At 42.8% G+C, this 72089-nt stretch overlaps 2 protein-coding genes across 2 annotated transcripts; both read right to left on the reverse strand.

Moving 5' to 3' along the window:
• Positions 1-19518: 19518 nt before the first annotated feature.
• Positions 19519-34165, reverse strand: LOC120929288 (keratin, type II cytoskeletal cochleal-like). Its single transcript, XM_040340615.1, has 9 exons — positions 33653-34165; positions 32316-32524; positions 31357-31417; positions 31180-31275; positions 28824-28988; positions 26794-26919; positions 22155-22375; positions 21118-21152; positions 19519-19926 (listed from the first exon to the last, which is right to left on the reverse strand). The coding sequence occupies exons 1-9, from the start codon at positions 34076-34078 to the stop codon at positions 19817-19819; spliced, it is 1449 nt and encodes a 482-aa protein (XP_040196549.1). The 5' UTR covers positions 34079-34165; the 3' UTR covers positions 19519-19816.
• A 16787-nt stretch (positions 34166-50952) lies between these two features.
• LOC120929290 (keratin, type II cytoskeletal cochleal-like) lies at positions 50953-57563 on the reverse strand. The gene is made up of 9 exons (XM_040340616.1): positions 57033-57563; positions 56498-56706; positions 56350-56410; positions 56168-56263; positions 55497-55661; positions 55166-55291; positions 54810-55030; positions 51510-51544; positions 50953-51409 (listed from the first exon to the last, which is right to left on the reverse strand). Exons 1-9 carry the CDS (start codon positions 57516-57518, stop codon positions 51045-51047), a joined length of 1764 nt encoding a protein of 587 aa, XP_040196550.1. The 5' UTR covers positions 57519-57563; the 3' UTR covers positions 50953-51044.
• Between the last annotated feature and the right edge of the window lie 14526 nt (positions 57564-72089).

The raw sequence follows: 72089 nt of genomic DNA on the forward strand, positions 1-72089 counted from the left end.
ACAAATTTGAGAGCATGAAATTGTCCGATATGTCTTGGTATGCAGACGCCTTAAGATTTCCCTTCACTGGAACTAAGGGGCCAAGCCCAACCCATGAAAAACAACCCCACACCATAATCCCCCTTCACCAAATGATTTGGAGAGGTGGCAAAATACTTTTGGCAATAACGTGTGGATGAGCGAGTTTGAGGTGGAGGAACTTGTGTGGCCTGCACAGAGTACTGACCTCAACCCGATAGAGCACCTTTGGGATGAATTAGAGCGGAGACTGCGAGCCAGGCCTTCTCCTCCAACATCAGTATCTGGCCTCACAAATGTGCTTCTGGAAGAATGGTCAAACATTCCCATAGACATCTTCCTAAACATCATTCTCAGAAGAGTTGAAGCTTTCATAGCTGCAGAGGGTGGGCCAACTCAATAATGGACTAGAATGCCATTAAAGTCCATGTGCGTGTAAAGGTAAGTGTTCCAATACTTTTAGCAATATAGGGCTAGATTTACAGAACACTTACGCTGGCGTATCTACAGATACACAGCATAAGTGAACAAATGCGCCGTCGTATCTATGCGCCCTATTCTCGTAACTAGATACGCCTGAATTTGGCCTCCATCCGACCAACGTAAGTCTCCTACGCCGTCGGATCTTGGGCATATATTTACGCTGGCCGCAAGGGGCGCTTCCATTGATTTACGCGCCGAATATGTAAATGACCTAGATACGCCAATTTACAAACGTACTTGCGCCCGTCGCTGTAATCTACGCCGTTTACGTAAGGCGTACATCCGTCGTAAAGTTATTCCTGCTATAAGTGGCGCTACCCATGCAAAGGTATGGACGTCGGAACAGCCTTAAAATTTTACGTCGTTTGCGTAAGTCGTACGTGAATGGGGCTGTGCGTAGGTGACGTTGACGTCGTTCGCATTGAGCCGTTGTATCTTATGGAGTATATGTGACGTGATTCTGAGCATGTGCGCGCATGTGCCGTTCGATCAGCCCTTCATTTACATGGGGTCATGGTTAATTTAAATGTAGCACGCCCACTACCTGCCTACTTTGAATTAGGCGGGCTTACGCCGACCATATTACGCTACGCTGCCGCAATGTACGGGACAAGTGCTTTGTGAATACTGCTCTGGGCTCTCTGCGCGCCATCGGCGTAGCGTATATTCGATACGCTACGCCGGCAAAACTATGCGCCGAGGTACGTGAATCTAGCCCATAGTGTATGCCCATTCCTGTTTACGAGAAGTCGATCTATCAGGACATTAAGGGCATTCAGCAGAGACTAATGTGAGAGCTTCTTGTTGTTATTGGTTTTTCAGAATGCAACCTGTGCTTTCCCCTATCCAGCATCCTTACCAAACACTGATGTAATTTTTCCAATTCACCTAATGTACATGGCCAGGAATCCCTGACCACATATGCAAATGGACAGGGTTTACATTATTTCCAAAGTATGGTAACATGGTTAAAGTGGAGGTTCACCCTAATTTGCAAGTCAGCCTTAAACAAAAGGGCTGACTGAATCTTTTAACAGTTCGCTGTCCAAAAAAATTAAAACACCTTCCATACCTTATATTCAGCCTTCTGAACCAGGCACTTCCTGGTTTGAGTCCCGCGAGAGTGGGCGTGTCGCTTTGGCTGCGATCGCCGCAATGATTCCTGGGATCACAGCGTGACGCTGCCCAGGAGAGGATTCTCTAGAACCCAGCCGTATCCCGGGAAGTTTATCCTGGTGGGCTTCAGAGTGCCCACAATGAAGATGGAAATGTCCATCTGTCATTTTTATAAAATATATTTTCCGGGACCTAGACGATGCTGGTGGCTAGAAGATTAGCACACGAGTGTAGCATATTGCCTAAGGTAAGAGCGCAAGAACGATATAAAAAAAAACACATTCCCGTGGAACCCCCGCTTTAATTTCTTTTTAGAGGGGGTTCACAAAAATGAACAAGGTTTAATGTAGAGACAAACAAAAACATAAATTAAATCTTCAATAAAATAGCATTCAAGGACAATTGTCCTTAGGGTTGTGATCACCGTGCATTGACTTAATGTGATGAAGGAGTCCTCACAGGGACCAGGAAGGCCAGAAGAAGAATTACTCTAGCTTAACATTATAGAGAGATAGAAAAGCAAGAAAGAGGTGTAGCATTCTCTAGTGTGCTACTAGTGTTAGTGCAGGAAAATTTAAGTTATGACTCCTGGTTAGTTTGTGAGTCTGAAATTGGGTCAGGGTTACTGCAGGTCAGGCTAAGTGGCTCCACAGAGGCAGGTCTCTGGTACCTCCCACTGGAGGCCAGTGTAACGGCTCTGGTGAACGGAGTGAACCACAACTGCGGTTTGGGGGATTCCTACATCATCTCTCTGTCACATAAAGAAAGGCGTTGAGCTACTAAGGATGGGCTCATTGCAACATGCGACCAGAGCTTAGCGTTTAAAATTATAGTATGCACTAAAAGATACGAATGCACAACTGTATGCAAGTCATTATCAGTATTACATAGCGTTGTGCATTATGCCACTAAGGGAGAAGGGATGAAATACGTCAACCCCTAGCATAGGAAAGTTTAAGCGAACGTGTTCCGCAACTTAGGGCATAAGCCCATAAACAGGTTGTACTTTTGTCAAGCACGTAGTTGAGACAACTAATAATTACATATGAGAAGCAATTATAGCTCAGGTACTTTGAGAGTACACATAGTAAATAGTAGTTGTAGCGTCAACTAATAATTAACTATAATTATAGCACAGGTACTTTGAGAGTACTTGTAGTAAATAGGAGTTGTAGCGACAACTAATAATTGCATAAGAGTGGCAATTATAGCTCAGGTAATAATAGTTGCATTTGAGAGGCAAATATAGCTGAGGTAACAGTAGTTGCATATGTGATGAATATTGCACACATAATAGTAGTTGCATGTGAGAGGCAATATAGCTCAGGTAATTTGAGGGTAGCTGACCCTTTAAGGTACTCCTAAGCAAACAGTCCTTAGCACAACAGTATATCCCAATTAGTATGTTGATATCCACAAGACATATTAAGTAACAACAAACGTATTCGATGAAACACAAGCAGCAGATCTTCTTATAGGACTACAAGTGATACAATAGCTACATATCCTTTTGTAGGCTTCAATGTAGGAGATAGGGATTCCGTTGTGTAGGGTAATCAGTAAAGGCCTCAAAGGTTGTAGGAGGTGCAATAGCAGTAAAGTAGTAGTTGTTGCCTGGAGCGGTGTTGCAGCATGGAGAGCAATAGCAGCCTGGACGCAGTGAGGGTCTGTTGCTAGCTGGCCATAATGTTGCCTCTATTGTAGCGTGGCACTAATTTGACGAGAAGAGCCGATTCGCGGTGCACTTCCACGTTCCATGCTGGAATGCACCATGGCACCCGGCGATGACGTCGTCGCGTTAGCGCCTTATGCGTTCCAGCATGGAACGCATTACGGCGCTGAAAGTACCTGCTATACAGAAAACAGGCAGCGCGACGGCGCCTGTTACAGCCAAAAGGGCTGATCTGCATACTTGAGGGAACTTGGCCTAGTTAAATATTGTGCAGCCTGCCAAGCAGGATAGCGGAGTGGCAGATGGAGTGTTGAAGAGCTTGTCGGTGCCCTAGGAAAGACCCCCTGGGTCGGGGGTGGTGGGGGGGCTCTGCCTCTAAGCTGGGTTCAGGCTGGCTTGGGAAGATACCGACATAATTTTGGTTTTGAAAGGAATCTTACAAAAGGAGCAGCACAGAGCAAAGGGGACAGGAGTGAGTACATCAGCACACCCAGGCAGGGCCGGATTAACAATGGGGCTGATGGAGCTGCAGCTCCAGGCCCCTTTCTCAAGATAGGCCCATTTGCCTTAAATTTTTTTTTTTTTTTTTTACGATTTTTTTTTTTAAGATCGAATTTGGGGGGTTGTAGCTCGATGACCAGAGGTCACAGAAACCCCACATTTGGGGGTAGGCATGGGAAGAGCTACCCCACAACTGGTTAAAATATGGGATGGCTATCATTTATGGTTCCGGAGATACGGGTCTGCTTGCACAGCCTGTCAGAAGCTACATTCAGAGCGGCCAGTATAAATACAAGCTGACACACTGCAGCAGACTGATAGGATCACAGGGCCAAATTCTCAAAAACATGTGTAAATTTAGGATTATCTAACTTATGTCATTTAAGTTACGGCGCCCTAAGTTGGTGTCGTAAGTACCGTATTCTCAGTGCATTTGCGCACAAAACTGCGCCATCCTTAACTTAAGTTTCAATGCGTAAGGCGTGGTTATGGCAAGTGGGAATGAAGTGGGCGTGCTTCATTGTAATGAGCCGTGACCCCATGCAAATGAAGTGCCGGCCGTACTGCGCATGCGCGCACGAATCTGGACCTCACTGCGCATGTGCAGAACTTTGGTCAGCGCAATCAGTGAGATAGGTAAAAGGCCAAGCGTACTTAGTTTGAAGATCGCCCTGTGTCTAAATAGCCCCAGTCAAACAGACTTCAATTGCAAAAGTATTTCCCTGTGTTCCCTTCCTAAAGCAAGTTGCTTCTGCTTTGAACGTTTGTCAGTGTTTGTTGGTAAGATTTGTTTGTGAGAAAAGTGTTTGTGGAGTTGGAGGGTATAGTTGGTGTTTGTTTTTGATAATTTGTTCTTTGTTTTGATTGTTTGCGTGTTTGTTTTTGATAAGTGGTTTTTTTTGGTTGTGTTTATATTTTTTGTTTTCCTTTTTTGCCTGTTTGTTTTCGAATTAATAGTAGCTGTCTGTATATTTTTTATTTTTGCTTGTTTGTATTTTCTTTGTTGTGTGTGTGTATTGTTGTTTGTTTTTTGGGTGAGTTCCCTGTTGCTGGGTGTTGTCTGTCATGGCTCCCAAGCGCAGGAAGCTTAATTTTACCCTGGCAGAGAAGCATATACTTGCTCAGGGCGTCATTAAATTTGGGCGATTTCTCCATGGCCCTGAGAGCCACACCACCACCCCGGCCAGGAGGAAGGAGATCCTTCAAAAGATCACCGATCGGATCAATGCGGCGGGGGGGGGGGGGAGACCAGGACCATCGCTGGAGTTAAAAAAAAAATAAATGACTTGAGGAGCGTGTCCCGGAACAAGCTGGCAACGCTGCATGCCCATACCAGGGGCACTGGAGGAGGGGGACCCTGCCCAGTCAGGATGAGTGAGGAGGAATGGGCAGTGGCCCAGTGTTTCCACCCACAGCAGGTGGTGGGCCTGCCTGGCTTTGACAATGATCCTCTTATGAGGACAGGTAATTTTTTTGAATTTCTATCTGGTGATTAGCATGTGTGGGTGGGGGAAGGGAAGATGTGCCAAGTGTGTGGATCCAACAACCTGTGATTGTTTTGTGTCCTCCCCAGATGGCCAGGAGGTGGCAGCCCCATCAGCCCAGGAGGTGGCAGCCCCATCAGCCCAGGAGGTGGCAGCCCCATCAGCCCAGGAGGTGGCAGCCCCATCAGCCCAGGAGGTGGCAGCCCCATCAGCCCAGGAGGTGGCTGGCCCATCAGGTCAGGAGGTTGCAGGCCCATCAGGGCAGGCTGCTGCACCACCCCCAAGACAGGCTCATGCAGAGTCCCAAGAAGGGCAGGATTCGCCATTGGGAGGGGAGTGCCCACAACTCCCCTAATTTGGATGTTGAGTGGGAGGAGGATGAGGGGGAGGAAGATGACAATATTCTGATTGGGCAGGAAATAATGATGGGCCAAGATATGACCTTTGAATCATCCCATGAGGGAACCCCACAGGCGCCCAGCAGTCAGGCCACCATCATGGGTCGCCCCTTCCAACCCTCCTCCAACATGCAGCAGCACCCATGGCTCACTCCAACTCCTCCTCCAAGGCCACAAGCCTCAGGGGCAAGTAGGATGCCGACCCCTGAAAACAGGGGGGGGTTGGTGCGTCTGCCGGTCAGTCTGTTGAGGGACAATGTCCGGCAGACCCGCAGTCTGTCTGCAATACAAAAAACAATGACCAAGGTGGAGCGCAGCCTGGGTGCAATGAGGGAGTCACTGGGTGACGTGGCCACCAACTCCGTGGGGGTCATCACCTGTTTGTGGGACCTGAGGAACGCCACAACAGGTGTGGCCCAGGAGGTGACTGCCCTCACCCAGGCTGTGCAGGCCAATACCCGGGCTGTGCAGGCCAATACAGCTGACATTACTTCCTGTCTGACAAGGATAGCCGTTGCCTTGGAGGGAAGGCCAGCAGGAGGACAGACACCAGGGGAGGCTGCTTCCTCCCCTGTACAGTCCCCCCCCTGAAAATACTCCCTCCCCTGTACAGTCCCCCCCCCCTGAAAATACTCCCTCCCCTGCACAGTCCCCCCCCCTGAAAATACTCCCTCCCCTGCACAGACCCCCCCCCGTGAAGATCCCCCAGTCGGCCGTGCCCGTGCCCGTGCCCGTGGGCAGCCCAGAAGGAGCACTCGGCAACATCCTTAATTTGCAGGGGTACTTTTTTTTCTTTTTTTTCTTTTTTTTTACACTGTACTTATGATTTGGTTTATGTGTGTGAATGATGTGTGAATGTGGGGGGGTGGCATTCCTGAAAACATAAGGGTGTCACCCTCAGTTTTGGTGGAGTAGGGATCCCCAGGACCAGGGAGAAGTCATCCTAGGTTCCTGAATGGTGTATGAATGCACAGTGACATAATTGGAGCCGTGGCGGGGCGTTACTGCTCCCAAGTACCAAAGGGGGGGGGGGGTACTTGGATCTAATCCAATTCGATGTGCATGTGATGTGTCTGTGCTAGGGACCACAGTGACGTGCATTCATGCATTCTCATTGTGAGATAATTAATGTGCGTTTTGTAACTAAAAAAAAACATTCTCATTGGCATATAAGTAATGTGCATTTATTTTGCAAAGTAAAGATTTAAAGGTCACATAATCTCTGTGATTTGTTCTGGGCAAAGCAAAAACAAAAATATAATTAGGATCCATTTACTGGGCAAAGATGCCTTCAGACAGTTGTCTCCTGATTGCCTGGCCCTCAGCAGACCGGGTAGAGGGGTTTGGGGGGGGGATTGCCTGGGTGGGGGGTTAGGTCAGGACATATCTCCACATGCATGCCCCTTCTTAAAGCAAAATTGTGCAGTATGCAACATGCCCCAATAATTTGGCATACAAAGTCTGGGGAATACAATAGTGTACCCCCAGTCTTGTCAAGGCATCTGAATCTTGACTTTAGCAGGCCAAAAGTCCGCTCTACTATAGCCCGGGTCTGGATGTGCACCTCATTGAATTTTCGTTCTCCGGGTGTTTGGGGGTTCCTAAAGGGGGTCATCAGGTGGGGTCCCAAGGCATATCCTGAGTCACCTGTAAGGGAAAAGACAGGAGGATATTAGTCATGCATTTGCCCCTTGTGATGTCTGCATCATGGGGGGGGCATACCTGACACCAATGTCACTCACCAATCAGCCAGCTGTCTCCATAAACGTTCATCTCAAAGTCTCTGTAGATCTTGGTCTGCCTTAGGATGTAACTATCATGGCACGAGCCGGGAAACTTGGCACAAACGTGCCAGATGAGGCCATGTGCATCTACGATCACCTGGACATTGATCGAATGCCAGCCTTTCCTGTTTCTGAACAGGTGTTCAGTATCATGGGGGGGCTGTAGTGCCACATGGGTGCAGTCTATCGCCCCGATGGTCTTAGGAAAGCCAGCAATATTATAAAAGTCTGTCATTGCTTGCACACGCTGGTCCTCCTGGGTGGGCATGACAAACTGGTTGCTCATGCGCCGCAGTATGGCAGGGACCACCTGATGTAGACATTTGCTCATGGTTGACTGCACCATCCCAGCCACACCTCCAGATGCTCGCTGGAATGAGCCACTCGCTAAAAAATGGAGGGTTGCCATCACTTTTTCAAGAGGTGTCAGGGCATGGGAACGTAGGGTTGGGGCGATTAGATCCTCATGAAGGAGTTGGGTGATCTCCAGGATGGCCTCCCTATCAAAACGGTAGTTGCCAATCACCTCATAAGCTGGCATTTGCCAAATATCACGCCGTGGACGATAAACTCGCGCCTGTGCCCTCATCCTCCTCCTCTGTGCCCTCCTCCTCCTTTGTGCCTGTAAGGCAGCAAGTGCCGTCAAAATCATTGCTGGTCCTGGCATTTTTAAACAAAAACCTTCACAACTAGAGCTCTAAACTCTAGTCACTACCTTCAGCAAACCCTTCCACAGCATGTGTAAAATTAGGGCTGGTTTTATAATGTGGAAATTTAGTCAGAAAAACTAACAGGTGCGCACAGGGCGGAAAATACGGCACACACACTTAATTCTGAGAATCGCCCTAACTCCCTCATTTGCATCTTTGCCTATCAAAAACAGCGGCGAGCCTAGCGTAATTTGCGCCCGGGAATGCGCAGGTGTAACTAATTTAAGTACGGCTGAAAATACGGAAATCTTTGCTTAAGTCGTTTTGACGATCGTGCGCAAATATACGCGCCGTGTATATTTAGAAAAATGGAGTTAAGTCTGCGTATCTCTTTTGAGAATTTGGCCCACAGTGCTTATAATAATTATTTGTATATTACTCATGGTAATTAACCCCTTGCCACCCAGGCCAATTCTGACACTTCTCTACTACATGTAAAAATCATCATTTGTTTTTTGCTAGAAAATTACTCTATGGTGGTCTTTGCACTTTTTATGTTGCAGGGTATAGAGCTGCACGATTCTGGCTAAAATGAGAATTGCTATTTTTTTGCTTAGAAGATAGATCACGATTCTCTCACGATTGTTGCGGCGTAACATCATCTTTCACATTAAAACAAAACAAAAAAAATGGGCTAACTTTACTGTTTTGTTTTTATGGTTTTTATTTTCATTGAAGTGGGCAAATGCAGTGTGACATAACATATTGCAGCAATAGCCATTGTATTCCCTAGAGTCTCTGCTAAAATATATATAATGTTTGGCTGTTCCAAGTAATTTTCTAGCAAATAATATTGCTTTTTAACTTAAGAAACAAGTGTTGGACTTTAAGTGGTTAAATTTAGTTACAATGTTAGTTAGTTACAATGTTTCATTTTGTTTACAAACTTCGCAGACTGCCCAGATTTGTTCTTTACACACAGAAGTGTATCCCTTTGATCTAAGAAGGAAGTGTCAGTTACAATGTTTCCTGTTAAAAACTTGGCAGACTGCCCAGATATTTTCTTTTGACAGCTGAAAGTCTCTCCACTTGTTATATGAAAGAATCAGCAAACTCTGCATTGGAGATCGTCAGGGGGGTTGAATCGAGATCACGATTTTTTTAACGATTAATTGTGCAGCTCTAGCACGGTATTTGCGCAGCAATTTTTCAAACATGTTTTTTTGGAAAAAAATGTTTCATTCATTAAAAAAACAGTTAGTTAGTTAAGTTAGCACAATTTTTTTTGGTATCCTAAGCGATGCTTTACATTTTTTTAAGTTACATGTTTAGAGTTACAGAGGAGGTCTAGTACTAGAATTATTGTTCTCGCTCTAACGATCATGGCGTATGTAACCTGTGTGTATCTGGCTCTGATACTACCAGTGCCTACCCAGCCACTGACTAGTATCTCTCCCCAGCCTGTCCCCACACACCCTCTCACCTGCTGACCTGTGGATGGGGGAATCACTCCTGCAGTGTTATTGTGTTCTGCCAGTGCGTACAATGATCAGTGTTGCTAACTTTAGCTGGCAGCACTGATTGTTTTAAGAAAAAAAAACAGGCTGGTTGTACTCAAGTTGATTAATAGATTGACTTGTGTAAAACCAGCTAGCCCATACATAGATTGACTATGGCTGGTCTCTGCATAATTGGCGTAATTTCAATCCATGTATGACCCGCTTAACCACTACTCAGTCCCTAAATATCCTTTCACTCCTGTACATAGTGCTCACTGTCATACTCTCCACACTCCTCTCCTGTACATAGTGCCCACTGTCATACTCTCCACACTTCTCTCCTATACATAGTACCCACTGTCATACCCTACACACTCCTCTCCTGTACATAGTGCCCACTGTCATACCCTCCACACTCCTCTCCTATACATAGCGCCCACTGTCATACCCTTCACACTCCTCTCCTGTACATAGTGCCTGCTGTCATACACTTCTCTCCTGTACTTAGCGCCCACTGTCATACCCTTCACACTCCTCTCCTGTACATAGTGCCTGCTGTCATACACTCCTCTCCTGTACATACTGCTCACTGTCATACCCTCCACACTCCTCTCCTATACATAGTGTCCACTGTCATACCCTCCACACTTCTTTCCTATACATAGTGTTCACTGTCATACCCTCCACACTCCTCTCCTATACATAGAGCCCACTATCATACCGTCTACATTCCTCTCCTGTACATACTGCCCACTGTCATACCCTCCACACTTCTCTCCTGTACATACTGCCCCATCATACCCTCCACACTTCTCTCTGGTACGTACTACCCTCTGTCATACCCCCTCACTCTTCCTGTACATACTGCCCATTGTCATACCCTTCACACTCCTCTCCTGTACATAGTGCTTTTTTCCGTACCCTTTGTACTCCTCTCCTGTACATAGTGCCCACTGTTAGACCCTCCACATTCCTCTCCCTCACCTGCACATACTTCCCACTTATATACCGTCCATACTCCTCCCCTATGTCGCTTACCCACAAAAACAGTTCTTTAAAATTATACTGAATATCCTCAATGTTACCAGCTCTAGAATGGACACACTTTTGTTAGTTCAACTAAAGGAAATATCAGTTCTCATATTTGTTCTGCCCCATTATTAGTACTCATTTAATTTTGTGATTACTACTATGATGTATAGAGGAACATCGGGGATCTCAGCTACTCTAAATATAGCACTTATATAAAAAAGTGGCCCTGAAAATATTTTTTAAATGTTGGCAACTGTGCACTTAGGCACTGCCCAGGGGCCACCGTCCACCGGGTCAGTAGGGGGCCCCATGAGAGGCTCCTGGGATCCTGTGATAATAAAGCGGTAGTAAACTTTCCTGACATTACTACTTTTTAGAGGCCCTGGGGTAGGTTATGCCACAATGTACAAGTATGCACAGCATATTAGACTGAGCCCTCCAGTGCTGCGATGAATCAGGCAGGGCCTGGACACTTCCATCTTCACCCGGTCTTCCTTCTGAGTTCTGTGCCTTTGGTCACTTGCCTTGGCTGGGCTGCGTTCATGTCATTCCCACGCATTTATTTATTATTTATTACACCCCATTCACACCTCCGCGACAAAACCCCCGACGCCGGCCGCTCGTGCCGCTGGAGGGGAGAATTCCCATTGCTGTCTATGAGATGGTTCACATCTCATAGACGCCGTACACCTGCGGCATGAAAAAAAGTCCCGGACCCTTTTTTTCAGGCGGCATTGGCGTTCGGCCATACAAAGCAATAGGAAGGATTTGTAAAAAAAAAGTTACACTATTCGCGGCAAAATACGCCGCGTACGCGGCGTTACTTGTGGCGGAGGTGTGAATGCAGCCTAAAAGGCCCCACCAAAATCCTCAGCACCAGGCCCATGATGTTCTTAATCTGGCCCTGCACCCAGGGATTCACAGGGGGAGAAATTGTCACATGTATCAAGCTTTCAGGAGGAAAGCGCTGGGCTTAATCCTTCCTATATCCCTTGCCCTAGGAGATCTTCGGAGCAGCCAGGTGGGCTGGTTGGTAGTTCCAGCAGGCAGTGGAGCTGGAAGCAGTTCTACAAAGGATAGGGAATACTCCTCTATGAAGCTTACAACATATTGTGCTATTTTCTAAAGGGGCTAGGAGCTCTTAGTTTTCAAGAGACCTTCGCTTTTGATCACTAAAGACTGTTGGAGTTCAGGAAGGAGAACAGTCCAGGCTTTTGTACATAGGAAGAAAGTTGTACCCATCCATTGTTTCAGCAAAGTTGGGCATCTCATACCCCCTTTACCCCATACAAGTTATTACCCCTAATAAAACAACAAAACTAAGCTCAAAGTTTTCCTTTGTCTGGATGCGAGTGAACAATGCTTGATGCCTGCCTGCGCAGGAGTAGGGCCAGCAGCCCCTCTGGGAGTAGTGCTACAGAGGAAGTGGGTGGGGAGGGGAGAAGGATTCATCCCCCACAGACTCAATTTCAGAGAACATAAAAGTAAATCATGGAACACTCAGGCCGCGTAAACACGATCAGTCCATCTGATGAGAACGGTCCGATGAAGCTGACTGATAATCTGATGTGCCTACACACCATCAGTTAAAAAAAGTTCAATGCGGTGATGTAAAACACAATGACGTGCTGAGAAAAATGAAGTTCAATGCTTCCAAGCATGCGTCGACTTGATTCTGAGCATGCACGGGTTTTTAACCGATGCTTTTGCATACTAACCATCGGTTTTGACCTATCGGTTTTGCCCCGTACACACGACTTCGAATTCGGCCAGAAACTCGGTTCAGAGCTGAATTCTGCCGAGAAACCCGACCGTGTGTACACTTTCGGCCGAGGAAGCCGACGAGGACCTCGGCGAGGAAATAGAGAACATGTTCTCTATTTCCTCGTTGTTCTATGGGAGAACTCGGCCCGCCGAGCTCCTCGGCGGCTCCAGGACTGAACACGCCGAGGAACTCGATGTGTTTGGCACGTCGAGTTCCTCGGCCGTGTGTACGGGGCCTTAGACGTCCATCGGTTCAAATTTAAAGCAAGTTCTAACATTTTTGACCGAAGAATAACTGATCGATGGGGCCCACACACCATTGGTTTGGACCGATGAAACGGCCCTTCAGTCCGTTTCCATCGTTTTTGACCGACCGTGTGTACGCGGCCTCACACTATCAGGAATCAGGGTTGGGAAGGTTTAACTGAGCCATGGTTTCCAGATTTTGAGAAATTTAGATTGTGAATCATTGTAAATGATACATTCAAGTTCATGTGGTCTTTAACCTCCTGAAATGTGATTGCGAGGTTTCTTCCATGTCCTAGCTATTGTTTGCTTTGCAGCTTTTGCTAGTTTTTGTTGATGCAAAATTAGTCCTGGGATCGATAGGTGAAAGATGGCAGCCCAAATATCTTTGGGGACTATTATACGAAATACGGTTAGATGCAGTCCAAAGGTTCTGGACCAGAGCACTGAAAGTTTAGAATAGGACCAACAGGTATTAACTCCATCTCCACATAGGCCACATCCCCTAAAGAATCTGTCGTTGTAAAATGGTTGGCTCAGGGTATTTGGGCAGGAACCCAGTACCATTGAAAGAGGACATTTTATGCGGTTTGATGGTAATTGTTTTTTGGGTGAGTTGGCAGGCAGTGGGAATAGTGATTGACGATGAATTTACAAGGGACTTTATTTATTTATTTTTTGTTTTTTAATAAATGACTCGTCAAATGTTTGGGTGTCTTTATTTCTAGGTTACATTTTTTCTGTGAATGAGTAGGGGGCACTAATTCACATGAGGGAAGCACTACCTGGGAACCTCCTTATTATTAAAGGGGACCTCCAGATTCCAATAATCCTTCCACCTGTAGACCCCTACAACCATGGGCCAGGGTAGTAGTGAAGAGGACCTTGTCGTCATGAATATGGGGAGGCCCTTCCCCATGTTGAGGGCATGTGGACTGGTATAGTTCAGAATGGTGCATTTCATCCCCCTCTTCCTGGCCAGCCAGGCTACATGTTTGCATTAAGGGTCTGGTATGTTTTTTTAGGGAAACTTAATGATTTTTTATTTTTTTTTGCATGAACCCATACCAGTTTGATATTTTTTGGGGAAAACTCTATGCAATTGTTTTTCATTCTCGCTGTAGAATGTTTTACAGCAAAAGTGACATTTGCAAACAAAAAAACAGCAGACTCCTCCAAAGGTCCCACAAGGAAATGTCTTTTGCCTGCAATTTTAGACACTTTTTTCCTTTGTAAATGTTATTTCTTCACTTTTTGTACATCACAAAGATGTGCCCCTTCACTCGGCAGGATTTGGATACACCCAGGCATGTTATTTAACAGAATGTTTCACTTCAAACATTTAAAAAAACACATTGGTTCACCTGGTTGAATTTAATATATATATATATATTTTTGCATTGTTAAATGTTCACCAGGATGGTGCCACATCCCCTCTCCAACCCCCCCCCCCATTTTATTTTTGATACTCTCTTGCCTATTTGAATCAGCGTTCATATCAAACTCGGGGCAATTTAGCTTATCTCAACTTAATTCCCTTTAAATCGAATACAGACAAACAATTCAAATTATTTCCAACAGGCCAACAATGGCAGCTTCTGTATTGCCCTCTTAACAGTGCCATAAAAATAGATTTTGGTCTCTGTCTGTTGCTTAACTTTGTACACTACGATGGGTCTTTTTTTTTATCAGCTTGGTGGTAGTTCTTTTTTAGTAAAAAAGGAGGAGTGAAGTCTAAAATGCATTAATCACAGTTTTCTTGATGACTGGAGCCAGACCATTATACAGTGAATTCTGGTCAGTTGGTATGGACACTGTAGTTTCTACTTTACCTTGGCACAGTTTCCTAAATGAGTGCCATTGTATGTTTGTGCCAGACCTTTCAATACTACCAGGAGTATTTTAATGCAGAACCGAGAATTATAATTTAGGACTAGGGATGAGCTCAAGGTTCCGTCTAAACACAAGTTTGGCATTTGTCCAAATGTTGAACTTTAAACTTGTTCAGTAGTAGTCGAACGTCAAGTAAAGCAGCTGCATTTCTACTGCTACTATATACTGTACAGTGCCTTGAAAAAGTATTCATACACATTGAATTTTTACAAATTTTGTCATGTTACAACCAAAAAACCTAAATGTATTTTGGTTGTAACTGGTTTTCAAAATTGGTAAATGGTTTTCAAAATTGTTTACAAATAAATATCTGAAAAGTGTGCCATGTATTCAGCCCCCTTTACTCTGATATCCTTTCACCTAACTAAAATCTAGTGGAACCAATTGCCTTAAGAAATCACCTAATTAGTAAATATAGTCCAACTGTGTGTCATTGAATCTAAGTATACAGTAAATACAGCTGTTCTGTGAAGCTCTCAGAGGTTTGTTAGAGAACCTTAGTGAACAAACAAGATCACGAAGGCCAAGGAACACACCAAACAGGTCAGGGATACTGTTGTGGAGAAGTTTAAAGCAGGGTTAGGTTATAAAAAAAATATCACAAGCTTTGAACATCTCATGGAGGACTGTTCAATCCATTGTACGAAAATAAAAAGAGAAAACGAACACTGCACATTACCCTGAACACACCATCCCCACCGTGAAACATGGTGGTGGCAACATAATTTTCTGGGGATGCTTTTCTTCAGCAAGCACAGGGAAGCTGGTCAGAGTTCATTGGAAAATGGATGGAACTGAAAACAGGGCAATCTTAAAAGAAAACCTGTTAGAGTCTGCAAAAGACTTGGGACTACAGCGGAGGTTCACCTTCCATCAGGACAACGACCCTAAACATACAGCCAGAGCTGCAATGGAATAGTTTAGATCAGGGGTCTCAAACTGGCGGCCCTCCAGCTGTTGCAAAACTACAAGTCCCATCATATCTCTGCCTGTGGGAGTCATGCTTGTAACCGTCAGCCTTGCAATGCATCATGGGACTTGTCATTTCTCAACAGCTGGAGAGCTGTTTGAGGCCCATGGTTTAGATCAATATTTATGTGTTGGAATGGCCCCGTCAAAGACCAGACCTAAATCCAATAAAGATTATGTGGCAAGACTTGAAAATTGCTGTTCACAGATGCTCTCCATCCAATCTGACAGAGCTTGAGCTATTGTGCAAAGAATAATTGATAAAAATGTCACTCTTTAGATGTGCAAAGCTGGTAGAGACATATGCAAAAAGACTTGCAGCTGTAATTGCAGTGAAAGGGGGTTCTACAAAGTATTGACTCAGGAGGGCTGAATACAAATGCACGCCACACTTTTTACATATTTATTTGTAAACAATTTTGAAAAAATAAATACATTTTTCTTCCACTTCACAATTTTCTTCCACTTCACAATTAAATGCCACTTTGTGTTGATCTATCACATAAAATCCCATAAGTTCCTCCAAGGGGTGTGAATACTTTTTCAAGGCGCTGTATGACAGCTTCCTATCTGTCAATGTCAATCTGTCAAAGTTGTTTAGCAAGCAGTGGGTGCATTAGCACCACATGATTTCAACTGGTCCCATTAATCTACTGGCTGGAAATCCCAGCCATATATAAAAAGGGGTGGGGATAGCATGACATCACTGACCAAATATGCCAACATAATAATATTTAGGCAATGATATTGACCAAATATGAGCATGGCAATATTTTCTCTATAACATCTCCCAGTAGACATCCACCCTTTGTTTACTTTTTAGGGGACTCTGGAGATGTCAAGTCAGTGTTGGGCATCATGCAGCTTTCATTGCAATTGATGCAGATCTGTATCACCGGGTGACGTGATTGATGATAAATGTGTATTGTGAAACATTTGTTTTTAAATAAAGAAGATGCTTAAGGGTTGATTTACTAAAGGCAAATAGACTGTGCAATTTGCAAAGTGCAACTGTGCTACGCAAGTGCAGTTGCTCCAGAGCTTGATAAATGAGCAAAAGCTCTGCTGACTTCAGGGGCGGACTGAACATTCGGGCACTCGAGCACTGCCCGAGGACCCTAATGCCACTAGGGGGCCCCATCAGGGTTGCCAGACTCAGTAAAACCAGGGACAGTATGTAAAAACCTGTGTTTTTTTTTTACATCTGTCCCTGAAATGTCCCTTAGCGACATTCTTTTGGTCCAAAAATTACAAGATTATAGCTGCCCCTACCTTTCCAGTACCTTCTCAGTGTGTGTATGTGTGTACTGTGTGTCTGTATGTGTATTCTGTAGGGATGAGCCGAACACCCCCCTGTTCGGTTCACACCAGAACCTGCGAACACACCAAATGTTCGTGTGAACTTTAGAACCCCGTTAAAGTCTATGGGACTCGAACATTTGAAATCTAAAGTGCTAATTTTAAAGGCTAATATGCAAGTTATTGTCCTAAAAAGTGTTTGGGGACCTGGGTCCTGCCCAAGGGGATATGTATTAATGCAAAAAAAAGGCAGCATCGCCCGTCTCCTCTCTCCGCTGGACACAGCCCAGCGAATGACGTGGCTGAAGCTGTGACATTTCTTTTATTGGTGAGGCGGGGCCACCCGTCACGTGACCCCCCCCCATGTGCGGGGTCACGTGATGGGTGGCCCCGCCTCACCAATAAAATAAATGTCACAGCTTCAGCCACGTCATTCGCTGGGCTGTGTCCGGTGGAGAGAGGAGGCGGGCGATGCTGCGCCCTGGATCCCGGATGATCTTCTCATCGCTGGACCAGAGAGGAGATCACCCGTCGCTGGATACCGACAACGTTGGAGCAGGGAGCCAGGACAAAGTGGATTACCACCGCTGGATTATTATTTTTTTTTTAATAAAGGACTTTTTTCTACGGTGTGTTTTTTTACAACTATTTACACTTCCTTCATGAAATGGTAGGGGTACAATGTACCCCATTACCAATTCACATAGGGGGGGCCAGGATCTGGGGGTCCCCTTTGTTCTGATAAGCCCCCCGCCCGCAGACCCCCACAACCACCGGCCAGGGTTGTGGGGATGAGGCACTTGTCCCCATCAACATGGGGACATCCTCCCCATGTTGAGGGCATATGGCCTGGTATGGTTCAGGAGAGAGGGGGCCGCACTCTGTCCCCCCCTCTTTTCTGCTGCTGGCCAGGTTAACGTACTCGGATAAGGGGTCTGGTGTGGATTTTTGGGGGAACTCCACGCCATTTTTTTTTTAAATTTGGGGTGGAGTTCCCCTTAAAATCCACACCAGACCTGAAGGATCTGGAATGGATATTTGGGGGAACCCCACGTAATTGTTTTTAAAATTGACGGCGGGGTTCCCCTTAATATCCATACCAGACCTGAAGGGCCTGGTAGTTGAATTTGGGGAGACCCCCACACTTTTTTTTTTATGAATAAATTCTCTCTGAACTGCCGGGAGCCGACAATTCATTATAGCCGTGAGTCCGGTTTTAAATGACTTTTTTCTTTCAGAAATTACACTTTTTTATTATTTCACTTTAAGCATTATTAAATTCACTGCTTTTTTTTGCATTGATACATGTCCCCTGGGGCAGGACCCAGGTCCCCAAACACTTTTTAGGACAATAAATTGCATATTAGCCTTTAAAATTAGCACTTTAGATTTCTCCCATAGACTTTAACAGGGCTTTTCGAATTTGCCGCGAACACCCCAAATTGTTCGTTGTTCGCCGAACAGGCGAACAGGCAATGTTCGAGTCGAACATGAGTTCGTCTCAAACTCGAAGCTCATCCCTAGTATTTTGTGTGTATGTATACTGTGGGCCAGATTCACATAGAGATACGACGGTGTATCTCCTGATACACCGTCGTATCTCTGAGTTTCGTCGGTCGTATCTATGCGACTGATTCATAGAATCAGTTACGCATAGATATGCCTAAGATCCGACAGGTGTAACTGTGTTACACCGTCAGATCTTAGGCTGCAATTCCAGGCCGGCCGCTAGGTGGCGTTTCGGTTTATTTACACAACAAATATGCAAATGAGGAGATACGCCGATTCAGAAACGAACGACTGCCCGGCGCTTTTTTTTTACGTTGTTTGCGTTCGGCTTTTTCCGGCGGATAGTTGCCCCTGGCTCTATGAGGTGCGGCCAATGTTAAGTATGGCCGTCGTTCCCGCGTCGCGATTTAAAATGTTTACGTCGTTTGCGTAACTCGTCTGTGAATGGGGCTGGACGCCATTTACGTTCACGCCGAAACCAATGATGTCCTTGCGACATCATTTAGCGCAATGCACGCTGGGTAAATTTGCGGACGGCGCATGCGCTATTCGATCGGCGCAGGAACGCGCCTGATTTGAATAGTACACTCCCCCTAGCCGCGGAATTTGAATTTCACGGGGGATTTACGATACGCCGCCGCAAGTTTTGAGGTAAGTGCTTTGTGAATTACCCACTTGCCTCAAAAACTTGCGGCGGCGGATCTTAAATCAGATAGGTTACGCGGATCTAAAGATCCGCTAACCTATGTGAATCTGGCCCTGTGTGTGTATCTAGTGTGTCTGTGTGTGTATACTGTGTATGTATACGGTATGTGTGTGTGTATACAGTACTGTGTGGCCCCATAATCTCCTATTGCCTGTGGGCCCCATAATCTCATATTGCCCGAGGGCCCCATGAGTTGTCAGTCCGCCCCTGGCTGACTTCCATCATCCAATCATGTGCAAGCAAAAATGCTGTTTTTTTTTAGTTTCCCTTCCATATGATTGGGTACTCTTTGCAAAGTGAAGCTTTACCTCATTTACTAAGCTGTGGAGCAACTGCACTTCCAAAGTGCACAGTCTATTTGCCTTTGACCCTAACTGTCATTGTAGCATGATAGTGTCATAATAAAACAATAGTTGCATCTAGGTGTAGGCTTTAGTCCCCGAGACAGACTCAGGCTAACTGGTAACAATAATTTAAGAAAGCCAGGCATAGAAATATTTTGCTTAAATCAACTTTATTACAGGAAATTCGGAAAAGTACATTGGTATGCATAGCAAAATTACAGAATTTATTTGATAAGATGCAGCTGTGATAAAACAAAAAACCCACACACAAGAAACACAGCCACACACATGCAGAGAATGCTGAAGTATTATAGACAGAAGAAGAGATTAATGATAACTGAGTGTGTTTCAGAGCCCAGGTCAGGGTGTCTGGACTCAGTACAGTGCAATTAATGGGAACAGAACATCTTGGATATCTAATTAGTAGATTTGGCTTTGCTCTCTTCCATCTAACAGTGATGTCCGTGTTTTCCCTTGGAAAGGCTGCCGGAGCTGAATCCTCCGCCGATGTGGTGGTGCTGGCTGCTAGCACTGTGTCCTGAACTGCTGCTGACCACAGCTGAAAAAAAACAAGCCAATGTTAAAGTTAAAGTATACTAGATAAAAATATAGAATCTTTGAAGTGGGAAAAAATTAAAGGGGGGCTCATCTGTTTTGTGGTTGCTTCTAGCATTTTTTTTTTAAAACATTTATTTAAATGCTTCCCTGAGTCCCCTGAGGACTGGAAAAAATTCAACTCTTCCTTATCAGAATACCATCTGAATGGTACGGCCTTTAAGCCTTCAGTTTGCCTTTAATATTATCCTATGGGGGTTGATTTACTAAAACTGGAGAGTGTAAAATCTGGTGCAGCTGTGCCTGGTAGCCAATCAACTTCTAACTTTCGCTTGTTCAATTAATCTTTCACAAAAAAACAGAAGCTGATTGGTTTCTGAGCAGAGCTGCACCACATTTAGCACTCTTTAGTTTTAGTTAATCAACCCCTATGTATTTATACTCTAAGAATCTATATGCATATCCATTGGTACATAGTTCTCACATAGGGTTGCCACCTTTTCTTCAAGCCAAACCTGAACACTTTAGCAGCCTGGGACACCTTTGGGTGCCCCAGGGAGAGTATGTATGTGGTGTGCATAGCATGCTGCAGCAAACAGTGGGTGTAGCCAAATTGATATTGCTGATATCTGCCCCCTCCCAGTGATGCCAAACCTGCCCCCAGACAGATTCCCGTAGCGCCCAGGTGGCAACAGATTTGTGTATGACTATCTTGGTTACTTGGGGAGCCACAGCCCAGTCTGAATAATGTGTCCGGGTTTCAGCCCGTCTAAAACACGAACACATTATTGAAAATCCGAACTGTCCAGGTGAATCTCGGACAGGTGGCAACCCTACTCTCACAACCACTGCGGAGACCCAGGCAACAACAGCAAGATCAGTTATTAGACATGTATGCATGAAGCTGTGCGGGGGGGGGGGGCTTTGGCAGCTTATGATTGGCCCGGTAAAGTCACAGCTTCCTGGTGGGATGGCTCAGGTGGGTACATAGAAGCTGAACATGCTTGAGCTCATCACTACTTTGAAAAAGCCATTGTTTTTTTTTCTCCCAGAAGCTTTATGGATATTTGACCCCCGAAAATTACACTAAATTTCGGATTCAAATCTGGCCATTCAAACCTATGAAATTTAGTCAAAATTTAACATCATCAAAAGTTTAGGATCAACTATAACTTCTATTATTAATTTTACTTACAGATGCTAACAGATCCATGTCCTTCTCCAACCATCCTGCAAGATGCAAGAAAAATAGATATTATATTAACAGAGAACTAAAAGTCAGTATACAGATACATTATTTTATTTGTATATACTCTTGTACTTATAACAGATGAAGATCAATAAACATTTACAGTAAATGTGTAAAGGAGCTGGGGTATTGTTATTTTCCATTATTGTGACATCTATTGTCATTATCTTGCTAAAATAATATTTTACGTTAAACATTTGCACTTACTGATATCTATGTAGGCAGGCATAATACTGTTCATCAATATAAATACCACCCTATACAATATTTTACTTATTTTGGATTTCTTCTTAATATCTGAATAACAGATCTACTTTAATCCAATCAAGTAAACAGCAGTATTGTCTTATTGTTTTATGGATGTACTAAACAGAGTTTGTCAGACATCTATCAAGCAAATTAGGGACACAATAACATATCAAGCAATACTGTATACTGCAATCAGACTGCCTCTCATTTATCAACGTAACAGTTTTCCTGTGCACCTGGAATCCTGCATAGCAAATTGAGACTATGGTGCCCAGAACTGCAACAGTTATAGTTATAGGATCAGTGTTTGCTCCAAGGATTTTAAATGTATTTAACATTGACTGACTCACTACCTGCTGGAAGTCTGTTGTAAACAACTACTCTTTTGGTAAAAAGTACTTTCTATGGTGAGTTGTGAATGTTTTTACTGGAAGTCATGTCCACGTATTCCTTATCTTGGCTTCATATGGAAAATACTGCCTCTGAACCTTATTACTCTTACTGTATTTAAAAGTTTCAACCATGTTTCCACATTGCCTTCTTCCCTCCAGACTGAACATATTAGGTTATGTAGTCTCTCCTGATATTTTTTATTGCTCAGACCTTTCACCATTTTTCTTACGCTTGTCTCTGGACTTGTCCTCTCTAATTATTTTGTGCTATGTACTTTATTTATTACATATTTTGATAGAATAATGGTGTCCTTGGGCATCAATGATAATGTGTGCACTAACCTGCCCTCTTCTCCTTCCAGAAGTTTCCTGTAGGTGGCGATCTCAATATCCAGAGCCAGTTTGACATTCATCAGTTCCTGATATTCTCTCAGTTGGCGAGCCATGTCCTGCTTGGCCTTCTGTAAAGCAGCTTCTAGCTCAGCCAGCTTATGCTTCGCGTCTTTCACTGCAGCCTCACCGCGCCCCTCAGCTTCTGCTATGGCAGATTCCAGCTTGGCACGCTGGATGACAAAAACACATGATACATAGCATAGTTAATATTCACTCAAATGTGTTCTCTTTGTATACCCAATCATGTGCTAAAAAATAAATAACAGTATTTTTGCTTGCACATGGTACAGCATTATCTTATTTACTAAGCCAAGGGAATTGTAAACACATTCAGTTGAATGTACTAAAGCATGATGCTAGGTAAAGTGCAGTGATGGTAGCTGTAATAACCCTGTACCAAACCTGTACATAGGATATTGTGGTTTTTAGATTATCTTGCTTATGAAGAAAGCTAAAAAATGGAGACAATTCCCTGTGCTTGACCCACTGGATCTGACCCAGAGGCGATTCAGTTTGCATGAGTTGCGCTATACAAGTCATTCATTCATTCATTCAGTCACCAATTTTGTCGGACTTTAGAGTCCGACCAAATGGCTTTTCAAGAAATGAGTCTCAGGAAAGGTTAATGTAATTCTCATTTTGCAGGCATGTTTTACATATAAGTGGCCCTGTAATATAGGGCAAACAAAAAATTTAATTTTGGCCTTCGACAGGGGTGCATAGTATTTCTTGAAGGTGCACATGCTCTGTACATAATATATAGCACATTCTATGTGATTAAAAGCTATTTCATATGTCTTGTTTCCTCAATATAATTACTTAATCACTGCTGCCCAGTAAACTAACTATAACATAAATGATGTGTGAAGATATTAGATATGCATATATTATATTTGGTTCAGCGTATGACCGTATGTTTATACATTGACTGATGTCATGTCAAAGTTTAGTATATACCTCCTCCTACAGGATCAAACAGAAAATTGCAGGGAGCTTTTAACCCTAGCTTTACAAAATAACCTAAATAGTATTATACTGTAGCTTTTTGACAACTATGTACGTTTTTCTGATTAGATATGTTTAATCAAATTGTACATTATATCCATAAATGAGAAAATACAATTCAAAGAACATGAAAAAGTTATATATAGCAATATTGATTAAATAACCTATTCATTCATTTTAAATAATAGGCGTTTATCGAAGTCAGGGAAAAAAAAGTACATTGACAGTTTATGATGGCAGGTAACTCCTTCCTAACCCCCTCAATGAGCACATTATGTATTTCTATGGACTAATTATTATAACATTTTCTAGCAATGGCTCCTAATCGAGACATTCAATTATTTTCCCATGATCTTATATTAGCTAGTAAATCTATCCAAAACCCAATCACAAAAATCTCAAGCAACCTTTAATCCTGTTTATACAATCTTTAAAGGTTGTTTCTTTTTTAAATCTGCAGTTTTTCCTAAGATGGATATAATCCCAGCTATTTATTTTATGTCTAAATGATAGGACATGCAACCAACCATTCATTTATACAGGAAGTGCAGTCAGCAAAAGGTAATCAATACCTTTTCTAATTAATTCACTTTGGGTCATGTGACTTTTTTCCCTTCTTACTTCAGCATGGCCCTGGTTGGGGTCGGGGACATGTCCTAGTAGCAATGCTTCAGATACTTGACTGACAGCAGGATACATGTCCTCATGAGAGATCTCTGGCCTGCAGAGAGGGGAAAGCTGAAGCGCTGTTACCAAGACATGTGACCCATTCTGGCCTAGCCGCAACCCGGGCTGTAAAATGTGTTGTTATTGAAAATGTAAAATAATCCCTGCTGATTCTGCAATGACAATGAAGGTCCTTGTTCTGCCACTTCCTATTATTGGGGTGACAACTGTCTTCCAGTTGTGCTCTTGCACTGTCACTGGCACCCCAGATGGAGACTACAAGTGGCCATGCTGACACACAGGGGTTTATTTACTAAAGCTGGAGAGTGCAACACCTGGTGCAGCTCTGCATAGAAACCAATCAGCTTACAGGTTTTATTGTCAAAGCTTAAAGGGGTTGTAAAGGTTTGTTTTTTATTTTCTAAATAGATTCCTTTAAGCTAGTGCATTGTTGGTTCACTTACCTTTTCCTTTGATTTCCCTTCTAAATGTTTTTTTTCTTTGTCTGAATTTCTCACTTCCTGTTTCTCCTCAGTAAGCTTGCCCCCATCATCCATGGGGGTTAGTCAGCCACAACAGCTTACTGAGGAGGAACAGGAAGTGAGAAATTCAGACAAAGAAAACAAAGAAAAATAACATTTAGAAGGGAAATCGAAGGAAAGGTTGAGGCCTCGTACATAAGATCGAGGAACTCGACGGGCGAAACACATCGTTTTGCTCGTCGAGTTCCTTGTTAGGCTGTCAAGGAATTCGACAAGCCAATTTTCTCCATTCCCGTCTAGGAAATAGAGAACATGCTCTCTTTTTGGCTCGTCGAGTTTCTCGACAGTTTCCTTGACGAAAATGTACACACGACCGGTTTCCTTGGCAAAAAAATATCTCCCAGCAAGTTTCTTGCTGGTTTTTGCCGAGAAACTCGGTCGTGTGTACGAGGCTTGAGTGAACCAACAATGCACTAGCTTAAAAGAACCTATTTTGAAAATAAAAAATGAACCTTTACAACCCCTTTAATTGAGGAAGCTGAATTTTGAAGCTGATTGGCTACCATGTACAGATTCTGAGTGCACCAGTTTTAGTAAATCCACCCCACACTGTTGGCATGCTTTAGTGTTATTACATGTAAGAAGCCAGTCAGTGTGTAGCTGACTCTGCAGTAAGGACATGTAGACAGGTAGTGTATCACAGCAGTATTAAAAAGTTTTATCAACCTATTTTATTCATTTTTAAACAACAACTCCAGAAAAATATAAACTGGATGAGTGAGCTACTCCTGCCCAGTATGCAATGCCTCTTTTCTAAAGTTTTAAGACACTCATTGTGACTTACTATGAGTTCTGTGTAATCAACTGCAGTCAGACTCCAAAGAGCACCTCACAGGGGCACTGGGAGTGTATGCCCTGAAGCCTAACCTGTGTACTTTGCTCTCTGATTTCTGTGTCACCAATCACATTCAAACTGCCAAGAAAGGCTTTAATCCTATTAGTGACACAGAGAGATACCACTGTAACTTTCTGTATGTGAGAAGCAGCAATGGATCTGTAATTCAGTGTGCTTAGGAACAGCTCCTCGGTATATCATAATGGGAATACAGACAACATAAAGAGGAGTATAGTGACGCACTACTGATAATGCCTAGATGAAAGATTGAAGATGTGAACAGATAGTCTGAGCTCTCTGTATGTTGCCCATGGTTTTATTTTCCATTTTGACTGGAGTGTATCCTTAAACCATGTAAGAGAAAAGTATTGGGATTAGAACCTAAACTGTAATTATAATGAAGACTGCAGACAGACATGTATTCCCTCAAATAAGACAATTACATTGGCACATTTTTCACATATCATAGTGAAGTCTCACGATGAGTGTGAATTGAAACAAAGGTGTATGCTTGACAAGGTAAATCAATGTAACTTTGTGAGTAATGTCAAATCATGACTTTTTACAAGCTCTCCCATGCCTCACCTAGCATCTGAACCTGTTCCACCTCTTCTCTGTTATTGTGCTCATTATCTCTAATAAAAGGGGATATCAAAGAGCTTTCCATATCTGATGCTTCAGCCTTTCATATTAAAGAAAACCTGTATCAACTGGGCTTATGCTAGATTTGGAACATTACATTTTCAATCATTATAATTATCTAGATTACCTATGAAAGGTTTATATTTACTCCTGATAACCACTATAAAATTGCTATGAAAGTAAATAGGACTCTCTCTATCATGAGGAAAAATGTATTTTGAGATGGAGATTAAGGTAGGGAACCCCTTAATGCCTTTGCTAAATACAGATTTGCATCCTTGCTTGCACTGATATTGATAACACGTTACCTACACATTTATAATCATTTAAGATTGAATAATCTGACTCTAACATAAGCTCAACTAATTAGATTAAGCTATTAAATTGAGCTGGCAAGAACTTCTGAAAAACATTACAAAATGATGAAGTTGTAAAACAGGCAACTCCCTCTGAATAAAAGAATGACAGATTACATAGTTAAAATCAAAGTTTTCTATGGTGAAATATACCAAAATGACAACCTTTCTTTATATATGTTAAAGAGATTTCTCTTACCAATCTACAGCTTCATTAAATTCTGCTTCGCTGCTTACTCATACTTACAAATAATTCTTCTGGACTTAATAATACAGTATCAATACTAAAGTCAGAACTTTACAAACAGACTTTTATAAACGTCTATTTTGATTACATTTCTATAGTATTATTTCTTCAAATAAATCATCCTGTCATTATACAATCATCTTTATGTACACTATCAATCTATTATGTACTTCCTAAAAATCTATCTAAAAACAATATTATTCAAGGTTAAACATACTCTTTAAATCATAAATTACCCATCTATATAATTAACAAATGTTTTAAAACAAACTACATGTGTTTTAGGTAATATTACCTGTGATTTGATACTCTCGATTTCACCCTTTAGTCTCTGGATCAGACGAGTGAGTTCAGTGATTTCATGCTTGGTGTTACGTAGATCGTCTCCATGTTTTCCTGCTGTCATACGTAACTCTTCATACTATGAAAGAGAATTTTGTGAAGTTAGGAAGGTACCAAAACAAAGAAAGCACTCAGATCTGCAGATTCTCAAGGATATTTCAGCATAAGATGTTCCTTCTGTTTTTAGGGAGTCCTAAATTATTTAGGACAATAAAAATACTTAATAACCTTAAAGAAGACCAGACAAAACAAATAATGATTTACTGTTAATAGCAGTTTGTTGAAGCTCATACTGCCTGTAATATGCAACACAATAATATAGCCCTTGGGTTTAGGCCACACACTAATGTCAAGATACCCCCACCTAGTGCTCTCTTTGTTCCTTTTTTCCTTTACAGTTCTGACTTGGACATAGGCACCAACTGGAAGAGATCATTGCCAAAGGTTATGAGGTAATTAATTACACAGCTTGGGGTGTACCTGGAACCCCACTATATGGGCAAATGTTTTGTACAAAACCAATATGAGCTTGTTTGCATTCCATTCCAAAATATGGAGATTTCTACACATCTCTCTCCCTCTTCTTCTGCCCCTTTGCATTTTAACAGCCTTAATTGTCCTCTTCTTCTAAGAAGAATTTTGTCTGAGAAAATTTGTTCCCATTTAGCAACAAAATTCTCAATTAGTGTCCCAATTAATTCCAAATGGGTTTAGTAGGGTCTTATGAAAGACACTCAACTGTTTCACATCAAACTTGTCAAACCATGTCTTGATGGACTTGGCTTTGCTTAAAAGGGCACAGCCATGGTGGAACAGAAAATAACCTTCCCCAAACTGTTGCTGCAAAGTTGAAAGGTAACAATTGTCTAAAATATCTTTTCATGCTGTAGCATTAACTGTGCCCTTAACTAAAAAAGTGATCTCTAATTAGGAGGGGTGTCCATACACTTTTGTCCATGATGGAGTAAAGCCTAGCACACACTATCAGGTTTTTTCATTCAACCCAGCAGGTTGAACAAAAAACAACTGACAGCTCAGGTCAGGGCTGCTGTACTAACGATCCAATGTTAGTACATCGATCTCCCCTGCTGAGCTATTGTGTTCTGACAGGGAGACGCCCCCCCCCCCCACCAGAACACTCCGGTCAGGGCTCCCAGCCATTGGCTGAGAGCGCTGAAAGCCAGTTGGCTGCTGGTTTTCCAGCATGCTCGGCTGACTTCTGTTGGACTGTCTGCCATACACACAGGCCAAATGTTGGCCGCTTTATATTGAACTGGCCGATGTCATCTGATATTCGGTGTGTGTGTACTAAGCTTAGGGGTGCTGGGGAAAAAACGTAAATGCCAGCTGTTCCAACAGTTTATAAGCAAACAAATAATAGTGTACAGAGATGGGGCAATTAACAACAAACAGCTTCCTAAAGAGACTTGATTATGACCTGTTGAAAAAGCATTTGAGGAGCTTAATAACTTTGCACTTTAGTTTTCAGATGCCATTTACTGTTAAGACAAATAATTGTAAGAAAAATGATTTCACCCATTAAGCGATGTATGTTGTAATTCACTTTAGTATTTGTGCTGCTTGAAGAGGCTCCAACGCCATTTTTTTATAAACCTTAATTACTATTACATATATCATTTGTATGCAACTCTAGGCTGTGCCAGAATGTAAGTGTTTAGCTAATGTATTACATCAGCATTTGTCAACCTGACAGTTGAAAAAATTGCTGTCTGTTCAAACAGTGGTGGAGGAAAATGCTGTGATTCACGGGATGTTACTGATGCCACTTTGATGACACAATCAGTCTGAAGAGATTATGGGAGAATGAGAAAAGTCATAGAAACAGCTATTAATCATGAATCCAATGAGTCATCATCAGATAAACCGATGGAGAAAATGACCAACAAATTGCAAAGTGTATGGCCATCACATGTGTTGTGTTGGGATGCCCTAATTACATGTGTATGTTGGAGTCGCACTTACCCTTGACTGGTACATTGCTTCAGCCTCAGATCTGCTTCTGTTGGCGATCTCCTCATACTGAGCTTTGACCTCAGCAATGATGCTATCCATGTCAAGATCTCTACTGTTGTCCATGGACACAATCACTGAAATATCTGAGATCTGAGCCTGGAGCTGAGCAATTTCCTAAAGAAAAACAAGGAGATGAAAAATATCATAAAGAAGTACTCTTCTGAGCTCTATTTTTCTTAACAATAAATTACTTTATTATATAACCCCAAAGTCTCAAACAGATTAAATCCCTTTGTGTTAGGAAAATGTTTACTGTGGATAGTCTTCTTTTTTTTTTGCAGTCATGTGGAAAAATAAATAAAATTAAAATTTTGTGTAACCACTCCTGTGGTTTATGTACTAAAGACAAAACGACTGTTCACTTGCAAGGGAATTTTCATTTAGCTTAGGTATGTGGTGAAAATTCACTTTGCAAAGAATACCCAATACCAAAAGTTAGCATAGCTTCACCACATTCACTAAGATAAGGGGAAATGTCCTTGCAATTTGCATAGTGAACAGCTTATTTGCCTCAGACTTGGCTATTATAATTACTGTGCATGGGTTACAAGCTAAATGGGCATTTAAAGTTTGGAAATATGATCGACCAAGTTACTGGGAATCATCTTTTATTATCAACAGAGCAGAACCAAATAAGTGTCTTTAATAAGGTTTTTTTAAAGCGGAGCTCCATCCAAAAGGGGAAGCTCTGCTTGTTTGCACCCCTCCCCCTGCATCTCCCCCCCTCCCTCCACTGCAACATTTGGCACTTTCTGGGGGAGGGGGAGCGGGTACCTGGTTTTGACAGGTACCCGCTCCCACTTCCGGGTAAGATCACTGTGGCAATCTCTGAGTATTTCCGGCCCCTTCTCCATCCCCTGCTTCCTTCTGGGACTTGTGTATGTGCAGTAGGAAAGGAAGGCTGCACTGCCAGTTTTCCATAGTTAAGATACCTGCACCTGAAGCTGATTGAAGAATCGGCTTGGGGTACTGACATCGCTGGATCCCTGGACAGGTAAATGTCCCCTGATGAAGTCACGTGGTGTGACGAATACGCGTCGGGAAACACAGAGTACACAGTAGGAGCAGCATCTGACGGACGGTGGACGAGCGCGGCGTTCGTTGCTACGGGACCGCCCTGAGACTGCCCCATGTGAGTCTTTTACTTTTTTGTTTTATTAAATTCATTTGCTGCCTGGTTCATGCGATGTGCCCCCCCTCTCTTCTTCCATCCCCGCCCATACATCTCATCATGAGCGGACGGCTCATATGCTGTTAAAGAGAAACTGACAGCTGGAAGAAGATTGGGATACGAGCTCGGCGCTCGTGGAGATAGGCACACGCTCCTCATACACTTTTGTAAGTAGTGTAAGTGGACAATCAGCCACTACTTATTTTGGGCACTATGTCTACTCATTGCCTGTAAGAAGACAAAGTTACAACTTTCACACCATTATCTTTATACATATGCACCACGATCGAGATAAGCAGAGATCCAGTTAACATCCTGCTGGTACAGTGATTGTCTCAGGGTTTGTATGTGAGCAGAGAGGTAAGCCTTCTGATTCACTATTGGTGAAGGGTACACGTTGTGTGAACCTACCCAAGCACGCACCTCCATTCACCTGAGTGTGATATATAATTTATATTTTTTTCACATATATTTTTTTCACTTATCTATCTATTAGTCACTTTACTTGTTTGTTGGACTGTACTAGATAACTGTCCACAAGACTTCTTCCTTTTTTTCAAGTTTTACCAAATCGGATATTTGTTTATTTCTATTAATTGCTTGGGAAGTTTTTTGTTTGAACTGTTCACGTATCATTGATAATTTGAAGATTCCCTATACGTGTTTTAGATACACTGTTTAGGCTAGACCACACTTATTTCACGTCTTATTGTGGGTTACCCCCACTGTGTCAATATATTTATTATCTCACGGCCCACTGTCCACGGATTTTTTGTCACTTCACTTACCTCCTTTTTTATTTTTATATCCCCCTTATAGTTCAGTTTTTGTACAGCGCAGACACTTCCACATCTACATAGTATAAATGTCCTTACATTAAAAGTCAGCAGCCACAGTATTTGTTTATATATATTTATATAATATATATATATATATATATATATATATATATATATATATATATATATATATATATATATATATATATATATATATATATATATATATATAAAATATATATACCATTGCTTTACTGTTCCCAGACAAATACAATTTTAAGAATCTTATAAAGTTAAGCACAGGCTCATGACCTGATTCAATGTTGGGTCTAACTACAGGAGAACAAAAATTTACCGCATCAAAGAGTGTACGCAGGAAGTTGATCTCATCAGTGAGAGAGTCCACCTTAGATTGCAGTTCTGCCTTGTTGATGAAAGCGGCATCAACATCCTACAAGGTAAATAATACTAATGGTTAAAATCTTTTTTGCTTTTTATGGTAGTATAATATTTAAATCTTGTCTGTACATACCCTCTTAAGCCCAACAAACTCATTTTCTGCAGCTGTGCGCCTGTTGATTTCTTCTTCATACCTGTTAAATTAGATACAATAAGTATTTTGTACAACACTGTTTTCACTATTAGGCAAAAATGCATTGATATTACACAACAAACATGATAGGATGCAATTCCTAGAATTTCCAGGCTAGGAACATGTTTGGTATACAAAGCACACCGACAATCTTTTTTTTTATTAACCAGACAATGCTTTTTAGCCTGTAAATGTATGCCAGCAGATGTTAAGAAATTGATCAAGAATATTTATTTATTGACCTCAAGGCCAAACGCTGCAATGGGGTAAGAGTTTGCAGTTTGATCTAATCAGTGCTAATTAAAACAAAGAAGCACATGAGAAGCAAACCAACCCTTCAGGACCCACTAACAGGCCAGATTTTAAGTATTACCTTGGGGAGATTTTGATTAGAATACTGCAATCACTGAGCACCAAATTATATCATCGGTATGTATTTCAGTTATCTTGCAAACCTTGCCTTTTAGTGGGTCCTGAGGAGGACAGGAGTTGAGAACCACTGCCTTAGACCATTTCAAATATAGCAAATATTCTTGCTATGCTTTATAGCCAGGGCCAGATTCCTTCCATAGCTAACAAAGCAGGCCATGGTTTACACCCAAACTAAACTGCTAGCAGAATAAGTCAATGGTTTGAACTACTAATGCTAAGCAAACTTTCAGCTTCCCTGCTCCTAGCCTTAGCGTACAGTGTATGGTTCAGATATCTGATCCTGTTAATCTGATACTGAGGCTAGCCAGCCAATGGGGGTGCCATAGCACAGACTTAAAACAGTTGGCCTTCAGTTGAAGAAAGTATAAACCCAGCCCTGTTTATAGTCAATCATGACTATGTTTGCCTGTAATTTATCAAATAAATAGGTACATGTATTATCATAATGTCAATCCCAGGCTTCTTACTTCCTCTTGAATTCCTCAACTGCATCTTCCATGTTTCTTCTTTCTGACTCCAGGCTAGCTCTCTCGCTTCCTAGATGCTCCAGCTGTTTCCTAAGGTTATTGATGTAAGCTTCAAACAGGGGTTCAATGTGGCTCTTGGCAGGTTTCTTCTCTTGCAAAAGTGCCCACTTGGTCTCCAGCATCTTATTCTGTTGCTCTAAGAATCGTACCTGCCATAGATGGAAATCAGTAATTAATCATTTGCTATGTGCACAAGCAAGCTGGTTCTACTTAGGATAGGATTCATGAACATGTCTTTTTGCAATAATTTAGGCACAGATTATGTAATAATTTAGGGTTTTCCTTGAAACCTAAAACATCACTATTTCAAGTTCGAATTTTATATATATATATATATATATATATATATATATATATATATATATATATATATATATATATATATATATATATTCGATTTCTAAAGGATGGGAATGGTCGTCAGGATTTTTGATTTGTGTCCATTTGGGGAGATTTTCTTTTTTTTTAAGTAAATCATTTTAAAGAGAGGGGAAATCCCCTTGTTTGTCTCCAGAATAGGTGTACCCATTGGAGAATTTCCCCTGTATTCCTGTTCCATTAGTCACCAGGGCATATAGAAGGGGCATCTCTCCTCAGCAGGTATGTAATCAGCAATACATATCTGAGAGGGGTTTAACACTTCTCATATCTATCCAATTTTTCTCTTGGTAACAAGGAATATAGGAATTTTAATGCTATTAATATTTTATCAGTGTAAATACATGCATTTTTAGAGAACAACAGCATGAATCCCTGTTACCTTTTGTATTAACATTGAATAACCGTCATCCAGTTTACAGGGTAGAGAAAAACCTGGAGAATACAGTCTAAAAATACTCTAGGAATTAGAGATGCCACTGTGGCATTAAATTATTTTTAATTGCTCTAAATTAATGCTAACTGATATATTGCCTATTGATGCACAGAAAAAAAAATGCACAATCATACAGCCAGTAAAGCTGATACTATGTCAGTCACACATTAAGTAGTAAGGTGAGAATAAGAATTGTAGTCTTTGAGCCTATGAGATGGTTGATCTAAAACTATTGATTATAATGTGTGGTGGAGATATATTTTATATTCTGATGTATTTCAGGTTAGCATCTAATTACTCACACTCAAACAAACAAGAGCCAAGAGCTGGATATATAAAATAGCAATATTTGACCTACTGTCAATTCAATCAGTTTGCAGATCCTTTAGCTTTGCAGTGAAGGTAATCCTCTTTACATGACATTTGGCTGATCCTGGTGTACTACATACAATACATATCTTACCTTATCTATGAAAGAAGCAAACTTGTTGTTCAGTCCTTTAATTTGGTCTTTTTCGTCAATTCTGACTTTCTGGATGTTGGGATCAATTTCCAAATTGAGAGGGGCCAGGAGACTTTGGTTAACGGTAACTGGTGTGATACCAGCAGAGCAAAATGATCCACTAAATCCATAGCTAGCAGAGCTTAGTCCATGTCCAATTCCAGCAAAACTATATCCATGCCCAGCCTTCAGTCCAGATGACAACTTATGCCCACCGGACACAACACTGTAGACACTTTTGCTGCTATATGAAGGAACTACCTTGTGGCCAACGGAGACTTTCTTGCTGAGAGAGCCAATGCTGTGCTTGCTCATAGCTGGTAAGCAGGCTGAGGAAGAGGTGAAGTTTCTGTGTCCGTGGCTGCCATGTCCGGAGTGGTGAGACATCTTTGAAGAGCTGATTGGGATGTGAGATCCTAAGAGTACAGAAGAAGCTTCAAGTTGGTCCCTTTGAATGCAGTGCTGAAAATCTCCCATTTTATATAGTCACTACATATGGGCCTGGTTACTTTAATGTGCACTAAGACCCTGTAATTGCAACTTGTGAGCTTCAAATTTGGCATTTTTACATTCCCATCATCTTGATTTAATGAAATTTAATAGAACAGTTAAATAAAACACACCTAGAATATTCGTAAAGATGAAAAGCCCTTAATGCTGATGACTTTTCTCTGTAATAGAGCACACCTCATTTTCTGCACATGAGTGTCATTACTTAAATTGGGGTCAGCTTGTAAAGCGCTTTTATGGGTCTCTAGTTCTTAGTTTGTCACACAGTGTCACATTAACACTGGTTTACTTCTCTTTCCTGGTTGCCTTCTTTATTTTATATCTTCATAAAATGTCTGGTGAGAGAAACAAAGTATTAATGTCAAACTAATTAGGCACTTTTTATGAAGTTCTCAAATTAGTATTAAGTTCTTGTCTCTAAATTTCTTTTTATTTCTAACTTGCAGAGGCATGTTTATTGCATCACAAATTAATTTAAATACAGATAAAATCGGGTTTACAAAATTATACATTTTTCAGATAAAATCATTAGATAACATTTACTTTCTCTTACCCGAGACACATCTCCATGGGGTCACTGTTCTATTTCCTCGCAGGTGGACCCCAACTTTTAAACATTCTTAGAAGTTTTTCAGTGCCCTGTGATCTGAAATGAACAGTGTACATGATTTAAAAAAATTGCAATGCTTTTGTTACACTAACGGTCGTTTTTCGGCATGAAAAAAATGACATTTTTAAAAATGACATTTTTAAAAATGACATTTTTAAAAATGACATTTTTAAAAACGTCATTTAAAATCATTGTGTGTGGGCTTCACATCGTTTTTCGGCTTCTGAAATGCCCCAATTTTTTTTCGAACATGCTGCATTTTTTAATGTCGTTTTATAAAATTTCATTTTTTGGGGTGTAAAAAATGATCGTGTGTGGGCTAAAACTACGTTTTAAACCCACTCATGCCCAGAAGCGAGTTATGAGACAGGAGCGCTTGTTCTGGTAAAACTACCATTTATAATGGAGTAAGCACATTCATCACGCTGTAACAGACAAAAAAGCGTGAATCGTCTTTTACTAACAAGGAATCAGCTAAAAGCAGAACTTCCCCTTCAGACTGCCGTCGTACGTGTTGTACGTCACCGCGCTTTGTTCATCATTTTTCAAAAACGATGGTGTGTGGGCAACATCGTTTTTAATGATGAAGTTGGAAAAACTTCGTTTTTTGGACATGCTGAAAAATGTCATTTTTTTTCATGGCGAAAAACGACCGTGTGTACGCGGCATAAGAATTACATTTCTTCAAGAGAAGAGAATATTTAGTTTGCATTGCTAATGTTCAGTCTGTAAATGTTCTCTTACCCCAGGTTCACACCTATGCATTTTTTGTGCTTTTGCAGTTTGCAGAAACGCACTACAGTCCATTTAACATGGTTTCCTATGGTACAAGTTCTCATCTATGCGTTTTGTGGCCGGTGCATTTTTGGAGAGGGTCAAGGACCTTTTTCCACATTTTGAGTGTAATAGACTTCAATGGAACACACCATAAACGCAATTGTTGTGTTTGTGATGCGATTTCTGATGTGTTTTGCATTTTTTATTTTAACACTGTATATGGCTGGTTGCTAAGCAGGGGGCCAGGAAGCTGGCCACTTTGTCCAAAACAACCGATTAGTCATCTGATGTCAGTGGGGTTCCATGCTGACAGTTGAACGTAAAAAAAAAATTGTAGACCAAAAAGAAAATTGCCAAAAGAAAAACAGTGTGGGGTCCCCCCCAGGTCCATTCCAGGCCCTTCAGGTCTAGTATGAATTTGGAGGGAACCCCCACGCCAAATTTGTTTTAAAAATGGCATGGGGTCCACCAAGGCACCTTGCCCCCATGTTGGGGACAAGGGCCTCTTCCTGATAACCCTTGCCGGTGGTTGTCAGGGTCTGTGGGCGGGGGACTTATCGGAATCTGGAAGCCCCCTTTAAGAAGGGAGTCACCATATTCGGCCCCTCCTATGTAAATAGATAGGGGTACATTTTAAGGAATGTGCAGAATGGCACGTCTGGGCATAGTGACGTATATATATACGTCACTTTGAAATTCCCGACGTGCGGGCGTGCACAGACTCGATATCCGCTGGTGTTCCAGAACGGGGAGAGGCAAGTGTAAACATGCATCTTCCCGTTCTGCCTAGTGACACTGTCACTGTCACTGATTGTCTGTTCCCTGTAATTGGTAAACAGCGATCAGTGACGTGTCACATGTAACCACGCCCCCTAACAGTGCCAGTGTCATTTTCACAGTAATTAGTGCATTTTTATAGCACTGATAGCTGTAAAAATGACAATGGTCCCAAAAATTTGTCAAAAGTGTCTGATGTGTCCACCATAATGTCAAAGTCACAATAAAAATCGTTGATCGCCACCATTACTAGTAAAAAAAAAAAATATTTCTAAAAATGCCATAAAACTATCCCCTATTTTGTAGACGCTATAACTTTTGCGCAAACCAATCAATAAACGCTTATTGCGATTTTTTTACCAAAAATATGAGGAAGAATACGTATCGGCCTAAACTGAGCAATTTTTTTTCATATATACTGTATGTATATATATATATATATATATATATATATATATATATATATATATATATATATATATATATATATATATATATATAAATATAATAAAAATCACAGAGGTGATCAAATACCACCAAATGAAAGCTCTATTTGTGGGGGAAAAAGGACATCAATTTTGTTTGGGAGACAAGTTGCACGACCGCGCAATTGTCAGTTAAAGCGAAGCAGTGCCGAATCGCAAAAAATGCTCCAGTCTTTAGCCAGCGAATTGGTCCGGGGCTCAAGTGGTTAAGGCACAATTTCAAGTCCTCAGACATGCCCCAATCAACTTGAAGACATTACAACTTCACACATACTTCCATTTTCCCCGCAGGTTACCTAGCTCATGGGGGAACCACCACTAACCAACCAATTGGAAGCACCATACCCTAGATGGGACCCACAATTTTGTAACAATGTCATTAATCACTGACTCCCCAAAGACCCCCTGACCCGCCAAGCTGCTGTGACAAAATGTGCACCATACATAAGTGCTCGCTGTTTTATTTTCTTTTAATCGTGAACAAAGTCAGAAACACAAAAAACTTTCCTTAAACCTGACACATCAGTCAGTGGCTTCACTAGAATTGGTTTCACCCGGTGCGGAAAAACTATGTCACCCCCCTCCACTAACTATAGTCCCCCTCAGTACAGACCTCCCTCCACTAAGTACAGACCTTCCTCCATTAAGCACAGACCCCCCTCTCTCAGTATAGACCCCCCACTAAGTACAGACCCCCCCACTCGCAGTATAAATCACCCCTCCATCAGTACAGACCCCATACACTAAGTACAGACCTCCTTCCTCATTATTGACCCCCTCCAATAAGTACATACCCCCCTCCATTAAGTAAAGACCCCCCTCTCTCAGTATAGACCCCCTACCGATGTATAGAACCCCCCTCAGTACAGACCCCATTCCTTCAGTATAGATCCCCCTCCCTCAGTCCAGACCCCCCTCACTACGTACAGACCCCCCTCCATTAAGTACAGACCCCCTCTCTCAATATAGACCCCCCTAAGTAAAGACCCCCCTCCTGCAGTATATACCCCCTCCCTCAGTACAGACCCCCCTCCCGCAGTACAGACCCCCCTCCCGTAGTAAAGACCCCCTTACTAAGTACAGATCCCCCTTCCTCAGTATAGACCCCCCTCACAAAGTACAGACCCCCGTCCCACAGTGTAGACCCATCTCCCTCAGCACAGATCCCCCTCCATTAGTATAGACCTCCCCTAAGTACAGAACCCCATCCCTCAGTATAGACCTCCCACTCAGTATTGACCCATCCCTCAGTACAGACCGCCTCCCTCAGTTCAGACCCTGCCTCCATCAGTAAAGACCCCTTCAGTGCAGACCCCCTTCATCAGTATAGACCCCCCTCAGTGCAGATCCCCCTCCATCAGTATAGACCCCCCTCATTGCAGACCCCCCTCTATCAGTATAGACCCCCTCTCCACTTGTGCTAGTAGACAGCCTATCCCCTCCCATAGCACCCCCAGCACATGCCCCCCATATCTTAATTTTACTTGCCCCCTTCATGGTCACTGTCCCCTTCTTCTGTCCATCTACAAAAAAATACACTGTACAGACCTCAGAATAGTGTGGGATATGCACAGTGGTGTGTCCCTTGGGCCTTCCTCCTCCTATGTGGATGTAAACAGAGAGGCGGGGAGGTGGTTTTGGTGCGCTCTGCTCCACACGACAGGGAGACAGCCAGTGACTCAGTGAGTGTAGGGGTGCGGTGTTAGCGGTGCCGCTGCCCACGGGTGTCACCTCTGATGTCAGTGGCATCGCTAGAGGGGAGCGGGGGCCCGCAGCCCCCGCTCCCCTCTAGCGACGCCATTGACATCAGTAACCCTTAACACAAGGGTGGGTGGGAGGGAAATTTCTACTTCATCCGAACTTCTTGTAATGACAATACAGTTCTTTTGAAAGGCAAGAACGCGGTGATGTCATTGCGTACGATGAGCATGCGCTTGTCACATTCAATGCCGTCGCCGCCATCTTGCTTCACCCTACCTATGCTGTGGAAGCTACCGCTCATGCATTAAAGTCATTTTGAGCATGCATGGGTTTCCACGGCGACAGGTAAGTATACACACTCTCGGGTTTCTCGTCGTGAAACAGGCCGACAAGAATCCCGACGATAAAATAGAGAGCAGGATCTCTATTTTTCTCGTCGAGATTCTGGCCAGATTTCCAGTCTAGAAACCTGAAAGCCTCGTACACACGCTCGGTTTACTTGGCAAGAAAACTCTGCCAGCAGTTTTCTTGCTAGTTCTTGCTGAGAAAACCAAGCGTGTGTACAAGGCTTGAGTCCATTTTTCTTCTCCGGGTCACACTTTATAAGCAGCTACAGCAAACAGTTTTTTCCTTTTCTGATAAAGGTTTTTACATAAATAAATAAAACTGACCATTGGAAGCACCGCTGTCAGTGTTAAATGGTTTAAATGGTTTAATGGTCTAATCTCTGTAACTGATACATCTGCAAGAGAGCTTGCATCACACCTACTGGCCAGATCACTAGGTAAAAAAGAGAACAAATGCAGCCATCACATCTAAGAACTGGTAAGCTGCAATATAATAAATGTTTGCTTTTGCGTTTAATATCACTGTAACCTTCCAAGGGGATGATTCAAGATCAATTTTCAAAAAAAGCCCATAAAAATAGTTATAGGATATTTGAAGTATTAAGATAGACACTTTTGACATTAAACCTCTTGTAAATGTTGATGTCATGATAATGACATTAGTTAAATGTAAATACCTAATTGCAAAAAGTAGATTACATTTATTGCATATATACTTTAGCTTGTGGAATTAGAAACAGTCGCTTAACCATTCTAAGCAGATTCGCGTCAATCTCTGGTCTTGCCATTAACCCTAAAAAAATGTCCAGCTCTCGATATCTCACTAACTGATGCAGATTTCAGCAAAAGTAGTACTCCCCTTTATCTGGGAAGACAAGTCTATTCCATATCTAGGAATTCATCTGACAGCCTCTCATACAGATCTTTTCTCAGTCAATTACCCCCCCTTATTAAAACAAATAATGAATTTCTTAAAACAATGGTCACAACTCCCAATCGAGCAACAGGCTAGCCCAGTCTCGCTGGACAGAGCAATATGGTGTTATGCAACCCTACCAGACTCTCTCAAATTACACCCTATAATTGGCCCCACACTCTGAATAGGCTTTAAAATCAGCCAGAATCACAGATTTTCCACTAAACAGTCGCCCCTGATCCCTATTATGGGAAATTAAGATTTCCCACCTGGCCTAGAACCACAAGCCTTTGGGAATCTAAGGGAGAAGGGCTACTTTCAAGCCTCACACTTCTTGAACCTTGATACATGGCCAACGATAGACAATATGGCATAGCATGGAGGACAGTTTGAAATATTGTTTTGGCAGGCATTACAGCTACGTCATTATCGGGATACCCTGGGTCCACCGGAGGCCTATCGGTGACCGCCTACAAAATTTGAATTATATTGCGAGGAGAGGGAACCTCTAACTCATACGATATCAAGGATGTACGCGCTGCTGATAGCACCCCGGAATACTTTAAAATGACAAGTCTGAGTAAATGGGAGAGAGAATTGGGCCAAGCCTTTACACCAGCCCAGTGTCAGAATATAATACATTTGTCACTGAAGTCATCTCGGTGCACGAAAATCCAGGAATCCAACTATAAGTTATTAACACGCTGGTATTACTTGAGAACTACGTAATCCCATAACTAAATATTTTATATCTCTTTGGGACAGCCTTAAAACGAAACATCAGTTGCAATCACAACACAATCCCCTGTTATGCTTTCTCAAAAATCACACCTTTTACCCGGCTTGGATATACCCAAAATCATTTAAAGCCTGGTCAACCACTAACCTCCTAACGCTTTATGAATTTGTCACTTCTAAATCCTTCCGATCCTTCCCAGAACTTGGGGAAAGCTATGGTTTGCCACAGTCAGAACTGTTCAGATATCTTAAAATTCTAAATTTCTTTACACCTCTCAATAACATTGAAACACCCTTATCTCACCTTTCCACTTTCAAATCAATGTGTAAAAATGACCCACTTGCTAAAGGAATGATATCATCTCTTTATACGCAACTTCTGACTAATTATAAGCCTGAGGCCTCGTACACACGACCGAGGAAACACATCATTTTCCTCGTCGAGTTCCTTGTTAGGCTGTCGAGAAACTCGACAAGCCAATTGTCTCCATTCCCTTTAAGGAAATAGAGAACATGTTCTCTTTTTGGCTTGTAAAGTTTCTCGACAGTTTCCTCGACGAAAATGTACACACGACCGGTTTCCTCGGCAAAAAAATATCTCCCAGCAAGTTTCATGCTGGTCGTGTGTATGAGGCCTGATAGATTAACCTATGTCCAGAAGTGGGAGGAAGATCTGGGACGAAAACTGGATGACGCAGAATGGTCCAGGATATGGTTAATTACTAAATATTCCTCACCCAATGTTATGGCGATTGAAGCAAATTATAAAGTCCTAAACCTGCTGGTACCTTATTGTACCTGCCAGAGTGGCTAAATACATGCCCACTCAATCAGCCCGCTGTTTCAGGGGCTGTTCAGATTTAGGCACACACCAGCTCATATGGTGGACATGTCCAATAGCTCAATCTTTCTGGAAAGAAATGTTTGAATTCTCCAAAATATTCTAAACACTGACACCAGACCCTTTCATAGCATTACTTAATTTGAAACAAGACTATCTAACATTCTCTCAATTTAAGTTTTTTGTTCAACTTTCAATCCCAAGAAATTCAAATTCAAGAAAATATGGAACCCATGGATAAAGAACCACTTACCCCCAAATTTTAATGACTCAGATCTTCAGCCATGGTAACTGATTAATTTATTCACAAAACCACACATCTATTCATACATTGAATAACTACCCTGAACCTTGCTCTGGTGCCTGGACCGACCTTGTGAACCTACTCTTTATCTTTTCTTTCTTTTATCCCTCTTTCCTTACTTCTTTTTCTCTTTTATTTATTTTATAATTTTTGTTTACTCATATTAGCTCTATACCAATACATACTAGACCTACTGTATACATTTATAATATATTATACAATAACCTTTAATAGGTATTGATAGTTACGATATCTATACAAGCATGGTTAAGTAACATAAAACAGTTAATTTAGGTTGTGTGATGTAGTTTAAGAAGGATAAAACATTTTATGTAACTTATATATCATTTTTATTGTTTAACATAGAGCTTACTCATCTATATCCTTGTACATGTACGTACTGTACTTTCATTTTATTGTGTAATCAATAAACCTTTTTGACAAGGAAAAAAACTGTTGGATTTATAAAGATCTGCGTGCATGCGATAAAGTCATTATTGTTTCGATAACTATCAACATATTATCGAGCGTTAACAACATAAACAGTGCATTTTTCGTCAAACGATTACAAGATCCAGGGTTACATTTTAACACGCGCATGCACTGTAGTTTTTTTCGAACTGTTTTAGATCGATTCCACTACTAATGTTTAGAAAATCGATTGTTTAGGCTGAAAAATGCAACATGACGGTTATTTTTTTTTTTTGCCATTAAACTATGCCTTTCGATAATCAAATTTTCCCCACTAACATTTCGAAAGTCGAACGATCGAGTGTAACGGCCAATTTTTCAAATGATTTTCTATCCATGTATAGCTTTAGAGCTATAATCTCTCACCATGGCCTTGCTTCTGGGCTGTAATTAATCGATCCATGCTGTGGGTTTTTGAAATGTGAGTCTGTGATTCTGTTAGCATGTTGTCCATCCTCTGTCCATTTTACTTTGTAAGAAGCATCCCTAGTATGGAAAGTAGTCCTTGCTTTAAAAGCCCAACTCTGTCTCCCAACTCTTTCCCCCACAGTTTACCTTTCAGTCTTCCATGTTGCTTGATGTCCAGTTATATTCAACCTTGAAAACTTGGGACTCTACTGTGAACATATAAAAAGCATGAAAACCAAAAGGTTAGCCAGTGTGGACCACAAGGCAGAGTGGGAGGGAATTATTGGGGGGGGGGGGGGGGGGGAATGGAGTTTGGCTTTAAGCACAGCAGCCCATATTTGTGTTCATCACCAAACTGTGCCAGGCCTATTTGTCATAAAAAAGTTACGAAGAAGGTGATCAGTCCACAATAAGTAAGACAAGTCCAGAAACACAATGGGGTTTCCTGGCCAGTCCTCCCGTCAGCACATCATGGGTTAATCCCCTCCTCCGGTCCACCAGTACCACCTTCTTCTAGCTAATAAGTAGGGGGCCCTTCCTCCCAGTCCTTGTTCCTTTTTTTTGGTCGGACGCCAGACCACCTAAGACTCTTCCTAAACAGAAGCTACAGACTAAGAGGAAAAGAAAAAAAAACCCTGCCGAACCCTCCCCACCCAGGTTCAGCCTCTCCTGGGGTTGGAAGGTCCAGAGGTAATAAGGGTATGCCCCTTTATGACACTGGACGCCAGGTGCGTGGCCGCGGGCATTTTAGCTTATATGAAGCTTACTGTTTTCAGGGCTGTGGTGTGTCTCCCTCCATATGCTGTTACACGTGGATTAGCTTGTTTTCCCTTGCTCAACTGAGCTCCGTAGGAGCGCGCCGCCCCTCCTCTCTCTGCCTTCTGTGGAGCAGCGGTGACGTCAGAGGGGGGGCGGTGCCGGGGGCGCGCCATGGGCGTGCCCGGATCGGCTAGATAAACTCTCCTAGGCAGAAGGCTCAGTGTGTTCTGCCACTGCCTAGGGAGAGGAAGCTCTCGGTAAGCCTCCAGCAAAGGAGGAGTGAGTGAGAGAGACTGGTGTCAGCACTGTGCTTGTCCAATGTGCTGGGTTTTTTTTTCTGATCTACAGGTCTTCAAAGCAATCTTACCCCTTATACTGCTGCCACCCTGAAACTGTTTTCTGCCTCCTTAAAGGTAAAGAGAGATAGATGTATGAATAGACATATTTTGGGGTACATAAAAAGGAAAAGAAGATATATAGATATATATATATAGTTTAAAAAAAAAAGATGTGTTTGTCTTGGCGTGCAAGTCTATAGGTATACATGTTTCTATTTATTTATTTAAAAAAAAAAAAAAAAATGTTTGTCTTGGTGTGCAAGTATGGAAGTGTACATGTACGTATTTATTTAAAAAAAATATATATATATATATATATAATATTTTCTTGCAAAAAAAAAAAAAAAGAGAGATATAGAGATTAGTTAATATAGACACTACAACAGTTTGCTTCGCCACCTGATGTGCGTATCCTGCTTCTTTACACAGCATGAGCTCACCACAGCCCCAGAATGCACCAAGATCACCGGATAGGTAGGAGGGGTCAACGGGGGCCATAATGTAAAAGAGTGCAATACCAAGAGCTAAAGGTAGTGTTTCTTGGTTGTCTTTTTAGGAGCAGAAGCCCTAAGATAAGACATGAACAGAGAAAAAAGTCCTGCCACCGCTCAAAATCGTCGCAAGCGTCTGGCTCTCGGGCAACGCATAAGTCCCATTCTAGTCCAGCACGCAAATCCAGTCACTCTGCGACTGTAGCAGAGCCAAATGTATCAAGACCCCGCCCAGACGATGGTCTTTGTTGGGCATGTTCGGCACCATCCGAACCTGGCAAACTTCTTTGCACCGGCTGCATTAAAGACGTGGCCACAGACAGGGAAGCAGAGGCGAGAAGGATTAGAGACTACATCCAAGATGCAGTGGCCGAAGGTATTCAATCAGCTTCAGCCACCAAAACCCCTGGAGCAAGATCCAAATTTAGTAGCGCCAGTCAGCCAGTGCGCGACGAATCGCCGGCCCAGGAAGCGCTATCACTAGGCTTATCGGACGCGGAAGAGCCCTCAGAATATTTGTTTGATTTTCAATATATTGAATCATTTGTCACGGCCGTAAAGGAGTCCATTGACTGGGATCAAGATGTTCAGCCACCTGAAAAAATTAAGAGATTTTTTCCTAGCCGGAAAAGACAAGGGGTTACCTTCCCCCTCTTGCCAGAAATCCAAGAATGGTTCGAGGAGGAATGGGAGAGGCCAGAAAAGAAGGCAAACACAAAGAATTGTTTTTCTAGGTTGCACCCATTTAAAACCCCAGAAGCGAATCTTTGGGAGTCTCCGTTGGGCATAGATGCGGCTTTACAGCGCCTGGCCAGACAGGTCGCCTTGCCGTTACAAGATTCCACGACCTTTAAAGACCCAATGGACAGACGAGCAGACACAGACCTAAAAAAGGTGTACTCAGCCGCAGGGGCAGCGTGCCGTCTGGCCATTGCCCTAACCTCAGTTTCCAGAGCATTAAAGGTCTGGACCACGAGAACTCAGGCAGCCCTAAAAGCAGATGCAAGCTCGGAATCAGCTATACAGACAATGGAGTTCGATCTTGCCGCCGATTTCATAGCAGAGGCTGCTATGGATTCGACAAGATTGCTCGCAAAGATCATGGCTTTTGCAGTGACAGCAAAGAGGGCTCTTTGGTTGCGGCATTGGGGAGCAGACAGCACCTCAAAATTGAGTCTCTGCAATATCCCGTTTAATGGCAAAGTGCTGTTCGGTTAGACCCTAGAAGAAGCTATTAGTCGAGCTACAGGGGGAAAATCGGGTCTAATACCACAAAGACCCAAGAAAAGACAGCAGGCCACCCGACCCGCTCAACCAGACTACAAAAAGGCGTATGACGCCAGGTCATACAGACCGGGACGGGAGTATACTAGACCTTACTGGAGAAATCCACAAAATTCCTTCTTGCGGAAGGTAAAGTCTAGAGCGGCGCAGACCGCAAAGAAAACTGAAAAGTCTTTTTGACAGGTTAACCGCCCATCCTCCCCAGGTGGGCGCCAGATTAAGGTCCTTTTGGAAAGTATGGGCGGAAGAAGTCAAGGACCATTGGGTCCGCAAGACGGTCAAGTACGGTTACAAAATATCTTTTCGGAAGAAACCACCCAATACGGTGGTCTTCACAAAATGGCCAACAGATCAGAAGAGACGGAACTGCTTACAAGAATATTTAACCGGTTTACAGCAAAAAAATGCAATTTCGCCGGTACCCCTAGGTCAACAGGGAAAAGGGGTATACTCTCCAATTTTTCTAGTTCCCAAAGCATCGGGGGATCTCAGACCAGTTCTGGATCTCAGATTTCTGAACCACTACATAGAACCCAAGACGTTCAAGATGGAGTCCGTATTTACGATCATCTCTGAGCTGCAACCAGGAGATTGGCTGATATCAGTCGATCTAACAGATGCATATCTGCACGTTCCAATCAACGAGAGCCACCAAAGATACCTAAGATTCTTGGTGGGAGAAGATAACTTCCAGTTCAGGTGTCTGCCGTTCGGCATCAGCACAGCCCCTCGAGTGTTTTCCAAGATCTTTCTAGCCATTATTGCCGTCATTCGCCTGAAAGGCATAAAGATATTTCACTACCTAGATGACATCCTGGTAGTAGCACGTTCGAGTGAAGAACTGGTGTCTCAACGCGAGATGGTTCTAGAAATCCTATCAAAATTTGGCTGGATCATCAACAGGCAAAAGAGCCAATTAATTCCCTCACAACAGAGGGAATATCTAGGACTGATTTTCAATACAAACAGAGGCCTGGTCCTTCTACCCGAATGGAAAGAGGCAGAATTGGTAGCCTGCGTTGGCAGCGTGATGAAGTCAACATCCCTAACGGCAACAGACTGTATGACCCTACTCGGGATATTTACTGCAGCAAGGCCAACCATTCCTTGGGCAAGGTTCCAGGCAACCTTCTTGAACCAATGGGATGGTACCTCCCTTCACCAGAGTATCCGCATACCGAGCCGGATCCGACAGAACCTAGCCTGGTGGAAGTCATCAGAGAACCTGTCGCGGGGCATGCCCCTCAGCCCCGGGGACTGGGTTCTGATAACTTCGGATGCCAGTCTCCGGGGCTGGGGTGCTCACTGCCTCGGCAGGCAGGTGCAAGGATTTTGGAGCAAGACGGAATCCCGACACTCCAACCTTTTGGAGTTGCAAGCAGCATACATGGCCCTGCGGGCCTTCGAGAAACTGGTACAGGGTGCTCGAGTCAAACTAATGTTAGACAACAAGACAGCAGTAGCATATATAGCCAAACAGGGCGGAACCAAGAGCTTGCCACTTTTGCAGGAGGCAACCAAGATATTTGTTTGGGCCGAAACACACCTGGAAGCCCTAACAGCAGCTTATATTCCGGGCAGCCAGAATTCCATCGCGGATCATTTGAGTCGGGACTTCCCCGACAAGAACGAATGGGCCTTGAAAGAGAAGTTCCTAGAATCAATCTTTTCCGAGTGGGGGACACCCTCAGTGGATCTGATGGTGACGCGAGTCAATGCAAAGACACCTCAATTTGTGTCCAGGTTTCGTTGCAACAAAGCCTTGACCCAAGATGCCTTCTCCATTCCATGGGATTTTCCCCTAGTTTACATCTTTCCGCCAGTGCCGCTAGTAATGAGGACTTTGTTAAAAATTGCGAAAGAGAGGGTCCATACAATAATAATTCTCCCCTTTTGGCCACAGAGGCCGTGGTTCCCTCTACTCCTTCACATGGCGTCCGCTCCCCCAATACGTCTACCACTAAAGAAGGATCTCCTATGGCAGCGCCAATGGATACATCCCAATCCAAACAGATTGCAACTGACGGCTTGGCTGCTGAATCAACCAGACTCCAGGCACAAGGCATTTCAAAGGAAGTGATTTCAACACTATTAAAGTCTAGGAAAGCCTCGACCAACGTCACCTACAACAGGATTTGGGCAAAGTTTTCAACCTTTGCGTCACAACAACATTTTTCTCCAATAAAACCGAATGTGGCACAGGTACTGGACTTTTTACAATCTGCTCTAAACAAAGGCTTAGCCTATAGTACATTGAAGGTACAAATTTCAGCCTTGTCGTGTTTTACAGGATACAGGTGGGCAGACGAACCACTGGTAAAACGATTCTTAAAAGCGACCATGAAAATAAATCCTCCAAGAAGGTCTCTATTTCCGGCCTGGGACTTAGGCACTGTACTAAAAGCGCTGCTTCTACATCCTTTTATACCGGCAGAATCTTGCCCATTCTGGTTTCTAACACTTAAGCTGGTGTTTCTCATCGCCATAACATCGGCAAGGAGGGTTTCCGAGCTAGCGGCCCTGTCCAGTACGGAACCATACTGCATCATTCTTCCAGACAAAGTGATTCTGAGACCTTCACCAATAACAACACCGAAGGTAGTTTCAAAGTTTCACCTTGACTGGGAGGCGGTGCTACCTAGCTTTACATTACCGCCTAGACAAGAAGAAGAACTAGATCTCAGACCTCTGGACATGGTCAACCTTGTCTCAATTTATCTGCACTGTTCTCAACAAATGCGCAAAACAGATTCCCTTTTCATCTTACCATCTGGGCCTAAAAAAGGACAAGCCGCTTCAACAAGAATAATTTCAACCTGAATCACCAAAGTAATAAAGCTCACGTACGACGCCTCCACAGGCAACTAGAGCTCATTCTACCAGAGGGGTGGCAGCCTCTTGGGCAGCATTTGCCAAAATACCAGTTGAAGAAATATGCAGGACGGCTAGTTGGAGTTCCTGCAAGACCTTCGCGAGGCATTACAATCTAGACGTGACGTCATCTAAGGCGTCTAGTTTCGGAAATGCCGTAGTATCGGCACCTTTTCAGACAAAAAAAAAGAAAGAATAAATATATTTACTTAAGCAGCATTGATAGTTGTCGTCCGAGTCTTATATACATTTTCCCGCCCTAGGGTGCTAAATTAAATCCCATGATGTGCTGACGGGAGGACTGGCCAGGAAAACGGAAAATTGTTATTCTTACCTTCGGTAATTTTCCTTTCCTGGCCTGTCCTCACGTCAGCACAGCCTTTCCCTCCCTATAGTCTGTCGTCCGCCAAATTAGTGGAACAAGGACTGGGAGGAAGGGCCCCCTACTTATTAGCTAGAAGAAGGTGGTCTTGTGGACCAGAGGAGGGGATTAACCCATGATGTGCTGACGTGAGGACAGGCCAGGAAAGGAAAATTACCGAAGGTAAGAATAACAATTTTCTGTTTAATTTACTAAAGCTGTAGAGTGCAAAATCAGGCTCACTTCTGCATATAAACCAATAATCTTCCAGGTTTTATTGCCAAAGCTTAATAGAACAGGCTGAAGTCAGAAGCTTATCGACTACCATGCACTGCTGCAACAGATTATGCGTGCACCAGTTTTAGTAAACCTACCCCATTATGACACATATGGCATCTGGGAAATGTTATAATACCACCACTAATGAATGATGGCTCCCTGATTAGGACTGTGGATTCTAGGGTGCTGGTGGTGGCCAACCAATGATGCAAACACAGACCTATTCTGCTGAATGTAAACAGTGCCTCCAGGGGTCCTGTTTGATGTCATTGACAAAATGTGGCCATGTGATGTCAGACAGCATCCCCAGTTCCTTTGCTTTCATTCAGCTGATGGTCAGGGAATCCCTCAGCCAACAGTGAATGTGGTGGGAGGTGTGTCACTGGTTTTCCCTAGTGTACTTACACAAACTATCCCATTGTGAATGACAACAAAGGACATTATTATTATTAATTTAATAAAAAAAACTTTATTTACTGTATGTGTTTATTTACTATTTTACTTTTTTTTTTTTTTTATGAGTAACCAAGGATACTATGGGCCCTTGATCCGTTCATGTAGGGGGTGGATATCTGGGGGTCTGCTTATTTGAGAGAAGTTTTCAGATTCTGATGAGTTACGTTCTGCAGTCCCCCACACAGACTGGGCCTAGGGTGTGGGGATGAAGTCCTTGTCCTCATCAACATTTCGACAAGGTGCTTTGTCAGGTGCGTCCTACGTATTTTTGAATATGTTCAGGTGTTTTTACTACTATCCATACAAGACCCAAATAGGCTGGTAATGGTTTTGGGGGGCGGGGGGAGTGGGTACCGATGCCGTTTTTTCTCAATGATTTTTGCCAGAACCACACATTACATTAAAGCCGCAACCAGTTTTAAATTAATTTTACTTTAGAAATTTCATTTTGTGCAGGGACAGTTCTAAACACGGGAAGCACGCGCCACTTTACAGGCATACTATAGACACCCCCCATGCACGATATTTAAAGGAATATTTCACTTTTACTTTTTACTGGAAGTATTGATAGTTTTAAAAAAAACTCGTGGACATGCATATTAATGAACACAGTATACAGGGATATGGGAAATGATTTTCGACATGAACACACATGCACCTGCCCAGGTTGAACTGGATGGACTAGTGTCTTTATTCAACCTTACCAACTATGTAACTAACACATATGTAAAGTTTAACTGGAAGGACCGGGTGTTATTTTTCCAACCCTATAAATTGTGTAGCTCTGTAACTTTAAGGAAAATAAGAGACAATTATCTTTTTTAATGAACTGAAGTTTATTGAAACAGGAAAATACAAGGACATTTTGCAAAGAATAGAATGCAATTGATTGATAATTTCAGGGTCTCATTACTAATGCCTGTCGAAGAGAGTTCTTCTAATTTTCTCATGTAATAAATTAAGACCAACTATGAATTAACAAACTGTGGTGTAGATTCCTTTTTTTTCTGTTTTGTTTGTGCCTGTTGGCAGTGACAGCAAATGTGTTGAATAGTTTTTAATAATGCATCCTTTAACTGCAGAGGGAAATTGGTAGATAATCTAACAATGAGTGTGTTTCAGGGTAATCTGTGCAGTTAACATATTTTAGGGCAGTTTGATGATAACTGGAACTGGCCATCTAACATCCAAAGTGTTTTTGGCTGTATATCTCCTATGTATCACAGGAGTGCAGTTTGTTCTGCACTCCTGTGACATCACAGAGCCAGTCTGGATCCACCCAGATGCCTGGACAGGCAGCCCCTAAGAGCCTCAGCCAGCTGCTCCCACCCTTTCCACAACCGGGCCCTCCAGAGAACACTGGAGGGGTAGAGCAGAGAACTGGTGATTGACAGTCACCAGCTCATTTCAACCTGAAGACCATGATCTGAACAATCAGCGGTGTTTGTTGCTCAGTTCACGGTCCTAAAGCTGGCAGGGGGCAGATGCAGCATCAGATCTATGCCACATCCACTTAGGTGAGTATAATTTTTTATCATTTTTTTATGAATCCTAAAGTTCTTTTTTAGACAGAATAGGTTAAGCAGAACAGGTAAAACAGTAATGTAAAAAGAGGTCTAAAGTATTAGCTTAGATCTTCCTTGAATTTGAGGAGCTAGAGGAGGTGGTTCTTGTAATATTAGCTGAGCTTGAGCTGGTTCCTCCCGTGTATCCTCCACCAGAGCTGGTGTGTCCTGCACCAGAGCTGGTGTGTCCTGCATCTGAGCTGGTGTGTCCTGCACCTGAGCTGGTGTGTCCTTCACCAGACCCGTATCCTCTATTTGCAGTACTGCTCCTGGAGCTTGCACCACCTGAACTAGTAAAGCGGCTACCACTCATGCCTCCGCTGACACTTGCTGTTCCGAAACCAGCCCCAGGGCTCATCCGACTGTCACTGTGGGAGCCACCATGGGAGCCACCTGCAAAGGATCCTCCGATGGTGGATGAAACAACAGCTGTGTGAAGAAGATTTTAAATATGATTAACTATATGAGGACATTATCCCAGATATAAAGGTATCAGTGAAATTAACTGAAATAAAATTGAACTACTTACAGATTTTAACAGATCCTTCACATTCTCCAGAAAGACTGAAAATAAACATGCACACTTTAGTGCTACAGCTGGAAAATATATTTCATACAGTATATTGGATGTGAACATTGCCAGACATTTACAGGAAGTGAATCATTCTCTGTAATCTAAAACACATGCACCAGAAATATTCACCTGCAGTGAATATTTGGTGAATGTCACATTTCCAGCTTTATAAATATACCCTTAGGGCCCTTTCACACGGACGTTTCCGTGTATGGGCTCCACTTTGCTCAGCAGGGATCACTCCGTCGATCCCCACTGAGCAGGCAGATGACAGGTCTGTCTCTGCACACTGTGCAGGGACTGACCTGTTAGAGTGCCACTCTCCTCTATGGGGGATCGGATGAAGACGGACCGTAGAGTCTGTTTTCATCTGATCTGCCAGACTAATGGAAAATAGGGTTTCCATCCCCACACTTTAGCGTATCGTAGCGGGTTGGATGTCAGCGGACATGTCACCACTGATATCCGTCGCTCCATAGAGGTACATTAAGTGCCCGTTCAGGTCCGCCTAAAAAACTGACAGGCGGACCTGAATGGTCCGCACGTGTGAAAGGGGCCTTAGACTTTAAAATGCTACTAAACCCACAACCTTAAAATCATTCCTTACAAGCAAGAACGCAGGCTTGTTAAACTCACTGTGAAACCTCTGCATTGTGTAAAAAGGCTGTTTGATGCACAGATCCTCCTCTTCTTCCACTGACTCCAAACATGTCCAGATAAGACATAGTTAGTGGAGTCAGGCTGCACATGCTCAGTTTGGTGTGTATTGCTAGAGAGTTTTTTTTTTTTGGGGGGGGTGTATTTGATCAGCACACGACCAATCAACACTGTCCAGACAGGGGGTCAGGGGTCCTACATCCTGATAGGACAGCTCTGTGCAGTATGACAACTCCTCCTACAAGCTTTAACCAGGCACTGATAGAAGTCACAAGATTGCTATATACGGCTGATGAGAAAAGGTATTTAGCAGTTTATATTTATTACAATAATTGCATTTCCATGTTCTGTGTACTGTGGGAGACCAGATATAGTGAATGCAGGGTCCTGAGTTTAGTAACACTTTAAGTCTACCTCCTCCTTCCTCTAAGGTTCTAAAGCCTCATGAATTCTTTTAACAGAAGTTTTCTTTTTACTTGCATGGTTCTACAAAATGGGCACTATAACACGAGAGACAGGAGTATTGTCAACTATCGCTCTATGCTGACACCAGCCCAACATTTAGTATTTTCATGGCAGCTGCGATGAAGGAGGAGTGGCAGAGAAGTTAGGAAAAGATGCACGTTAGTTGACTGGGAAGTGGAGGGGGTGGGGTTTACACAGATATTATCAGGAACTGTAACTTAGTCTGAATGGAAAAGGTAGAAATCTCTCTTTAATGATCTAAAGGTGATCAATTTAAGTTCTAGCAAAGATGAAGACTTCTTTGTATTACTTAGAATTTTGTTAGCCTGAGACGAGTGCCAGCTCCTATAGAAAATAGATACCTGGACCATTTCGAGTACTCTATGTTTATCACTACCCTTTGAACTCGCCCCTGTAGCCAGTTTTTAATTTATGTACTCACCCTATGGTCCATGTCAATGGACCTTACTTTGTACAGTAAACGTTTATGTGGAACTATATCAATTGCCTTTGCAAAATCCAGATACACCACGTCTACTGGCCTTCCTTTATCTAAATGGCAGCTCACCTCCTCATAGAAGGTTAATATTGGTTTGGCAAGAACGATTCTTCATGAATTCATGCTTATTATGGCTAATGATAACGTTGTCATTACTAAAATCTTGTATATAGTCCCTTATCATCCTCTCAAGGAGCTTGCATAAAATTGATGTTAGGCTAACTGGTCTGTAATTCCCAGGGATGTATCTTGGTCCTTTTTTAAATACTGATGCTACATTGGCTTTTCTCCAATCAGTTGGTACCATTGCATTTAGTAGACGGTCATAAAAATTAGGAACAATGGTCTGGCAATTACTTGACTGAGTTCCTTAAGGACCCTCAGGTGCAAGCTATCTGGTCCCGGTAACTTATTAATGTTACGTTTTCAAGTCCAATTCTAATTCTGTCCTCTGTTAGCCATGAGAGTGCTTTCTGTGACATGTCATGAGGATAAACATTGCAGTTTTGGTTACTGAAGCCTCCGACTCCCTCATGAAGACTGAGGAGAGGAATAAATGCTATACCTTTGCCATCTCTCCATCCTTAGTAACCAGATTTCCTTCATCATTCTTTATGGGACCAATATAATCTGACCTCCCTTTCTTACTATTTATGGATGTTTTTTACTCTCCAGCATTATGTGCCTTTCGTGTTCTATCGTAGCCGCCCCGATTGCACCCTTACATTTCTTGTTGCATTCTTTGTAAAGTTGGAATGCTAATAATGATCCCTCAGCCTTGTATTTTTTGAAGGCCTTCTTCTTTGCTTTAATATGCATTTTTACGTTGGAGTTAAGCCGTCCAGAACTTTTATTAACTCTTTTAAATGTATTTCCAATTTGGATGCACTGGCTAATGCCCTTATTTAATATGCTCTTAAAGCATACCCATTTTTCCTCTGTGTTCTTTGAACCTAAGATTTTATCCCAATTTTTATATTCTAGCAAGGATCATAGTTTAGGGAAGTTGGCTCTTTTGAAATTCAGTGTCTTTGTATTTTATTCGCCTTATGTTTCCTATTTGTGATTTATACTAAAGCGAATTGACCTGTTTTCTAAATTGCCCCGTATTTCCACATCCGTGATCAGGTCTGAATTGTTGGTAATCAGTAGGTCTAGTAACGCTTTGTTTATAGTTGGTGCATTTACCATCTGGCCCATGAAGGTAAAGATGCAAGACACTTACAAGCCTTAGATTAATGCGCGGTTCCTTCCACCCAGTCTATGTCTGGATAATTAAAACCCCCCATTATAATGACACTTCCCATTCTTTCTGCTAAGTGCCAGAGGAGGGGTGGAACCACCAAGGGAGTGGACCAGAGTTCAGTTTTAAACCACTGTATGCAGGGACAATGAGGAAACTGCAAGAGTACTACCTATTATGTTAAAAAGATTAGTACCTGGCTGTATCTGTGTTCAGTATTTTACCAGCACACAGCTAGCAATTAGGAGGAAAGTCATCACTCCCTGTTTGAATATTTTTCCATGACAGAGACATTCAGAAGTTGCTAACATAACACAACACAACAGCCAGACATGCAGACCTTTCAAAAGCAGTGATTAGCAATAGCAGAGAACTTTTCCTAAGCACTCACCGGGACTCTTCTCCTTCCAGCAGTTTCTTATAGGCAGCAATTTCCAGATCCAGAGACAATTTGGTGTTCATCAGTTCTTGATATTCCTTCAACTGACGAGCCATGTCCTGCTTGGCCTTCTGTAATGCGTCTTCCAGATCAGCCAATTTAGTTCTTGCATCCTTAACAGCCATCTCGCCACGTTCTTCGGCTTGTGCTATGGCAGATTCTAGTTTTGTTTTCTAAATTAAACCAATAATAATAAATATGATAACATACAATTTATTTGGATTTTTTTGCATTATCATTCAATAACATAAATCATTCTCATAACAGAATGATTTATGTTATTGAATATTCTGAAAATCTTTCCATACCTGGGCTTTAACATTTTCAATCTCTGTTTTAAACCTTTGGACAGCTCTGTTGAGATCAGCAATTTCATTCTTTGTGCTGCGCAGATCATCGCCATGCTTTCCTGCTGTATTCTTCAGCTCTTCATACTGTAGAGAATATTTTGATCAAATGAAATGGTACCAAATTGTTTGTTTTAATATCTTATGGAATATAGGGCATGTCAGTTATCTGTAAACAGTGTAAGTAAAGCTAGAATTGTGTAAGTGTCTGATAACTTTGGCAGTCTTACAAAATTATTCAATGAATTTCTGGTGGCAGATTTCTTATGGCAATTGTTTAGGATATACTCACTTTGGACTGGTACCAGGATTCTGCCTCAATTCTGCTTTTTTTAGCAATCTCTTGGTACTGAGCTTTGATCCCATGGATGATAGAATCCATGTCCAAGTCACGGCTGTTATCCATGGACACAATGACAGAGGTGTCTGAGATCTGAGACTGCAGTTGACAAATTTCCTGTTAAAGGAAAAAATGGCAGTTAGACAATCATTTAGTAAAATATCTGGGGTAAATGGTCATATGTTAATAAATTTTTTCCAAATTTACATCTTGTGAAGTTGTGAATTTTACTACCCCCGATAAATGATACCCAATCACTTGCCAATGAACCATATGCAGCTGTCTTTCTGGTTATTAAATATTCCCCCATCATTCATCAGACCACAAGTCATCAGAGGAGAACTCTAACCACGAGGAATCAAAGCCATATTTATTTTGCCAGGATGGCTTCCTCCACACAGAGACACAGTGCAGAACAAGAATTCTAAATTAGTAATGGGAAAAAAAACAGCTGCAGGCAGTCAACAGCCAATAATGGTGACTAGTCGTTTACACTAACGTATCCTTTTTGGGCACAGTCTTACAGGTCTGGTCCTCTTTAAATTTGTTTTTCATGCTGAGAAAGGTAAATGTGTCTCAGTTTTAAAATATTTCTCAGATTCTGTACTTATGTTGTTACTTACCAAATCATATACTGTCCTTAGGAAGTTGAGTTCATCATTGACAGAGTCAACCTTAGCCTGAAGTTCAGTCTTGTTCATAAAAGCTGCATCAACATCCTGTAAAAAGATATTGGTGAGAACAGTTCAGCAATACATTTATTGAAGTTTTGGGGTTAGATGCCAAAATAATGAAAACCACATGCCTTTTTAAGTGCAACAAATTCATTTTCTGCAGCTGTATGCTGATTGAGTTCATCCTCATATCTAGAAATACATGTAAACACAAACCACTGTGAATTATTTTACAGTGTCTTACATCACCGTTAAGATTTTTAAAGTAGATCATCATACTTCTTTTTAAATTCCTGCACTAAATCCTCCATACTCGTTTTCTCTGCTTCTAAACGTGACCTTTCATTGTCCAAACAATCCAGTTGCCTTGTAAGATTGGTAATAAAGGATTCGAAAAGTGGTTTCATGTTGCTTTTTACAGTCTTTTGGTCTTGCAGAAAAGCCCATTTTGTCTCCAGCATCTTATTTTGCTGTTCTAAAAATCTAACCTATGTGATTAAGAAAAAAATCATTTGATAATTTGTTTAGTAAGGTTAAGAAGTGCAGCTATCATAAAAATACACTATACAAAGAACAAATAAACATATATAATAGATAAAGAAATACATTCATAAATCATTTGTTTAGCAAGGCTTAGGTGTGCAGCTATAAAAAAAAAACACGATACACAAAGAAAAAAATACACAATTGTATAATAAAAAAATATATTATTATTATTATTATTATATTATACAAATTATCTGAGCCCAAAATTCTCACATAAGTACATGGTAAATTCTGACACATAGATAAACGTGAACTCAGCATACCATACCTTGTCAATGAAAGAGGCAAATTTGTTGTTCAGGGTTTTGATCTGTTCTTTCTCTTCTTTCCTGACTTGCTGAAGATTTGGGTCGATCTCCAAATTGAGGGGTGCCAGGAGACTTTCATTGACAGTGACATTTGTGATGTTCTGTGCTCCACCACAACCAGCTCCACCAAAGCCAGCACCTCCAAAGCCACCTCGACCAGAGCTGGATCCACCAAAGCCATATCCAGATCCCATACTGGATCCAAAACCACCGCCATAACCTGCCCCACCACATCCATATCTACTCATTCCAGTGCTATGACTTGCAACTGAAATCTTTGGAGATCTGCCAGAACCAAGATTGTAAGCACTTCTGCTGTACTGTGATTGCATCCTTGACCCTACACTGGCAATTCTTGAAGAGCAGCCGCCTTGCCTATTTCTTGGCAACGAAGAAGAGCTAAAATTTCTGTAGCTAGAGCTACTGTGGTTGAGTAAACAAGACATGGTGAGATGAAGTACTGGATGCAGCACAAATTCAAGAAGATGGTTCTGAGTTACAGACACTATCTCCTTTTATATTTTGACAAATGGGTTTGGCAGTACTTTGAAATGAAATAACACCATATCATTGTATTTTTATTAACTTCATTTAATGGCAAGGCATTTCATGCCTCTATCATTTTAAGAAAACAACTACATACCTTACAATGTGCAAGCTATAAAAAACAATTATTGTTGGTTACTCTACTACCAATAAAAAAAGTTTTATTTTAGGCCAAAGTTGTAAGGCATACTTATAACACATACAGTGATGTCCTCAGGAACATTGCTATGTGGCATGGCATGTGTTAGCTTACTGTATTATTTTCAGGTTTTCTTTTTGCGCCACACATTTCTGAAATTGTCTTATAAAAACTACTGTAAACATATATTTTTTAGGTTCACCTGTCTTTAGAAAATGCGTGTAGCACCCTCCTAGTGTAGGATGATAGGTACGTTTCGTTTTTGGCTCCTTCTGTAATCAAGTGAACAGTGATTGTTTGGCCTGGTCTGCTCAGGGTTTCACAGGCTGGGAGTTTGCATGCTTCCCTCTGCCTCTGGAAGAAGCATCTGGAGCTTATGGCTGGAGATTCAAATCACCAACCTGAAAATGTGTTATGATCCAGTCATTCCTTGGAGAGGAGTGTCCAGTAGGGGGTTGGAAAGACGATAAATAGTCTGAAGCACTGGAAAGCTGGGTTCTTTCTCACTAGGAGGGTTCCAGATGCCAAAAAAACTTGCCTCAGAGACTTAATGCTATGAGGCATTAAACTGTCGAACACCCACAAACTCTTAACAAAAATACTTTCCTCTGCCCTAACCACTCTCCTGCTAAAGTTTCTTCAAGCAATACAATTTAAAAAGACATCCCCTAGACCAGACCACAAATTTTGCACTCGCATACTTGCATTTTATGAGTGAAAAATAAGGTCTGGCGAGGAGCTGGGCTGCCTGAGAGTGGGGGAGGGGGCGAGCCCTGCGGCGGGCGGGGTCAGGAGCTGTTCTCCCAGCGATCCTCCCAATGGCAGAGAACACAGAGGAAGAGGAGAGCCGTGGTTTGCAGAGCGGTATAGCCAGCTGTTAGAACTTATGTTTCCTACGCTCTGCTCGTTCACACAGCCCCGCCTCCTCCTGACCCAGCACCTGTAATAGACAGAATGTGGGTCCAATGCTGGGATGTGTTGTCTATCACAGGCGTGGGGTCAGAATGAGGCGGGGCTGTGTGAGCGAGCAGAACGGAGTAAATGTAAGTTCTAACAGCGGGCTATACCGCTCTGCGATCCACAACTCTCATTTTCATCCTGTCATGATCTGGCTGCCGGGGGGCACAATGACTCTGCAATCTGGGGGGGCACAATGACTCTGCAATTGGGGGGCACAATGACTCTGCAATCGGGGGGGGCACAATGACTCTGCAACAGGGGGGCACAATGACTCCGCAATCGGGGGGCACAATGACTCCGCAATCGGGGGGAGAATGACTCTGCAATCTGGGGGGCACAATGACTCTGCAATCGGGGGGCACAATGACTCTGCAATCGGGGAGGACAATGACTCTGCAATCTGGGGGGCACAATGACTTTGCAATCTGGGGGGCATAATGACTCTGCAATCAGGGGGCACAATGACTCTGCAATCTGGGGGGCACAATGACTCTGCAATCGGGGGGGCACAATGGCTCTGCAATCGGGGGGGCACAATGACTCTGCAATCGGGGGGCACAATGACTCTGCAATCGGGGGGCACAATGACTCTGCAATCGGGGGGGCACAATGACTCTGCAATCGGGGGGCACAATGACTCTGCAATCGGGGGGCACAATGAGTCCGCAATCGGGGGGGCACAATGACTCTGCAATCGGGGGGCACAATGACTCTGCAATCGGGGGGGGGGGAATGACTCTGCAATCGGGGGGCACAATGACTCTGCAATCGGGGGGGCACAATGACTCTGCAATCGGGGGGGCAAATTGACTCTGCAATCTGGGGGGCACAATGACTCTGCAATCGGGGGGGCACAATGAGGCTGCAATGTGGGGCACAGTGAGGCTGCATTGATGAGCACAGGTGAGGCTGTGCTGAAGGGAACTGATAAAGTTGTTGTTAATATTTATTTCTGTAACTTAATTCTGCATAAAATGTTTAAGTGTCATTTCATGAGATAATTTATGTGGGCGTGATTAGCGGCAGAATTAGGGGAGGAGCAGGGTAGGGGTTGGGTTGGGCAACTGGTGGCGAGTAACCCTTGAGGCCTGGCTAGTGGCTCAAGACTTGAAATTTTGAGCCCTGCCCTAGACTTTGTTATTGGAGAAGGTATGAATGACCTTTTGATCCGATTGAGAACGTGAGATGTGACAAAACATGTCTGGGGACACGCAGTGACGTCACCACACAGCTCGTTTGAGGAAGGGCTTCTGTATTTGCGAGCCGGCACCTTTTCTATGGTTTATATGTCATATGTGATGTAAATACGATACTTTTTTATGATTAAACGCTGTTAGATGTTATCACCCTATGGTCCTCTCCCTTTCTTGATCCATATTGCTACGGAGTTTAGAACATAGCATATGAGTGTACGGTATACCGGAGGAGTGTTCTGGGTGTCTGCTATTAGGTAGATTCAGAAAGAGTTAAATCTACGCCGACCTAGGTTTAAGTGTATTCTCAAACAGAGATACGCTTAAACCTACCTAAGATACGACAGCTTGCGCCGTCCTATCTTAGATTGCAATATTTCAGCTGGCCGCTAGGTGGCACTTCCATTGCGGTCGGTGTAGAATATGCAAATCAGTGGATACGCCGATTCACGAACGTACGCCCGGCCGACACAGTACATTTACGCTGTTTACGTAAGAGATAGGCCGCCTAAAGTTAAAGATGCCCTCTAGGTGGCGTAGCCAATGTTAAAGTATGGCCGCCGTTCCCGCTTCGAAATTCGAAATTTTTACGTCGTTTGCGTAAGTCGTCCCCGAATAGGGATTTACGTTGTTTACGTCCACGTCGAAATCAATAGGCCCGTGCGGCGTACTTAGCTGCAATGCACACTGGGAAATGTAGGCGCCCGATGCATGCGCAGTTGGAAAAAAAACGTAAAAAAGTAAGGTCAAGTCCCATTTACATAAAACACGCCCCCCTCAAACACATTTGAATTAGGCGCCCTTACGCCCGCCGCTTTAGGCTACGCCGCCGTAACTTAGCAGGCAAGTACATTGTGAATCATGTACTTCCCTCGCTAACTTACGGTGGCGTAGCTTAAATTCCTTAAGCTACGCTGCTGCAAAGTTAGGGCAATCTTAGTGAATCTACCTAATTGTGTCAGAGTTCCATCTACATACAGCATGCAAGCCAAAGGCCGCTGCTAGGTTATAGCCGACTGTGCTTTTTGGCTTGCTTCTGGTAACCGGACAATTTATTTATGGTGGTGGGGCACTTCGGTTTCAAGAACTGTGGTGCCATCCTATTGGACGTTCGGACTTTTACAGCTTATGGTCCTTTTGTGACCTTTTTGCTTGTTATGATATATTGGCACCAATAGTTATCCTTGGGATTGTTATATATCATTAGTTATTTTCTCTTCCTTGTGCATTGCTCAAAATAACTCTTACTGGCGCAGCTCTTTCTTTATATATGTACAATTGGGTTTATCCCACTTGTGTTGCTGCCTTTGTTTGTTGGTTTAAACATTTTCGTTTTGTCTTAGCGCAGTTTTTTCTATTTTCACTATGAATGACCTGGTGCTTGTGGTGGTGGACAGCCTCTGTACTTTCAAGGAAGAACCAGTTAATACCAACGACCCCTATGGAGGTAGTGCTACAAACATATATGAGGTTGTGCCAATTATTATTTTGGCCATAAAAAGCTGATACTTGTGTTTGTTTTACTGTTATGATTGTGCCCTTATTAAGTTAAATTTAGCTGAGCAGGGATCATTGCATACCTTACTTATAATACTTTTAAATCAGACATTGTGGAACCAACTGAACTTAATGTTGGCTACTTTATTACCTATAAAATAATGTTTTATTTTTGGCCACAGTTATGAGGAATAATTAAAAAATAATACAGGAATGACACACCCACTGTGTCCCTAGGAACAAATAACCTCATGGGGAAATATGTATAGTGGGGCAATGACATTGACCAGATATTGTCATGTCATATTTGGTCAATGATCTCACCTTGTTCTTCACTTTACGGTCAACACAAAAGACCTCTGCTGTAGCAAATTAAATCATGCTTTGCTGTTTGTTTTTTTGCCTTTCTCTGGATCAACTGTGGGTATAGAATTGGGTATATGGAATTGTATGATATATTTTTATTTTTTATGGTTGAACCGGATGGACTATATTCAACCTGACTAACTATGTAACTATGTAACTATCCCCGTCGCTTCCTTAAAGTAGCCCATAACAGCTTGGGGAGTTGTCATTCAGCTATGTGTACCTTTTGGGATTGGTGGTGTGAGCCTGGTCGTTGTTTTTTGTTTTGTTTTATGAATCAAAGTGTGTAGTTATTGATTATAGATTTACCACAAGAGACTCATTTGAGGATTTTATATTTTTTTTATTAAAGATCTACTCAAACGTTTTGATGTCTTTATTTCTAGGTTCAAAATTTTCTTTGTGAATGAGTAGTACTCATTCACATAGGAAGGTGGTATCTGGGGGCTCCCTTATAATTAACAAGGGCTTCCAGATTCCAATAAGCCCCTCTTGTATCAAAGTCATGTGATAGTTTATGTTTTTGGGGTTGTATTCGATATATTTGCAAAAAGAGATCACACAAATACTTATAAGTATAACATATATTAAAATTAATGACAGATACAGATAAAATCTGAAAATATGACAATAATACTTAACTAAAGACGCTGTTTCCACCATGGGTCCCTCCATCATATGACATGGCATCATGGATCAGGATCAGAGACATGCCTCATGGCAGTTCTGAGTGAGACAAGACCTACAAGTTCTTGCTAGGGTATATAGGTCTTGAATGTAAGGAAATGGACAATCCTAAAGAAGAAAATTGGCTTGGCTACATCCTGGTCAGTTAGCAATAACATTCCTTTGGTAAGGTAAAGCCATACTAATGTCCTTATATGGCCTTCTTAACCTAGATTTGGAGGCTTGTAATTCATTAGTGAGCCACAATTTAAATAAGGAAATATACGCATCAGCAATTTCCACATTAGCCCCCCACCCCCACTGGAAGAATTCCTGAGGCTGCGTACACACGGTCGAACATGTCCGCTGAAACTGGTCCACGGACCAATTTCCGCGGACATGTCCGACCGTGTGTACGGCCTAGCGGACAGGTTTCCAGCGGACAAAAGTTTCTTAGCAAGCTAAGAAACTTGTCCGCTGGAAACATGACCGTCGGACATGTCCGATGGTTAGTACACCTAATCGGACATGTCCGCTGGTTATGACGTGTAACCAGCGTCCCGAAATCCAGCTAATGCGTCAAATTGATTTGACGCTTGCGTGGAAGCATTGCACTTCCGTGTTTGAGAACGTCGGTGTCTTCTACGTCACCGCGTTCTCTGTCCGTGGGGATTTTGGTCTGGTGGTGTGTACACACATCAGACCAAAAGCACCCAGGAGACATGTCCGATGAAAATGGTCCGTGGACCGTTTTCATCGGACATGTCTCCTCGTGTGTACGGGGCCTAACAGTCACTGGGAAGGGTTGTAAGGATGAGGCCCTTGTGCCCCTCAACATTATTACAAGGTGCTTTACCGGGGGGTTCCCCCTGGCAAGACACTCCCCAAGTAGTTGAAATAGTCGAGAGCATGTAATTTGGTATTGTTCAGGAAGGGGTGCATGCTTAGATAAAGGGTCTGGTATGGATTTTTAGAGGACCTTACTTTTTTTGCCCGGAGTCTCCCTTAAAATCCGGACCCTAGGTGTGCCCTTCACATGCATTATTAGGACACCTCCCCAGGTATGTTATTTTATGGATTTGGACATTTTTTATATTTCACGTTAAGCAGGGAAGTGTCTATCCCCATGCTATTTTCTGACTACCCTTACCTATTAGCCCAGAAAATGCTACCCTGCGCTAATCAAACTCAAACTAGTATAAGAAAAAGTATGTGAGACATTGGATGTTATAAGTCCAGTGACATTGTTTATCTAGATTTTGCTAAAGTATTTGATTTTGCTAAAGCAATGTCTAATCTATAAAATAAGGTCTGTTGGAGTTGATTATATTTTATGTACATGGATAGGAAACTACTTATATGAACAAGTCCAGAGACTGGAATGGTCTAAAGATGTGAGTGGTGTACCCCAGGATTCTGGGGCCAATGCTGCTCAATTTGTTTATTAATGATCCAGAGGTTGGAATCAAGAGCTGAGTTCCAGGGTTTGGCAGCTACATGGCTGCTAAAGTTTCAATATATTCAGAAATGTTCACAATTAAAACTAAATGGTACTGCGCTCCACACAAATCCAAGCATTTCCTCTAATCACTGGATCTCTGCACTGCCACCAGTTCTCCAGGTACACTGAGGTGACGTCACACCTACCTTTGTCACTTGGAATGCATGCCAGAAGTAAAAGGCAGTTGAGTCAGTGGCGGCCCTCTTGGATTGCTGTAATAAAATAACATCTTGAATGCTAGCATATATATTTTTAATGTGAGTTCACACTTTTGGGGCATTGTTTTTTTTTTTTTTTTGGAATATAAAATATTTAATAATATCACATAACAAACATGTTTAACATACATCTTTTTGTTTTTTATGTTTAACATACATTGGATTGCATATACAAAGAATTGCACCTCATAAAAGGTGCCGGTTTCAAAGCTGGCAATAACTGGTACTAACATGTTTATGCATATTAATGATATACAGTAGTTAAATTCAGGGGAGCCACCAGTATTCATGGTTAAGTATGAACATAACAAGGATAGCATCTGCACAATCCATAGTCTTTCTATTGCCTATCATGGTAAATATAAGGTGAACACATATTTGTGGGCAGATGTGTAACTTGGGGTACACAGTGTCTAATAGCTTCACGCGTTTCACGGATTTCAACCGCTCTATGATAAAAGTGATAGACCCTTCATTCCTTTGTAAGTGGGCAAACTTACAAATTCTGCAGGGGATCGAATAATTATTTTTCCCACTGTAAATCATCCACTTAAATGTAATATTTCTTCATTGCTCTTTTCTAATTCTCCTCCACCATGAAGAAAAAACACCACCAACTGTGCTCTTGTGAATAAATCACTCGTCATACCAAAATGACCCCTTTAATCAAAAAGAGGGTCATTATGCGCTTTTGCTTTAGGATCCTCCAACAGCTCCCACAAAAGGTATATTCACAGTGTCTGATTTTATCTCCTCAATTCTACCATATAACATGTGATGGGAGGGCCCATGGAACCCAGAATCCCTTGGAAAGTTTGGGAAACCCTTGTTTCAGCTCTCCATGCACCTCCTATGTCTAATATACCATGTGTCCATTAGGGGCACAGGGTGACTGAGAAAATATGGCTCTGATTACTTAAAATGGGACAGTAAAATGTATCCACACTATCTCCCAGGATATATATATAAAGACTTTTCTTGGTTTGTTTGATTCTGAACTCAACATGTTAATTGAAAGCGCTGATCACATTGGCTTCTGTACAATGTAGGTGACGGGCCGACTCCTACTGGAGCTCCTGCTATTGTAAGAAGGTGTCCTGTGTTTATACTTAATGTATAATCTACTGTGTTAAGCTCGGTGACAAGCTCATGACAAGTCTGACCTGTAGTGAAATCCTGATTAATCACAACAATGGCCAGGTGGTCATGGAGTCACCTTGGCTGCTTTAAGGGACTATTTACTCAATAAATTTGTATTGATAAGTATTATGACGTACAGAGTCAGAGGTACATGTACATAACAATTTTCTTACAGTTTTCTCTCCAGAAACAGAGTTAACAGCAAAATAGAACAAGGTATCATTCCACTATGTGCCTGAGAAGGCAGTGCACGGCACAGACAACATAATATGGGTCATAACACAGAGATTGAGACTCAAATAGCTAACATATTATAACATAGCACTCAGAGATTGTCATATAGGCGTATGCACTTCATATGAGGGTGAAGGAGGGGCACCTCCCCCCGAGCACCCCTATCGGGTACTATCCTGTGCCCAGGGAGGATAGTTGGGGCATTGTTTTTAACTGATTTGAAATAAAATGTCTACACTATTGCACTTTTTTTTTGTCATTTATTTATGATGGTGTACCTGGAAAATTAGCTGTGCAGCAATTCAATGCTTGGAGGAGAGAAGGCGATCTGGAAGGCTGTCTGGAAGCAGAACACATATGTAAGCTATTGTGGACCCACTGTTAAAGATGAAGTAAACCCACTCTGCAGGCTTGTACCTACAGGTAAGTCTGGTACTTTGCAGGGTTTAATTTATTTATTTTTTTGCCATGGTTTACTTTCTGTCATTGGCTTCTAGTGAGTGCACAGTTTGGGTGTAAGCACACGGTAGGTAACATATGGTAGATCTGGGAGGAGATGTATTGTAGTTAACAATGCATTACTATTTGGAAAAACAACTGTTATTTGGAGGAAAGAGCACTGAATTATTAGAAACACTGTTATGTTTATCCCTTTTTTGTAGGACCTGTTTGAGGATACAGTTTGTTAAATAAGTGCATGTTTTGTTACACTGAATGGTTATTTCATTATATGAACTTTTAATTATTATTTTTGGCTTCTCAAGTGGGGATCGAAAGTTTGGGCACCCCAGGTAAAAATTTGTATTAATGTGCATAACGAAGCCAAGAAAAGATGGACAAATCTCCAAAGGGCATCAAATTACAGATTAGACATTCTTATAATATGTCAAAAAAAGTTAGATTTTATTTCCATCATTTACACTTTCAAAATTACAGAAAACAAAAAAATGGTGTCTGCAAAAGTTTGGGCACCCTGCAGAGTTAATATCTTGTACTGCCCCCTTTGGAAAGTATCACAGCTTGTAAACGCTTTTTGTAGCCAGCCAAGAGTCTTTCAATTCTTGTTTGAGGTATCTTTGCCCATTCTTCCTTACAAAAGTCTTCCAGTTCTTTGAGATTTCTGGGCTGTCTGTCACGCACTGCTCTTTTAAGGTCTATCCATAGATTTTCAATTATGTTGAGGTCAGGAGATTGTGAAGGCCAGGGCAAAACCTTCAGTTTACACCTCTTTGAGGTGTGTTTAGGATCATTATCCATTTGTAGAAGCCATCCTCTCTTTAACTTCAGCTTTTTCACAGATGGCATTATGTTACCATCCAAAATGTGCTGAAATTTTATTGAATCCATTTTTCCTTCTACTCGTGAAATGTTCCCTGTGCCACTGGCTGCAATACAACCCCAAAGCATGATTGATCCACCCCCATGCTTAACAGTTGGACAGAGGTTCTTTTCATTAAATTCTGTGCCCTTTATTCTCCAAACGTACCTTTGCTCATTCCGGCCAAAAAGTTATATTTTAAACTCATCGGTCCACAGAACTTGTTTCCAAAATGCATCAGGCTTGTCTATATGTTCATTTGCAAAGTTCAAACGCTGATTTTTGTGGTAAGGACGTAGAAGAGGTTTTCTTCTGATGACTTTTCCATAAAGACCGTGGGGCAGATCCACAAAGAAATTACGCCGGCGTATCTATTAATACGCCGGCGTAATTTCAAAATTCCCGCGTCGTGTCTTTGTTTTGAGTCCTCAAAACAAGATACAACGGCATCTTGGGTCGATCCGACAGGCGTACGTCTTCGTACGCTGTCGGATCTAAGCTGCAATTTTTCGGCGGCCGCTAGGTGGCGTTTCGGGATTTTTTTCTGTCGTTTGCGTTCGGCTTTTTCCGGCGTATAGTTAAAGCTGCTATACTGAGGCGTACTCAATGTTAAGTATGGCCGTCCTTCCCGCGTACAATTTTGAATTTTTTACGTCGTTTGCGTAAGTCGTTCGCGAATAGGAATTTGCGTAGAATGACATCACCGTCATAAGCATTGGCGGGTTTCCGGTTTAATTTCGAGCATGCGCACTGGGATACCCCAGGGACGGCGCATGCGCAGTTCCAAAAAAAACGACGTTTACGTCGGGTCACGACGTATTTACATAAAACACGCCACCATTACATCCTTTTGAATTCCGCGCCCTTACGCCGCGAGAGATACACTACGCCGCCGTAACTTACGGCGTGAATTCTCTGAGAATTCGATTTAAAAAAGATAAGTTACGGCGGAGTAGCGTATCTTAGATACGCTGCGCCCGACGCAGATGTACCTGGATCTGCCCCCATATTTGTACAAGTATCTCTTTATAGTGGAATAGTGTACCACAACTCCAGTGTCTGCCAGATCTTTCTGGAGGGATCGTGCAGTGAAACATGGGTTTTGAATTGCTTTTCTCACAATACTGCGAGCTGTTCTGTCTGATATTTTTCTTGGTCTTCCAGATCTTGCATTAACTTCCACTGTTCCTGATGACTGCCATTTCTTAACCAGTTGCTGACGGCCGTACGACTTTGTACGGCCGCAGCGCGGCTCTGAATCCCTAACAGGCCGTCTTTTTACGGCCGCCCCTTTGCTCGTTCCCCGCGCGCGCTCACGAGCGCGCAGCGGGGAACTACTGTGCTGGCCGTGTCCCCTGGATACAGCCGCACACAGATCGCGGTAAATAGCCAATCACAGCGGCTTTTTACAGCGCGATCTTGACAGCCAACGATTGATGATCTCAAATGTAAACATATGAGATCATCTCTCATTGCCGTCTCTCTCTCCACACACAGACGCCGCGTGTGTGGAGAGAGATAGTGAGTGAAACATTGTGACATTGTGACAAGTATAAAAGTGCCTATCAGCGCCCAATCTGTGCCCAATCAGTGCCCAATCAGTGCCCACCTGGTTCCACCTGTACCCACCTGGTACCACCTGTACCCACCTGGTACCACCTGGTACCACCAGTGCCCACCTGTGCCACAAGTACCACCTGTGCCACAAGTACAGCTCGTGCCACAGTACAGCCCGTGCCACAGTACAGCCCATGCCACAGTACAGCCCGTGCCACAGTACCGCCCGTGCCACAGTACTGCCCGTGCCACAGTACCACCGTATCCACCTGTGCCACAGTACCACCGTACCACCTGTGCCACAGTACCGCCTGTGCCATCAGTACCGCCCGTGCCATCAGTACCACCCATGCCATCAGTACCGCCCGTGCCATCAGTACCGCCCGTGCCATCGTACCACCTGTGCCACAGTACCGCCTGTGCCGTCAGTACCGCCCGTGCCGTCAGTACCGCCCGTGCCGTCAGTACCGCCCGTGCCATCAGTACCGCCCGTGCCACAGTACCGCCCGTGCCACAGTACCACCTGTGCCCGCCTGTGCCATCAGTACCACCTGTGCCATCAGTACCGCCTGTGCCATCAGTACCGCCTGTGCCCACCTGTGATCAGGGCCCATCTGTAACACCTCAGTGCCCATCTGTGCCGCCTCAGCGCACATCTGTGCCGCCTCATCCGTGCACATCTGTGCAATCAGTACACATCTGTGCTGCCTCATCGGTGTACATCTGTTCCACCACCTCAGTCTCCATCTCTGCCACCTCAGTCCCCATCTCTGCCACCTCAGTCCCCATCTCTGCCCATCTGTGCCACCTCAGTGTACATCTGTGCCACACACACCGCCAGCAATGTCAAAACTTTGTTATTCCTTACAGGAGGCATATCAGATTCTTTCTGCACCTGATGAGAGCAATGTGGAGCTCTCTGTTTCTGATTCCCAATCGGATTCGGACGTAGACTATGAGCCAGTCTACACCAGTGGAACAGCGACAGGCTCAGAGGGGGAAGATGGTCAGCCCGCCAAAAGAAGGCGCTCTGGTGAGGAGGCAGTGGCATCCACCAGCACCGACATGCCATCCACCAGCACCGACATGCCATCCACCAATACTGAAGTGCCATCCACCAGTACCGTCGTGCCATCCACCTATACCGAATTGCCATCCACCAGCACCACAGTACCCCAGCAACAAAGGCCAAGGACCCATGCCAGCCTTCCCTATGCCCTTCAGTACCCCCTGTGGCTTCCTCCAAATTCCGGAGAAGCCAACATTCCCCCTTTCACTGCCCAGCCAGGAGTCCAGGTAAACACGGACAATTTTTCCCCAATTCAATTTTTCGATTTATTTTTCCCTGAGGAACTGCTTTCTAGCATTGTGGCCCAGTGCAACTTATATGCCCAACAATTTATCACCAACAACCCCACATCGTCCTATGCCCGTCCCTTCCAGTGGAGAGACCTTACAGTTGATGAGTTCAGGATTTTTTTAGGCCTCACTTTTTGCATGGGACTCAACCCAAAAAATGAAAAACATTCCTTTTGGTCAAAACGCCCCATTTACCACATGCCAATTTTCTCCGCAACAATGCCCAGATCCCGATATTTTATAATCATGAGGTTCCTCCACTTCAATGATAATACCAAGTGCCTTCCCCAAAATGACCCAAATTTTGACATGCTTTTCAAAATTCGCCCCTTATTAGATTATTTTTCGCAATTATTCCCCCAAATATATACCCCGGAACGAAACGTATGTGTCGACGAGTCCCTAGTAAAATTTTGTGGCCGACTTAAAATCAAACAATTTATACCCAGCAAAAGGGCCCGCTATGGGGTGAAAGTTTATAAACTTTGCGAACGAGCCACAGGGTACCTTTATTCCTTTTTGGTGTACGAAGGGAAGGACACCTAGCTGAATCCCCCCGATTGCCCAGACTACTTGGGATCAAGTGGGAAAGTTGTCTGGCAACTCATCAACCCCCTCCTTGATAAAGGATACCACCTGTACGTGGACAACTTTTATACGTCTCTTCCCCTGTTCCACAACCTGCACCGAAAGAAGACGCCAGCATGTGGCACCGCCAGAAAGAACCGGAAAGGCTTTCCGCAAAGCCTTGTGAATACAAAGCTGAAGAAAGGGGAATCGGCAAGTATGCGCAACAAGGAGGTTCTGGCAGTGAAGTGGAGGGACAGAAGAGACGTATACATGTTGTCCTCCATCCACAACGATTCTTTTGTTGAAACCCGCAGAAGGCGTGGCACCACCATCCAAAAACCCACCTGCATTCTGGACTACAATTCGTTCATGGGGGGAGTCGACTTAAATGATCAAATGTTGGAACCGTACCTTGCCACAAGACGCACGTACCATTGGTACAAAAAGGTAGCAATTTTTTTTTTTCATTTGGCCGTCTACAACTCCCATATTATTTACCGCAAATCCACCCAAAACCCCCTACCCTTCCTTGGCTACCTGGCTACCCTGATATTCCCGACCAACCTACCCCAAAACATCTGATCAGATGTTCTAAGTCGGCTCTCCGAACGGCACTTCCCGGATAAGGTCCCTCCCACAGCATCAGGCCGACGAGCTCAAAAAAAATGTAAAGTGTGTGCCAGTGGAGGAGTCAGACGAGACACAGTTTATTATTGTGCAGAGTGTCCTTCACAACCAGGCCTCTGTGTAACTGACTGTTTCAAACATTACCATACTAAACTAAAGTATTAGTTTAGTATGGTAAACGTAATCCTCCGTTCCTGCCTTCTCACCCCTTATGCCATTGCCTGCTTTTGTAACTGACCCCGGCTTGTTATTGGACCACGCTTCTGCCTAATGATTTTGTAATATCTCTGCCTGATGTGGAATTGACCCTGGACTGTTTTTTGACCATTCTTCTGCCCAAAGATTTTGTAATACCTCTGCCCGATTTGGAATCGACCCTGGACTGTTTTTCGACCATTCTTCTGCCTAACGATTCTGTACTGCCTCTGCCTGATCTGGAACTGACCTCGGACTGTTTGACCATGTTTTTGCCTGCCTCATGGACTGATCTTGTACCCTGCTACTGGACTAGTGGGAACACAGGGGTCTCACATATGTGAGGGGCTCCAGAAAAGTTTTTCTAGATGAAGAAAACAATTTTTTTGTTTTTTCATCCTAGATTAGGGTCTGGTTGCCCGGAGGCTTCAAAGAGATTTGGGTGGGAGAAGCCTCTACCCCTGTCCCCATTCTGTTCTGAACGAGGCCCTCCTTCTGCCTGCTGCCTATAGGACCTATGCCATCATGCCTCTGCCTGTTGCATGAACTGACCACCTGCAGTATCCCTGCCTGGACAATTGTGTATGCCGTTGCTGACCAAGTCCCTGCCTGCTGCCTGGACCAGTGCTATCCTGCTGTGTAGAACTGCGCTACTATTACCACAGGTAATCTTTTGTTTACGCTTTGCTCAGCATAATGTATTTTGGGGTGTAATTCTTTGTATGTGCATGCTATGTGTCTCTGGAACACCTGACGGTGTTCCTTGCATGTTGGATCTCTATATGTGGTCAGGCTGTGTAGAAGTCTCACACATGGGGTATCGTTTTACTCAGGAGGAGTAGTAGAATGTATTTTGGGGTGTCATTTTTGCTATGTACATGCTATGTGTTGGAAATATCTTATCAATGGACAACTTTGTGTAAAAAAAATG

Source organism: Rana temporaria, chromosome 2 (genome assembly GCF_905171775.1).
Source record: "Rana temporaria chromosome 2, aRanTem1.1, whole genome shotgun sequence".
NCBI lineage: Eukaryota > Metazoa > Chordata > Amphibia > Anura > Ranidae > Rana > Rana temporaria.

Coding starts and splice junctions, on each gene's coding strand:
- LOC120929290 (XM_040340616.1), bottom strand. CDS start 57,518: ATGTCTTGTTTACTCAACCACAGTAGCTCTAGCTACAGAAATTTTAGC. Junction 56,264..56,349: donor AATTTGTTGCACTTAAAAAG/GCATGTGGTTTT, acceptor ATCTTTTTACAG/GATGTTGATGCAGCTTTTAT. Junction 55,031..55,165: donor TTGAAAATGTTAAAGCCCAG/GTATGGAAAGAT, acceptor GGTTTAATTTAG/AAAACAAAACTAGAATCTGC.
- LOC120929288 (XM_040340615.1), bottom strand. CDS start 34,078: ATGTCTCACCACTCCGGACATGGCAGCCACGGACACAGAAACTTCACC. Junction 32,525..33,652: donor TTGCTTCTTTCATAGATAAG/GTAAGATATGTA, acceptor CATCTATGGCAG/GTACGATTCTTAGAGCAACA. Junction 21,153..22,154: donor CTGGAAGGAGAAGAGGGCAG/GTTAGTGCACAC, acceptor TGCATCTTGCAG/GATGGTTGGAGAAGGACATG.